General features: G+C 37.8%; 1 protein-coding gene across 1 annotated transcript; it reads right to left on the reverse strand.

The window, feature by feature from the left end:
• Positions 1–23,077: 23,077 nt before the first annotated feature.
• Crisp1 (cysteine-rich secretory protein 1) lies at positions 23,078–50,096 on the reverse strand. Its single transcript, NM_001039393.2, has 8 exons — positions 49,939–50,096; positions 40,064–40,140; positions 37,671–37,805; positions 34,488–34,578; positions 32,604–32,752; positions 28,518–28,615; positions 26,941–27,029; positions 23,078–23,655 (listed from the first exon to the last, which is right to left on the reverse strand). The coding sequence occupies exons 2-8, from the start codon at positions 40,136–40,138 to the stop codon at positions 23,528–23,530; spliced, it is 765 nt and encodes a 254-aa protein (NP_001034482.2). The 5' UTR covers positions 40,139–40,140; positions 49,939–50,096; the 3' UTR covers positions 23,078–23,527.
• Between the last annotated feature and the right edge of the window lie 21,993 nt (positions 50,097–72,089).

Genomic DNA, 72,089 nt, shown 5'->3' on the forward strand with positions numbered 1-72,089 from the left:
ATACAACTAATATTTCATAATACATTTTAATTTTTAACTTAAAAAACTGCTGTGGTTACTGATAGGTAAACTAAATCATTTGTTACAGGGTTATGAGTTGTTATCTTGTAGTTCAATCCTAAAATTGGAAGTTTTGCCCCTGATGCAAAAAGGAAACTCAATACACTCAGGAAGTTAGGGAGACTCACATGGCTTTCAGGGGGACCCAGAAAGAATCAATTTTCACTCTCCATGGAAAAGAAGCATGGTTGCAGAAGCTGCTTGTCATTAACACAGTGAGAACCATGCATGCAGGAACTTCCTGGAGGATGTTTGAGAGTTATCAGCCATGTTGAGATATGAGACTCTGAGACTTTGGTCATACAGCTACCTGAACCACCCATTCTTCTGAAGGAATCACTTCTATCACATTTCTGTAAGAGGCAGTAATAAAGTCATTGGTACATCAGGTTAGACTTGGGTGGAATTTGTTGATTTGTCTGTTATCTGTCTCTTATCTACAGGAGTATCTATCTTTGTCTAAGTATACCACTAAAAGCCATACCACTGATGTCAGTGTATGATCTACCCTTAAAGAAATATTAACAAATGGACTGTAATGAATATGAGACATACACATCTTTTTTAATACATTTAGTCATATTAAATTTAGTAAGCAATAGATAGCTCCAACAGTCTATTTTTAAAATACCTGCTTTGTAACCTGTCCCCTGCATTCCATATCATAGCCAATAACTGATTGCTTTCCTGGAGGCCTACCAGGGCCAGAGGCAAGTAGGTAAGACCATGCCATAAACCCTTGCCCAAGAATTCCCTTAACAGCCTTAAACTGAACTCTAGTCACTGAACTCATTTCTTCTCCAGTTCAAAACTCCTGCTGCTTTCCCTGAAGAATACCTGCACAAGGGTCACCAAGGGAAGCTGGTACTAGGGACCTCTTTGGCAAAGTTAGCAACCAAAATCCCAGAAGTCAAGCAGGCTTCTGAAACTGCAGGGAACACACAATACTGGAAAAACAGAGAAAATAATCATAATCCCAAGTCATTCAGGCCATAAGACAGTGGAAACTGAAAACAAGGATGCAAACGGGACATCCAAAACAAAGATCCAAGAAAATAAATTCAAAAATCACCATCTGAACTCATAATCTGTAACCAAGATGGCTAAAGGCCAGCATAAGAACACCATCAACTGAAAGACCTCCGGAGAGGACCTTTCTCTCAGGACGAGACCCAAGCGCCCAATGACCGAGCCGAGTCCACTCGGATGCAATCAGCAAGAGGGTTTATTGGAAAACACAGGTACCTGCGGGCACACAGTATCTTCGGAGGACTTGCGTACCCAGCGGCTCCAGCATGGGGCTTTTATAGGGTTTGGGGAAGCAGAAGCGGGCGTACAGAAACAGATGCATAGTTACGGGGATTGGTGGATTTAAACGGGGCATATAGACATGTTCACATATGATTGGCTATTTCACATGATGAGGTAATAAGGTATAGCTACACACATTGGCAGGTTTGGGGCATCCTGAATGTCGGGGGCTGGGGGCTTATCTCTTCCTGCCAGGTGCACTGTGAGTCAGATCCGGTACTCCTGGTCTGTTCTGCATTCCTTTCCTTTTATGGTCTGTTAGTTCTAGAGGCAGGGCGGGGCTGCCTGGACTTGCTTTTCACAGTGTTTAGCCCTGAGTTTGTGAATTTTGAAACTTACTCTTTTAACTTCATATTTTTAAACCTTAAATCTGTATAATTTTCCTTTCACAACAACGTACAGGGACATATGGTATCCCCAGAATCCAGCTGTCCTATTACAGCAAGGCTGGATATTCTAATATAGTTGAAGCACAAGAAAAGCACTTTAAATCCAACTCTTATGAAGATGATAGAAGCCTTTAAAGAGGAAATGAATAAATTCCATTAGAAATACAGGTAAATACAAACAGGTAAAGATAATGATTAAAGTATTTCAATTCAGAAAAATGGAAGTAGCAATGTCTTACTTAGCATTTTATTGCTGGAAAGAGACTCACAGTGATGGAAACTCACAGAGTAAGACATTTAAGTAAAGATGGCTGACAGTTTCAGAGGTTCAGTCCATTGTCATTGGGACCCAAAGCATGGCAGCTTGCAGGCAAACATGGTGATACAAGAAGATGGGATTTCTACATATTACTGCAAAGGCAACCAAGAGGAGACTATATTGCACAGGCCGCCAGGAGAAGCATCTCCTCTGCACTGGGCTGAGGTTGAGCATAGCACCTCAAATCCCAGCCATATAGTGATAAAGTTCATCCCACAAGGCCACACCCAACAATAGTGCCAATTGCCATGGTGGTGCAGGGATTCTCAAACCACTACATGAAGAAAAGAAAGGAAGGGAGGGAGGGAGAGAGGGAGGAAGAAAGGAAGGAAAGAAAGAAGGAAGGAAGGAAGGAAGGAAGGAAGGAAGGAAATGGACCACATTCTGAGGAAATTCTACAGAAAACTTGTATGAAGAACAAATATACAGATGCAAGCATCAACAACAGGTTACACTACATAGAATAAAGAATCTTGGGTATAGAAAATATAGTAGGAGAAATCAATGCATTGGTCAAAGACAGTGTTAATTTAAAAAGTTCCTGATACTAAATATACAGGAGGTATGAAACACAATGAAAATAAAAAGAATAATATGAATAGAAGAAGAATCTCAGCTCAAATGCAGGTAGTATTTTAAATGAAAATAGGTGACAATGACCCTAACCTAAATTAAGAGATGCTTAGCAATGTTCAAACAGCTCATGCCAAATAGAAGATGAGTAAAAAAAAAGGAAAGTCCTCCCACTAAATATCATCAAAATACTAAATGCACAGAACAAAGATATAATATTAAAGGAGGTAATTGTAAAAGGCCAAGTAACATACTAAGGCAGACCTACTAGAATTAAACCCAACATCTAAACAGATACTCTAAAACCCAGAAAGTCTTACATAGATGTCCTGTGGTCTCTAAATAAGCACAGATGCTAGTCTAAGCTAGTTCAATCCTCATAGATATAGAAAAAAAAATTCGTGACAAAACCAAAATTGACTTATTATCTTCCCATAAATATGAACTACAAAAGATACTAGAAGAAAGTTTCCAGGCCGGTGAGGTCAAGTACAACCATGAAAACAGAAAAAAAAAAAACATAATTTCACACAATCAAAATCAAAATGAGGGTAGCACACATACAAAATCTACTACCACCAAAATCAAAATAACAGCTTTATTTTATTTCCCTATAGCATTGTTTCTCATGCTGCTGGTACAACCAAAACTCAAGAAGGAGCAGTAAGTGTAAAATGTCTCATATTTTCAAAACTCTCTAACAGCTATGTGAAATTGTGCAGTACATGAAAGCAGTGTTATCCAAAGTGTGTGATAGGTGAAAACATTCTCAACCAGTCTTGGAGCACAATGAGGCTATGAAGATAATGAATACATTTGCATTCTCTACACAAATATATTAGCCACCAATGGGATATGTCAACTGGACACTTAAAAAATTGAGATGTTTTGTTTTGTCTTTTGTTTTGCTTTATTATGTTCTGTTTTGTTTTCTACACTAGAAGAGCCAACTGATGCACTTGATTGGAGAGGAGAGGGCAAGTGGAGTTGAAATCCTTCCTTAACAATTTCTCCATGCATTACCTCTAATGACATGGGTTCAATAATAACATCTGCTCAAAGATCCTGCTCATGGTATAGATTCGATTTTCATTTTCCCCTGAAGACCTTTCTATTACAGGAAACTTTACTCTTCCTTTAAAATTAGTACTGAGGACCATTAACTTTCAAGTTGCCTGAGAATGTGAAACCCATTTCTACCTAGGCCACCTGAAGGGGTAGAATGATAAATAACTTAGACTTCAGTAAAGTGAAAGCTACATATAAATTCACTTAAAATAGAATAGAACCATATGAGCAAATGAGAGCATTGAAAATACATCAGAAACTATAGCTAAAATATTTCAGACTAAGAAGAACACAGCAATCTCCCCTTATCTCCATAAAGAGGAGTCACAGCAGTGATATATGTGTGGCCCTCAGCCCATGAGTATGTCAACAGAAAGACATGAAGAGAATTACTGTTTGTCCTAGGAACTCCAGCTCCTAATAGTCTCCACTGCTTCACGGCCTGTATCATCCTACCTCTGTAGCTGAATTTATGTTTAGGGTCAGTGAAGGGCCCCAGTGCTGAGGTGCTCTACACAGTGACCTTTGGCCTGGCTAGGTGTGTGGGTTTGGGCGAGAGGAGAGAGAACTCAGTCAGGGAGGGGAACAGTTTTCACCACCCCCAGCTGCTGGTCCTCCTTTGTGCTGTTGTTGCTTGGGTTACTCGGCCTGAGCTGAGCCAGCAGGAGACTGACTAGTCAGCGAGTGGTACAGTGGAACTTCTGGGGGCAATGATTTGAGGAGAGCAGATCTCTTCCCCAAGCAGCGGTGTTACAACTCTTATGTCAGAAGCTCTCAGATGATGAAATCGTTCCTGCATACCTTTAATTCTGAACAGGTCACTTATATACAGTTTTTTGATGGGTCAGTGTCTGGCAGCAGGTATTTCTTATTGGTTTGGCCTGAGAGCTTGGGAAGACCTCATCTACATACTCGGGGTCATGTTTCTATGACTGATCTGTCTTGAGCCTCTGTGACCTGTGTTCACTTCCTCACCTGTGGAGAAGAAGCTTGGGGCATTGCTCTACTTGACTTGTCTGTCTCAAACCTCTCTACAGGGGTTTGTGGGGTGTTGCTGCTAGTGAGGCCCTGATCTTGGAGGTTGGGAATGCATATGCAATCCCTTTTAGTGTCCCCAGGGATTCAGCCTGTCTCAACCAGGAATCAGGGTATCTTTCACAGCTCACAACCCCACACACTTCTGCTTAAATACCTAGCCAAGAAGAACCAACTGAGAGCCTTCAGGACACAGGAACTGAGGAGCAGTAAACAACAGGATCCTTCTGATTTTCATCAACACCCAGAGCTGACCCTGTGTCATGACTCTGTAACTAGATCATGGCAGGAGTGATGACATATAGGCTTAGAGGAGGGACAAGACACTGTGAGGGACAGCACTACTAGCTAACACCAGAGATAACCAAGAGGCAAGTTCAAGAATCTAAGCAACAGAAACCAAGACCACTTGGCACTAAAGGAACCGAGTTCTTCTACCACAGCAAGTACTGGATACCTAAACATACCCAAAAAGCAAGATTCTGATTTAAAAATTACATCTCATGATGATGTTACAGGACTTTAAGAAGGACACAAATAACTCCATTAAAGAAATACAGGAGAATACAGGTAAACAAGTAGAAGCCCTTAAAGAGGAAACACAAAAATCCCTTAAAGTATTAGAGGAAAATACAACCAAACAGGTAAAGTAATTGTATAGAAACATCCAGAGTCTAAAAATAGAAAAATAAACAATAAAGAAAGCCCAAGAGAGACAAACCTGGAGATAGAAAACCTAGGAAAGAGATCAGGAGTTATAAATGCAAGCATCAAGAATAGAATACAAGAGATAGAAGAGAGAATCTCAGGGGCAGAAGATACCATAGAAAACATTGACACAGCCATCAATAGGACTGTAAAATGTGAAAAACTCATAACTCAAAATATCCAGGAAATCAAGGACACAATGAAAATTCAAAACATAAGAACAATGTTCTTATACCATAGAAGAGAGCTAAAATTCCCAACCTAAAGGATCAGTAAATATCTTCAACAAATTTATAAAAGAAAACTTTCCTAACTTACAGAAAGAGATGCCCATAAACATACAATGGAACTCAAAATAAATTGAACCAGAAAAGAATTTTCTCCGATAAAATATAGCCAAAATGCCAAAGACACAAAACAAAGAAAGAATATTAAAAGAAATAGGGAGCTCAGAGAATCCACAATTCTCTGTACACAGATTCAGTCATAAGAAAGTATGTCTACAGTTGTGCTGACATACAAGCTTATAGGAGGATCAAGATAGCAGGACAAGTTAAAACCAGAGACAACCTGATGGTGAGAGGCAAGTGCAGGAACCTAACAACAGAAACCAAGACCACTTGGCATCATCAGACCCATTTCTCCCACCGAAGCAAATACTGGGTATTCAAAAACACTAGAAAAGCAAGATTTGTACTTAAAATTACATCTCATGATGATGATAGAGGACTTTAATAAGGACATACATAACTCCCTTAAAGCAAAAAAGGACAACACAGGTAAGCAAGTAGAAGCCCATAAAGAGGAAACACAAAAATCCCTTTAAAAAATTATAGGAAAACACAACCAAACAGGTGAAGGAATTGGAAAAAACCATCCAGGATTTAAACATGAAAATAGAAACAGCCCGGTGAGAGAGAGACCCAACCGCCTGGTCAGGTGGGCACTCCTGAGGCTGCAGAGCAGAAGAGACCACCAACACTGCTCACCCCTGCCCACATCCCTGGCCCAAGAGGAAACTGTATAAGGCCTCTGGGCTCCCGTGGGGGAGGGCCCAGGAGCGGCAGGACCCCTGCCAGAGACACCGCCGGAACCTCAAAGAAACAGACCAGATAAACAGTTCTCTGCACCCAAATCCCGTGGGAGGGAGAGCTAAACCTTCAGAGAGGCAGACAAGCCTGGGAAACCAGAAGAGACTGCTCCCTGCACACACATCTCGGACGCCAGAGGAAAAAGCCAAAGACCATCTGGAACCCTGGTGCACTGAAGCTCCCGGAAGGGGCGGCACAGGTCTTCCTGGTTGCTGCCTCTGCAGAGAGCCCCTGGGCAGCACCCCACGAGCGAACCTGAGCCTCGGGACCACAGGTAAGACCAAATTTTCTGCTGCAAGAAAGCTGCCTGGTGAGCTTGGGACACACGGAAGCAGAATTTCTCTAGGACCGGGCACGTTCTGTGTTTAACGGAAGTCCCACACCCGCGGATCCCGGCCCGCAGCAGCTCTCTGCTCCCAGACCCGGTGAGAGAGAGACCCAACCACCTGGTCAGGTGGGCACTCCTGAGGCTGCAGAGCAGAAGAGACCACCAACACTGCTCACCCCTGCCCACATCCCTGGCCCAAGAGGAAACTGTATAAGGCCTCTGGGCTCCCGTGGGGAAGGGCCCAGGAGCGGCAGGACCCCTGCCAGAGACACCTCCGGAACCTGAAAGAAACAGACCGGATAAACAGTTCTCTGCACCCAAATCCCGTGGGAGGGAGAGCTAAACCTTCAGAGAGGCAGACAAGCCTGGGAAACCAGAAGAGACTGCTCCCTGCACACACATCTCGGACGCCAGAGGAAAAAGCCAAAGACCATCTGGAACCCTGGTGCACTGAAGCTCCCGGAAGGGGCGGCACAGGTCTTCCTGGTTGCTGCCGCTGCAGAGAGCCCCTGGGCAGCACCCCACGAGCAAACCTGAGCCTCAGGACCACAGGTAAGACCAAATTTTCTGCTGCAAGAAAGCTGCCTGGTGAACTCAAGACACAGGCCCACAGGAACAGCTGAAGACCTGTAGAGAGGAAAAACTACACACCCGAAAGCAGAACACTCTGTCCCCATAACTGACTGAAAGAGAGGAAAACAGGTCTACAGCACTCCTGACACACAGGCTTATAGGACAGTCTAGCCACTGTCAGAAATAGCAGAACAAAGTAACACTAGAGATAATCTGATGGCGAGAGGCAAGCGCAGGAACCCAAGCAACAGAAACCAAGACTACATGCCATCATCGGAGCCCAATTCTCCCACCAAAACAAACATGGAATATCCAGACACACCAGAAAAGCAAGATCTAGTTTCAAAATCATATTTGATCATGATGCTGGAGGACTTCAAGAAAGACATGAACACACTTAGGGAAGCACAGGAAAACATTAATAAACAAGTAAAAGCCGACAGAGAGGAATCGCAAAAATCCCTGAAAGAATTCCAGGAAAACATAATCAAACAGTTGAAGGAATTAAAAATGGAAATAGAAGCAATCAAGAAAGAACACATGGAAACAACCCTGGATATAGAAAACCAAAAGAAGAGACAAGGAGCTGTAGATACAAGCTTCACCAACAGAATACAAGAGATGGAAGAGAGAATCTCAGGAGCAGAAGATTCCATAGAAATCATTGACTCAACTGTCAAAGATAATGTAAAGCGGAAAAAGCTACTGGTCCAAAACATACAGGAAATCCAGGACTCAATGAGAAGATCAAACCTAAGGATAATAGGTATAGAAGAGAGTGAAGACTCCCAGCTCAAAGGACCAGTAAATATCTTCAACAAAATCATAGAAGAAAACTTCCCTAACCTAAAAAAAGAGATACCCATAGACATACAAGAAGCCTACAGAACTCCAAATAGATTGGACCAGAAAAGAAACACCTCCCGTCACATAATTGTCAAAACACCAAACGCACAAAATAAAGAAAGAATATTAAAAGCAGTAAGGGAAAAAGGTCAAGTAACATATAAAGGGAGACCTATCAGAATCACACCACACTTCTCGCCAGAAACTGTGAAGGCCAGAAGATCCTGGACTGATGTTATACAGACCCTAAGAGAACATAAATGCCAGCCCAGGTTACTGTATCCAGCAAAACTCTCAATTAACATTGATGGAGAAACCAAGATATTCCATGACAAAACCAAATTTACACAATATCTTTCTACAAATCCAGCACTACAAAGGATAATAAATGGTAAAGCCCAACATAAGGAGGCAAGCTATACCCTAGAAGAAGCAAGAAACTAATCGTCTTGGCAACAAAACAAAGAGAATGAAAGCACACAAACATAACCTCACATCCAAATATGAATATAATGGGAAGCAATAATCACTATTCCTTAATATCTCTCAATATCAATGGCCTCAACTCCCCAATAAAAAGACATAGATTAACAAACTGGATACACAACGAGGACCCTGCTTTCTGCTGCCTACAGGAAACACACCTCAGAGACAAAGACAGACACTACCTCAGAGTGAAAGGCTGGAAAACAACTTTCCAAGCAAATGGTCAGAAGAAGCAAGCTGGAGTAGCCATTCTAATATCAAATAAAATCAATTTCCAACTAAAAGTCATCAAAAAGATAAGGAAGGACACTTCATATTCATCAAAGGAAAAATCAACCAAGATGAACTCTCAATCCTAAATATCTATGCCCCAAATACAAGGGCACCTACATACGTAAAAGAAACCTTACTAAAGCTCAAAACACACATTGCACCTCACACAATAAGAGTGGGAGATTTCAACACCCCACTCTCATCAATGGACAGATCATGGAAACAGAAATTACACAGAGACGTAGACAGACTAAGAGAAGTCATGAGCCAAATGGACTTAACGGATATTTATAGAACATTCTATCCTAAAGCAAAAGGATATACCTTCTTCTCAGCTCCTCATGGTACTTTCTCCAAAATTGACCATATAATTGGTCAAAAAACGGGCCTCAACAGGTACAGAAAGATAGAAATAATCCCATGCGTGCTATCGGACCACCACGGCCTAAAACTGGTCTTCAATAACAATAAGGGAAGAATGCCCACATATACGTGGAAATTGAACAATGCTCTACTCAATGATAACCTGGTCAAGGAAGAAATAAAGAAAGAAATTAAAAACTTTTTAGAATTTAATGAAAATGAAGATACAACATACTCAAACTTATGGGACACAATGAAAGCTGTGCTAAGAGGAAAACTCATAGCGCTGAGTGCCTGCAGAAAGAAACAGGAAAGAGCATATGTCAGCAGCTTGACAGCACACCTAAAAGCTCTAGAACAAAAAGAAGCAATACACCCAGGAGGAGTAGAAGGCAGGAAATAATCAAACTCAGAGCTGAAATCAACCAAGTAGAAACAAAAAGGGCCATAGAAAGAATCACAGAACCAAAAGTTGGTTCTTTGAGAAAATCAACAAGATAGATAAACCCTTAGCCAGACTAATGAGAGGACACAGAGAGTGTGTCCAAATTAACAAAATCAGAAATGAAAAGGGAGACATAACTACAGATTCGGAGGAAATTCAAAAAATCATCAGATCTTACTATAAAAACCTATATTCAACAAAATTTGAAAATCTTCAGGAAATGGACAATTTCCTAGACAGATACCAGGTATCGAAGTTAAATCAGGAACAGATAAACCAGTTAAACAACCCCATAACTCCTAAGGAAATAGAAGCAGTCATTAAAGGTCTCCCAACCAAAAAGAGCCCAGGTCCAGACGGGTTTAGTGCAGAATTCTATCAAACCTTCATAGAAGACCTCATACCAATATTATCCAAACTATTCCACAAAATTGAAACAGATGGAGCCCTACCGAATTCCTTCTATGAAGCCACAATTACTCTTATACCTAAACCACACAAAGACACAACAAAGAAAGAGAACTTCAGACCAATTTCCCTTATGAATATCGACGCAAAAATACTCAATAAAATTCTGGCAAACCGAATTCAAGAGCACATCAAAACAATCATCCACCATGATCAAGTAGGCTTCATCCCAGGCATGCAGGGATGGTTTAATATACGGAAAACCATCAACGTGATCCATTATATAAACAAACTGAAAGAACAGAACCACATGATCATTTCATTAGATGCTGAGAAAGCATTTGACAAAATTCAACACCCCTTCATGATAAAAGTCCTGGAAAGAATAGGAATTCAAGGCCCATACCTAAACATAGTAAAAGCCATATACAGCAAACCAGTTGCTAACATTAAACTAAATGGAGAGAAACTTGAAGCAATCCCACTAAAATCAGGGACTAGACAAGGCTGCCCACTCTCTCCCTACTTATTCAATATAGTTCTTGAAGTTCTAGCCAGAGCAATCAGACAACAAAAGGAGATCAAAGGGATACAGATTGGAAAAGAAGAGGTCAAAATATCACTATTTGCAGATGACATGATAGTATATTTAAGTGATCCCAAAAGTTCCACCAGAGAACTACTAAAGCTGATAAACAACTTCAGCAAAGTGGCTGGGTATAAAATTAACTCAAATAAGTCAGTTGCCTTCCTCTATACAAAAGAGAAACAAGCCGAGAAAGAAATTAGGGAAACGACACCCTTCATAATAGACCCAAATAATATAAAGTACCTCGGTGTGACTTTAACCAAGCAAGTAAAAGATCTGTACAATAAGAACTTCAAGACACTGAGGAAAGAAATTGAAGAAGACCTCAGAAGATGGAAAGATCTCCCATGCTCATGGATTGGCAGGATTAATATAGTAAAAATGGCCATTTTACCAAAAGCAATCTACAGATTCAATGCAATCCCCATCAAAATACCAATCCAATTCTTCAAAGAGTTAGACAGAACAATTTGCAAATTCATCTGGAATAACAAAAAACCCAGGATAGCTAAAGCTATCCTCAACAATAAAAGGACTTCAGGGGGAATCACTATCCCTGAACTCAAGCAGTATTACAGAGTAATAGTGATAAAAACTGCATGGTATTGGTACAGAGACAGACAGATAGACCAATGGAATAGAATTGAAGACCCAGAAATGAACCCACACACCTATGGTCACTTGATTTTTGACAAAGGAGCCAAAACCATCCAATGGAAAAAAGATAGCATTTTCAGCAAATGGTGCTGGTTCAACTGGAGGGCAACATGTAGAAGAATGCAGATCGATCCATGCCTATCACCCTGTACAAAGCTTAAGTCCAAGTGGATCAAGGACCTCCACATCAAACCAGACACACTCAAACTAATAGAAGAAAAACTAGGGAAGCATCTGGAACACATGGGCACTGGAAAAAATTTCCTGAACAAAACACCAATGGCTTATGCTCTAAGATCAAGAATCGACAAATGGGATCTCATAAAACTGCAAAGCTTCTGTAAGGCAAAGGACACTGTGGTTAGGACAAAACAGCAACCAACAGATTGGGAAAAGATCTTTACCAATCCTACAACAGATGGAGGCCTTATATCCAAAATATACAAAGAACTCAAGAAGTTAGACCGCAGGGAAACAAATAACCCTATTAAAAAATGGGGTTCAGAGCTAAACAAAGAATTCACAGCTGAGGAATGCCGAATGGCTGAGAAACACCTAAAGAAATGTTCAACATCTTTAGTCATAAGGGAAATGCAAATCAAAACAACCCTGAGATTTCACCTCACACCAGTGCGATTGGCTAAGATCAAAAACTCAGGTGACAGCAGATGCTGGCGAGGATGTGGAGAAAGAGGAACACTCCTCCATTGTTGGTGGGATTGCAGACTGGTAAAACCATTCTGGAAATCAGTCTGGAGGTTCCTCAGAAAATTGGACATTGAACTGCCTGAGGATCCAGCTATACCTCTCTTGGGCATATACCCAAAAGATGCCTCAACATATAAAAGAGACACGTGCTCCACTATGTTCATCGCAGCCTTATTTATAATAGCCAGAAAATGGAAAGAACCCAGATGCCCTTCAACAGAGGAATGGATACAGAAAATGTGGTACATCTACACAATGGAATATTACTCAGCTATCAAAAACAACGAGTTTATGAAATTCGTAGGCAAATGGTTGGAACTGGAAAATATCATCCTGAGTGAGCTAACCCAATCACAGAAAGACATACATGGTATGCACTCATTGATAAGTGGCTATTAGCCCAAATGCTTGAATTACCCTAGATCCCTAGAACAAACGAAACTCAAGACGGATGATCAAAATGTGAATGCTTCACTCCTTCTTTAAATGAGGAAAAAGAATACCCTTGGCAGGGAAGGGAGAGGCAAAGATTGAAACAGAGACTGAAGGAACACCCATTCAGAGCCTGCCCCACATGTGGCCCATACATATACAGCCACCCAATTAGACAAGATGGATGAAGCAAAGAAGTGCAGACCGACAGGAGCCGGATGTAGATCGCTCCTGAGAGACACAGCCAGAATACAGCAAATACAGAGGCGAATGCCAGCAGCAAACCACTGAACTGAGAATAGGTCCCCTATTGAAGGAATCAGAGAAAGAACTGGAAGAGCTTGAAGGGGCTCGAGACCCCAAAAGTACAACAATGCCATGCAACCAGAGCTTCCAGGGACTAAGCCACTACCTAAAGACTATACATGGACTGACCCTGGACTCTGACCCCATAGGTAGCAATGAATATCCTAGTAAGAGCACCAGTGGAAGGGGAAGCCCTGGGTCCTGGTAAGACTGAACCCCCAGTGAACTAGTCTATGGGGGGAGGGCGGCAATGGGGGGAGGGTTGGGAAGGGAACACCCATAAGGAAGGGGAGGGGGGAGGGGGATGTTTGCCCGGAAACCGGGAAAGGGAATAACACTCGAAATGTATATAAGAAATACTCAAGTTAATAAAAAAAAAAAAGAAATACTCAAGATAAAAAAAAAAAGAAAATAGAAACAATGAAGGAATCACAAAGGGAGACAACTCTTGAGATAGAAAACCTAGTGAAGAGATCAAGAGTAATACATCATCACAGCAGAATACAAGAGATAGAGGAGAAAATATCAGGAGCAGAAGACAACAGAAACCATTGACATAACCATCAAAGATAATGTAAAACACAAAAAAGCTCCTAACCCAAAACATCCAGGAAATCCAGGACAAAATAAGAAGATCAAACCTAAGGATAATAGGTATAGAAGAAAGCTAAGATTCCCAACTTTAAGGGCCAGTAAATATCTTCAACAAAATTTATAGAAGAAAAGTTCCCTAACCTAAAAAAAAAGCCCATAAACATAAAAGAAGCCTACAGAATTCCAAATAGATTGGACCAGAAAAGAAATTCCTCCCATCACATAATAATCAAAACATCAAATGCACAAAACAAAGAAAGAATCTTAAAAGAAATAAGAGAAAATGTCAAGTAACATGTAAAGACAGACCTATCGGATTAACAACTGACATCTTAACGGATACTATGAAAGCCAGAAGATCCTGGGTAGAAAAAGTACAGACCCTAAGAGAAGACAAATGACAGACCAGGCTACTATATCCATCAAAACTCTCAATTAACATAAATGGAGAAACCAAGATATTCCATGACAAAACCAAATTTACACTATATCCTACCACAAACCCAGCCCTACAAAGGAGAATGGATGGAAAACTCCAAAAGTAGGAAAATGTCACCATAGAAAAAGCAATAAAGTAATCTCCTTGCAATGAACCCAAAAGAAGAGTGCCACACAAACATAATTCCACCTCTAACAAAAAGGAGGTCAGCATGTCAAGGAATACAAATTAACCCATTCATTCAGCCCTGTACAAAACTTAAGTCCAAGTGGATCAAGGACCTCTACATAATACCAGATACACTCAAACCAATAGAAGAATAAGTGGGAAAGAGCCTTGAACACATGGGCAACTGGGGAAAATTTCCTAAACAAAACACCAATGGCTGTTGCTCTAAGATCAAGAATCGACAAATGGGACCTCATAAAACTGTAAAGCTTCTGTAAGGCAAAGGACACTGTCATTAGGACAAAACAGCAAACAACAGATTGGATAAAGATCTATATCAATCCTACATCTGATAGAGGGCTAATAATATCCAATATATACAAAGAACTGAAGAAGGTAGATACCAGAGAGCCAAATAACCCTATTAAAAATGGGATATAGAGCTAAACAAAGAATTCTCAGCTGAGGAATATGAAATGGCTGAGAAGTACCTAAAGAAATGTTCAACATCCTTGGTCATCTGGGAAATGCAAATCAAAACAACCGTGGGATTTCACCTTACACCAGTCAGAATTCTAAAGATCAAAATCTCAAGTGGCAACAGATGCTGGTGAGGATATCAGAAAGAGGAACACTCCTCCATTTTTCGTGGGATTCCAAAATGGTACAATCACCCTGGAAATAAGTCTGGAGGTTCCTTGGAAAACTGGACATAGTCCTACCTGAGCACCCAGCTATACCACTCCTGGGCATTTACCCAAATGATGCTCCAACATACAACAAAGACACATGCTCCACTATTTTCATAACAGCCTTATTTATAACAGCCAGAGCTGGAAAGAACCGAGATACCCTTCAACAGATCAACAGAGGAATGGATACAGAAAATGTGGTACATCTACACACTAGCGTACTACTCAGCTATCAAAAACAATGATTTCATGAAATTCATAGGCAAATGGAGTGAACTAGAAAATATCATCCTGAGTGAGGTAACCCAGTCACAAAACACACACACACACACACACACACACACACACACACACACACACACACACACACACACACACACATATATATATATATATATATATATATATATATATATATATATATATATATATCCTAGAGGCTCAGCCAGATCATGACAAATAGAGAGGTGAATGCTAGCAGCAAACCATTGAACTGAGAATAGGGTTCCCATTGGAGGAGTTAGAGAAAAGATTTAAGGAGCTAACTGGCTTCCAACCCCATAAGAATAACAATGCCAACCAACCAGAGCTCCCAGGGAATAAACCACTACCCAAAGACTACACATGGGTAGACCCATGGCTCCAGCTGCATATGTAGCAGAGGATGGCCTTGTTGGGCACAAAAGGAAAGAGAAGTTCTTGGTCCTACCAAGACTGGACCCCTGAGTGCAGGGGAATGTCAGAGCAGGGATGCTGAAAATGAGGGGAGATTGTTGCGGAGGTGGAACACCCTTATAGAAGAAGGAGGAGGGAGATGGGATAAAAGGCTTATGGAGGGGAAACCCAGAAAGGGAAGAACATTTGATAATAACCAAAAACTGGGAAAACCCAAGATACAATTTACAAATCACATTGTTTAACAAGAAGAAAGACCAAAGTGTTGATGCTTCAGCCCTTCTTAGAAGGAGGAACAAAAATACTCACAGGAGGAAAGATGGATAGAAAACAATTCTAAACAATAAAAAAATGGCCGACAGGATCACCAGCCTCTATTGAGTGAGCTTGACCTCAAACCCTACAGCAGAGCAAAAGTGATAAAAACTGCATGGTATTGGTACAGAGACAGACAAATTGGTCAATGGAATAGAATTGAAGATCCACATACTTATACACACTTGATCTTTGACAAAGAAACCGATACCTAGGACACAATTCTCAGAACTCAAAAAGGTTAACAAAGCAGAAGGTCCAGAGTAGGGATACTTCAATCCCAATTTGGAGGGAGAAGAAGACAATCACAGGAGGCAAAGGGAGGAAAGGAGCTGAGTGTGCAAGCAGAGAAGAGGAAAGGGGGAATATGATTTGGTATGGGGTGGGGGAACAGGAGAGAATCCCTGAGGGTCAGCAGAATGAATGGAAATATCCAACTTCTGGGGTTAGGGGATTTCAGACTTTAAATCATTTGGAAATGTGTTTTGTGCAGGGTAACAGGTATGTATCTATTTGCATTCTTCTATTGGCTGCCATTCAATTTGCAGAGCATCATTTGAGAAAATGCTTTCTTTCTCCACCTCTGTACTTCTGGCTTGTTTATCAAACATCAGGTGTCCTTAGGTATGTGGATTTATGCCTGGGTTTTCAATTCAATTCCATTGACAAAGACATTTATTTTTATGCCAAATCATGTTTTTTATTATTACTGTACTTTGTAGTATAGATTGAGATCAGGAATGGTGTGACCTCCCTCAGTTCACCAATTGTTTAGCATTGCTTTAACAGTGTGTGTGTGTGTGCATGCATGCATGTGGTGTCTGTGTGTGTGTGTGTGTGTGTGTGTGTGTGTGTGTGAAGTTGAATACTGATAAATCAAGGTTTGTGAAAAGTTTTATTGGAATTTTGATGGGGATTGAACTGAATCTGTAGATTGCTTTAGGTAGGAAGGCATTTTTGCAATGTTAATCTTACTGATGCACAAGCATGCAAAATCTTTCCTTCTGATATCTTCTTCAATTATTTACTTATAACCCTTGACCTTATACCATACGTGTGTTTCACTGTCTTCGTTGAAGTAATACCCAAGATATTTTATATTATTTGAGGTTATTGAAAGTGCATTGTTTCCCTGATATCTTTCTCAGACTTTTTGTCATTTATATATAGGAGGGCTACTGATTTTGTATCCAGCTACCTTGTTAAATGTGTTTATCTGCAATGTGTTTATAAGCTATAGGTCCTGTGGGTATTTGAGGGTAACTTATGTATACAATCTATCATCTACACATAAAGATACTTTGACTTCTTCCTTTCCAATTTGTATCCCTTTGCTATCCTTCAATTGTCATACTGTTCAAGTTAAAACTTTAAGTACTGTACTGATTATTTATGGGAAGGGTGGATCCTGTCATGTTTCTGACTTTGGTGAAATTACTTGGAGTTTTGAGTTTCTCTCTAGCTAAGTTGATGTTTCTATGGGTTTGCAGTAAACTGCCTTTATTTTATTTGTGTCCCTTGTATCCCTGTTTTCCTCAGGACCTTTATTATAAGGAGGTGTTGTACTTTGTCAATTGCCATTGTTGTATTTTGTTTAGAAGCATACTGTATCTATTGATTAATTTTTATATTGACCCATTCCTGGATCTCTGGGATGAGATCCACTTGGTCATGGCATATCAGCTTTTTGATGTTGATATGCCCTTGTATTCATTCAGCAAAAAAATTTGAGTATATTTTGCATCTATGTTTGTAGGAGAAATTGGTCTATAATTTTGTTTCCTTGTTGAGTCTCTGTATGCTTTGGGTAACAGAGTAACTTTTGCCTTATGAATTTGCCAGTGTTCTCTCTCTTTCTATTTTGTGGAATAATTTGAGCATCATTCGTGTTAGCTCTTTGAGAGTCATGTAGAATTCTGTGCTACAACCATCTGGTGCTTTACGTTTTTGGTTGGGGAAACTTAATTCCTAGTCCTATATAACTAAGGGTCACAGGTATGTTTAAATTACTTATCTGATATTGATTTTTCTTTAGTAATCTTTGAGATTTTTCAATTTGGAAAAATACAGATTTTGGGGGAAGGATGGATAGGATAGACAGGGTTTCTTTGTGTAGACTTGAGTGTCTTAGAACTAGCTCTGTAGAAGAGACTGACCCAGATCACATGGAGATCTGCCTGCCTCTGCCTCTGGAGTACTAGAATAAAAGTACATCACCATATATGTCTCTATGATTGTTTGGATTTCTTTGGTGTCTGTTATGTCATGTATTTCATTTCTTATTCTATAAGTTTGAATGGTCTCTTTCTGCCTTTCAGTTAATTTTGAAAAGGGTTTATACGTCTTACGGATTATATCAAAGAAATATTTTTGTTTCATTGATTGTTTGTTTTGTTCTATTTCTTTCCAATATATTGATTTCAAGCCTTAGTTTGGTTCTTTCTTGCAATTTACTTCTTTTGACTCTGACTATGCTGTGTACTAGAGGTTTCATGTGTGTTAATAAGTAGTTAGAATGAACTCTCCCTATATGTGTGCATGTGCACTTAACTGCTGGGAACTATTCTCTTAGCACCACTTCCATTTCACACGTCAGAAGTTTGGGTATGACGTGTGTATATTTTTATGGAATTCTAGAAAATCTTTAATTTTTTATTTCTGTATTAACCATTTTTTGATCAATGGAAAGTTGTTCAGTTTCCATAAGTTTGTAAACTGTCTTTCGTTTTTGTTTTTGTTGAAATCCAGATTTAATCTGTGGTGGTCTGATAAAAGGTAGGGAGTTAATTCAGTTTTCTTGTTCCTGTTGCATTTTTGCCCAAGTATGTCATCAATTTTGGTGGAAGCTCCATGAGGTGCAGAGAATAAGGTATATTCTTTGGTAATTGGGCAAAATGCTCTGTAAACATCTCTTAGGTACATTTGGCTTATAACATATTTTAGTTTCAGCATTTCTCTAGTTTTTGTCTAGATGACCTGTTTAGTGGTGAAAGTAGAATATTAAAGTCTCCCCTATTACTAGTCAATTTGTGTTTAAGATATAGTAGTGTTTCTTTTACAAACAATGATGTCCTGTTAAAATGTCACCTTGGTGGATTTTTTCTTTGATTAGAATATAATGTGCTTCATTCTCTCTTATATTTGTTTTGGTTTGAAGTCTGTTTTGTTAGATATTAGAATGGGTAAAACAGCTTTTTTTTCTTAGGTCCATGTACTTAAAATGTCTTTGTAAAAGCCTTCATTCTGTGATAATCTCTAATGTTGAGGTATATTCCTTGTAAGCAGCAAAAGGATGGGACCTGTTTTCTCATCAATTCTGTCAGCCTGTATTTTTTTTCATGGGGACTTGAGCCCATTGATATGGACCCTTCTAAACACTTGCAGAGGACACAGACTAAAAAGAGCACTAAAGACATCAGAATTTTTAACCAGGAAGGCTTTTTCTTCAAGGAAAGGAAAGTAGTTGTTCACTCACTTAAAAACAGACTGACCTTTTGCTATATTCAATGGAGCTAGCTTTTAACCTAAATTCCAGGAAGTCTTGAGCACTGTTTAGACCCTTGTCCTGAGTCTTGTGTCTCAATGAATAGAAGCCATCCTTGTGAAAAGGTCCCTTGGACTTTGCATTCTGAATTAATAGAACCCATCCATATGCTTATTACAAATCCTTTCTCCTTAGGCCATCATCCAGAACAATTTCTCTGTCAAGGATAATCCATTCTTATGGTAGAGCTCACAGGTGCTTCATTAAGGAGATGTAATTTGCAAGCGATACAGCCATGTCTACTGCTTTGTTGTGATAATTGCCATGTAGAACATTTTTCCCTAAAATTACATTGTGTTTAAATTAAGGAATACAAACTGCTCAGGCTCCAGAATTTTTAACCCCACACCAGCACAGTCTTAATTTCATGCAAATTGCTTTTCTGCTAGCTATGATGCTGGCAGGGATTCCCTACTGCAAATACTGGTGCACTTGCATTCACACACACACACACACACACACACACACACACACACACACCCCTAATATAATTATACCAAGGATCAGTGATGTTAGAGAAGTGGGTCAGGGAATCCTTGGGAAGTCGCGACCTAGTTCAGCTAAAGACAGCATTTGAAATTTGGCTACACTATGAGGTGTGCTAAGACACACTTACCAGGACATTCCATTTAAACATGTTTCTGAGAAGCTTCAAAAAACAATCTAAAAAAAAAAAGGGAGGGTGGGCTTGGAATGATTGCTGGGACTGAGAAACTTCAAATGCAGGCAGGCACAGGTTTCGGTTACTCTTTCAAAAAAAAGGTAGCAAATCTACGTGTGTCTTAGATGGAAAAATATCTAAGACAGTCCTGCCTATAAAGGGCTACGAAGCAATGAAAAGGGTGACAACAAAGTTCAGCCTCCTGCTTTGTTAAAAAGCTGCAACGGCTCCCTCTGCTGGTAAAGTACATCAATGCATCCTAATGGATGAATGGAGTTCAAAAGCCGTACACCGTGCTTTGAATGCAAACGAAATTGACTTTGGAATCCAAAATTACCTCTGCGCTCTGTTCATACATTACTCTGCTTTACTTAAACTACAGGAACTGCTTGACATATTTTCTACTTTTCTTTCTTTCTTTTATTTTTCTACGAAAATTTATTTAATTTTTTATTACTTTTTTTTATTAACTTATGTATTTCTTATTTACATTTCGAGTATTATTCCCTTTCCCGGTTTCCGGGCCAACATCTCCCTAACCCCTCCCACTCCCCTTCTTTATGGGTGTTCCCCTCCCCATCCTCCCCCCATTGCCGCCCTCCCCCCAACAATCAGGTTCACAAAAATTTATTTTTATCTGCTTAAAGTAACTGTGGTATCTGCAAAACCTTATAAGCAAATAAAGAGAAATTTAATACCCCAGTGGCATTTAGATGAAAGAACTACTCAAACTACTCTACATCAGATAGCGCCTAAAATAAGTAAAAGCCTAGAAATCCTGTTCCCGCCAGACTGAGGCCTTTGGAAGGCGTACTAAACAGTGTGTATGGTCTGCCATCTAGTGGACTACTCTATTAACTTTCCTGAAAAAAATGCTGTGGTTTAAGTGGTCTGGATTTCTGAACTTTTGATCAAGGAAAGCTGAAAAACCTTTCCCCCTATAAGGCTACTCGCTTCGCAGTAATAAACTTCCCGTGCCGATTTTTCCTAACCCCTTCCCAAAAAGTATGTAAACACTAAAGACTCTTTTAGCGTTGGAGTTGTGCTACGTCCTCATTAGTGATAGAGTTGCTGGACTAATGACCTCAGAATTATATATTAGCTATGGTCCCATTGCAATGATATTGTAAAGCCCTTCTATGTCGAGAGAAATCGTACAACTGTAGAATTAATAAGCATCACTGTGAATCAGTATTTAGTCCAGATATTTGAATGAGCCCCTTGGTTTTTGTCTCCACATAAAGTTTGTGGAGAATATGCTACTAAGCTGTTGATTCTGACGTAAATCAAGGGTGTGACACACAGCACATTTTTGGATTTATTTTCCCCAAAACGTCTGTCTTCTATGTCTTTTTTACTTTTTGCTTCCCTCCTCTTTACTGTGATCTAACAAACTTCCTACTTGTGTATTTATTAAGAATGCCACTCTTTTTCATACTGCTTAATATTTCTCCTGGTTTTCATTTGTAGGGCTCTGATGCCTCGGAGCTCTCCCATGGAGATCTCTTACCTGCTTAGCTCTTTGGGTTAGGTGAGAGGGAGAGAGAACTCAGGCAGAGAGAGGGGACTGCTTCCACCAACCCCAGCTGCGGACCCTGCTCCACCTCTGTTTCCTCCAGGGCTAGGACCCGAGCTGAGCCAGCAGGAGACTGACTAACCTACCAGGGGTGCAGAGGGGTTTCTGAAAGAAGTTTCAGGAAGAGCAGATCTCTTCCCCAAGCGGCGGTGTTATAGCTCGTAAGACAGAAGCTCTCAGACAATGGATTAATTCCTGCACACCTTTCATTCTGAACATGACAGTTAAATAGGTTTTTGGATGAGTCAGATCTCATCTACATATTCGGGGGCGTGGTCCTGTTTCTATTGACTGATCTGTCTTGAGCCTAGTAACCTGTGGTCATTTCCTCACCCGTGGAGGAGGGGTTTGGGGCATTGCTCTATGTGACTTGTCTGTCTCAAACCTCTCTCCTCTGTCTAGGAGTTTGTGGGGGCTGCAACTAGTGAGGCCCTGATCTGGGAGGATGGAAATACACCTGCCATCCCTTTTAGGGTCCCCCGGGGATTCAACATGTCTCGAACAGGAATCAGAGTACCTTTCACATTCATTAATGTGCTTACAGGCACACATAACTATGCATATGTGTTGGATGCTGGAATCAGAGGACGGCGATCTTCTCCTGAAGCACTTATATCCTTTGTCATGTTATAACGTAAGTGTGCTGCTGAGTACACAAACGTCCTTCATGAGCTTTGGCTCTGGAAGGATGTAGAAACGTGTCCTACTCTTTGCCTCACATTTTATGAGAAAACATCGCAGGAAATCACATTTGGATAACATAAAATTCCCATCTTTCGAAGCTAAACAGGCTTGTGTGCACTTCCACTTACTACGTGTACGAAAAAAGAAAGAGCGAAACAGGAGCTTGAGGAACTTTGCACTGGGACCATTTTCAGAAAGTGCAGGTGAACTTTTTGAAAAAAGAAATTCCAGAACAACTAAAAATACCAAACATCAGACTTTGTACATATCTGTGTGCCTTTCAACGTCGCTTTCATATTCAGGCATGTAGATCTTTATATTCCATTTGATCTGGCAAGGTTCACAGTTCTAAGTGAACGAGTATGTGAAGAACACACCACAGTGTCACCGTTTTTTATGTTCCTCTTTCAGTTTCCTTTGATTAGAATGCTGTACAGAACAATTTATAGGACACGGTTTGTCTAATGAAGTAATAAAATGCGACCAACTTAAAGGATTAGGTGTTTCAAATAATTTAGCATCCTGGTGTTATGTGCATTCAGTTATGGTGTTAGAAACACAACAATGTGGGAATGGGATGCTCAGGGCAAGGGAAGAATGTGGGAAGTCACTAGAGAAGTAGAAGAGAAGGAACAAGAAACCCAGAGACAGCCTGACCCTCATTCCCCCATGTCACAAACATGCATACAAAGACACAAAGTTATTTAAATCCTAGTTGAGTCATATCTACACATCAAGTAGAGGTCCAACTCTTGTTCTTATTCACTTGTTGAATATTTTTAATGCTTGATTCAAAATAGAATGAAAATTGAAACATTAAACAAAAACATTAGGATTGTAGGGGAAATGGGGATATTAGGAAAAGGGGTTATGTAAAAGACTGTTTTACTGCCAGTAAATAGATGAAGAGCTCCTGCATTAGTGGGGTTATGTCGAACTACACAACACAAATCACATGTATTAAATTGGGGCAAGAATTTGACTTGCCCTTTCATTAAACAAGGAAGTTTAAAGTTATTTTACTGCCTGGAAAGGGCACAGTCTTGATGAAATATGCTGATGTCTGTAAATGATGCTTAAAAATTAAGTTATTGAGCACAAATTTAAAAACAAGTGAAATTCAGTAGAAGGTCCTATAGTCCATTACATTAGGTGAAATAGATGATCTTGAAAACACCCTTTTACCCCACAGCATAGCAGCAAGCAATAGGTTATTTTATTTCAGTTTTACACAGACAAAAAGCCTTACAGAATGGCCGGACTGCTGGATGTGAGCATCCAAGAAGTTTTACTTGCTTATCACAGTTGTTATATTCATCGTAATAAAGGCAGGGGTTGGCTGGAAAAAAAAAAGAATGGTATGAAACATTGTGATTAAAACAGTTGTGAACACTGAGGAAAGACATCAACTTCCTAAGAGGTCAAGAGAAATGTTCTTTTAAAAATTTTTTTTATTAGATATATTTCTTTACTTACATTTCAAATGTTATTCCCTTTCCCGGTTTCCTGTCCATAAACCCGCATCCCCTCCACCTCCCTTACCGCCCCTCCCTCCCATATTCCCTTGCCCTGGGAATCCAACCTTGGCAGGACCAAGGGCTTGCCCTTCCCCTGGCACCCCAACGAGGCTATTCTCTGCCACACATGCAGTTGGACCCCTGTGTCAGTCCATGTACAGTCTTTTGGTAGTGGCTTAGTCCATGGAAGCTCTGGTTGGTTGGCATTGTTGTTCTTACGGGGTTGCAAGCTCCTTCAGCTCTTTCAATCCTTCCTCTAATTCCCTCAAAGGGGTCCTGTTCTCAGTTCAGTGATTTGCTGCTAGCTTTGAACTCTGAGAAATATTCTTATAATAGAGGATTAATTTGATTAACGTAGATTATTAGGTCTGAATGAAATTAACTTGTTGAATCAGATCCTCTTGAAGTAAAGGACAAAATGCTTCTCATTCTCTAAAGCTCTTTTACTCAATCTCAGTTTTTTAATTGGTGATACCACACCTGAACAGGCTGGAGATAAACAGTCTTTTCAATTACTCTGTCATTTTGAAAACAATATTGCCGTAAAAATAATGATGTATCACTGACATTTCAGCCACTTTTTAAAATGAATGCGAAGTTTGTCATTGAAGGATAGACATAATCTTTTTCCATTAATTTCTTTATTTAAATCCTTATATCTGAGCCCCTCTCCTACCAGTATCCCCTTCTCACAGATCCTCTCTCCGCTCCCTCTTCCCTGTCCCTTTCTCTTCTGAGAGGAAGGAGACCTCCCTTGAGTATCCATCCACTCTGGCATATCAAGTTTTTGCAGGATTAGGCACATCCTCTCCCAGTGAGGTCAGACAAGTAAGACCAGCTTGGGAAACTATATCCACAGACAAGTAACAGATTCAGGGACAGCCTCTGCTCTAGTTGTTGGGGAACCTGCATGAAGATTCATTGGCTATGTATGTTCTAGGGCCTAGGGCCAGCCCATCCACTCTTTGGTTGGTGGTTCAGTCTCTGGGAGTCCCCAAGGGTCCAGGTTAGTTGACTTTGTATTACTGTGGAGTCCCTATTGCATTTGTGGCCTGGAATATTTTTCCCTAGTTTTCCACAAGAGTCACTAAGTTAATAGCAAATAAAATGGACTTCAGAAAAAAAAATCCAGAAGGCTATTATATAATGATAAACATTAAGCGGGTAAAATAATAAAAATGCTAACTACATATCCATAAAAGCTTCTAAATATACAAACTAAACATTAGTCACCTCCCCAAAAGTGATGCATGAAAACTTTAACACTCCACTGCTACCAATGGACATATTGTCCATGAAGAAACTCAACAAACAAAAGAGTAAATTTAAAATGTAAGCCAAACACACATTATTTATGAATAACCAATGGAAGGAGAAAAATTGGGGACTGTCTTTACTAGTGCTAGTTTTATTCACATTGTTTTCAATTCCTAGTTATTGTGAGTGGAGTGCCAATGAGCATACTAAGTAAAAATACATGGAGAAGGATGCCAAGTCTTTAGGCATAGACTAAGGAGTGGTATAATGGATAGCAATATCAGAGAGATCAGATAAATCCAGTAACAGATAGAACCTGAGCTAATGAAGAATGATGAACAACTTAAAAACATTACACAATGATTGCAAACTGGTACAACTACTCTGCAAATCAATTCAAGGGTTCCTCAGAAAATTAGAAATATATCTACCTGAAGACTCAGCTATACTGCTCTTGGGCATTTGCTCAAAAGATGCCCCACCATACCACAGGGACTCAGGTCCACATAGCGAACAAGCAGAAGGGCCCAAGTGAGGATGGGGATGCTTCAATCCCACTTTGGAGGGAGAAGACAACAATCGCAGGAGACAGAGGGAAGAAAGTACCTGAGTGGAAGAGGTGAGGAGAAGAAGAAAGGGGGAATATGATTGTATGGTGAAGGGAGGTAGGTGAGAAACTCTCAGGGCTCAAAGGGAGGGATCTTAGGTGAAGTGCCCTAAGGTGGGTAGAGGAAACTCCAGCACAAAGACAGTGCATCAAGTGGAGGGATAAAGTTGCCATCCCATAGTCAAATATTCTGACCCAAAATTGTTCCTGTCTGAAAGAACTACAGGGACAAAAATGAAGAAGAGTCTGAGAGAAACGCAGTCCAGTAACCGGTCCAATTTGGGATCCATCTCAAGGGAAGTCTCCAAGGGCTGACACTATTATGGATGTTGGTGTGCTTACAGACCTGTGCCTAGCATGGCAGTTCTCTTAGCGGCATAACAAGCAGCTGACTGAAACAGAAGCAGATACTTACACCCAACCAACCATTGGACTGAAGTCAGGGACCACAGTGGTCGAATTAGGGAAAGGCAGGAAGAAGCTCAGGAGGAGGGCAACCCCATAGGAAAACCAGCAATCTCAACTAACCTGGACCCTTGAGATCTCTCAGACACTGAGCTACCAACCAGGTACCATGCGTGAGCAGGTCCAAAGGCCCATGACACATCCGGCAGAGAACAGCCTGGTCTGACCTCAGTGGGAGAAAATGCACCTAACACTCCAGAATAGAAGATGTGCGTCTCTTTGAAGCAAAGGGAGTGGAGAGGTCTAGTGTGGGGAGGATCATCTTCTTGGGGACAAGGGGAGGAGTAATAGGATGAGGAACTGTGGAAGGGCTACGACTGGACTGTATAAAAATAAAAGTAAAGTAAAAAAATTTCCACAGTGAGGCAGGTTGAAGGTGATGGGACATCAAGCACTTTGCAAAGACTGGTAACCTTAAAGGAGTAGTTTGTAGTTTACAATAAGGTATCTCAGGTAGTTGAGGGGAAAGGTAGTCACCCATATTAATATTTTACCTAGACTGCCTCTAACTCATAATTTTAACCATTTAAATGGGAAGCTGAGCTTTCATATTTAGATATTCTAGTTCTACCATCCAGTGATAAAGTCAAAGAGGTTTGATTACTCTGGATGTGAGGGGAATGGAAGCAGAAAGAATATAGATCTATGTTGGTGAAATATTAAGATGAAAATCACAGGAATATTCTACGTTGGTTAATGCTTCACTTAAAGGGCATGTGTTCCCCACGTCAATACGCCAACGTCAGGTGACTTAAATTTAACAAGAAACACAACTTACTACACAGTCCATCTTCACAGTTGTTTGGACAGTCTTGACATGGCGGCCCCTCCTTATAAGGCATGTTTAATGTGTCTTGACTATTCCCCCTTTAAAACAGGAATGAAGTAGAGGTATAATGAAAACCACCCCTGGAAATTATTTATTCCTTAATTACATATGTGTCCACTGTCAACAGTCGAATCAAAAGATGGATTTTCAGGGACATTACAAACAGAACTAATATTTAAAATGGTTACGTGATCTAGATTGATGGCTCCAAGCGCCACTGTTGCCCTCATCCTTTGGGAGTTCTGCCTAAGTACACTTGGACTCAATGCTGCTATGAGTCATGTGCTACCAGGGCTCCATGTATGTGTATAGTCAAATCTGATAATGGGGCATTAGGTAGTTAGTTTTTTAAGTTTTAGTCAATGTCTTGGAAAGTGTTGTGGAAAATAGAAAGTCTAGGGAAAAAGTACACAATTAATTGGCATCTTTTTATCTCATTTTGTACCAGTGATGCAAAGTATAGCATCTGATATTGTGTCCCATGGGAAAACTATCATAAAATCAGAAAAGCACATAAGCATGAAAAAAAAGAACTAAGGAAAGTACTGGATGTGAGAAAGAGTATAGAAGAAAGCCATAAGATAGGAAATATTTGAAATTTCAGGAAATGCAAAAAGTCTTGACTATCAGTATCTAAATGTTGTTTAGATAATCTGCAGTCTTTGGTTAGTGTCACTTTTAAAGTTATAAAAATGCTTTCACTAGGACAAGGAAGTACATCTGCTCTCCCTGAAGCAATTGGGTTCTATGGCCTAGATTTTGTGACTAGTTGCTGTGATGGTAACATTTAGAATATGCACATTTATTTAAAAAAATTTTGTTTTGGTTTGTGTTTATATTGTATATATGAATGTTTGTATGCATGTAGTATATATGAATGTAATATATGTATGTACATATTGCCTTTAAAATTATCTCCCCATTAAAACCAAATAGTATTATATATAAATATATATGTATGTGTAAGTGTGTGTGTATGTGTGTGTGTATGTGTATGTGTGTGTGTTTGTGTCTGTGTGTAGGTGTCAGTGGAAGCCTGGTTAAGGCATAGAATTCCTGAAGCTGAGGTTATTGGCAGTCCTGAGACTCCAGTTCTTGGGTGTTGGAAACAATTCTTGCTCTTTGTAACAGGTTCTTTAAATCTCTGAGCCATCTCCCCAGTGCCACATAAATTTCACAAGGAAACACACAAGTCACTATTGGGATCCCCAAGCTGAGCGCAGAGGGTATCATTTATCTGAATATCCTTTCTTAGCCTAACCCAGTCACATTCCCTTCCCTGTGTCGTAACACTTTCAAGTGAAAGAACAGAGTCACCAACAAATTGTCCAAATGTGTGTATCTCTAATAACTTATGTAATAAAAACATGATGAAAAGCGAAACATTTGGGGTATATTTGTGACATTTCGCTAACAAAGTAACTGGGAGAAATTCAGAACGTTCATTTATAATATTTGAAACATTATACAAGGTTATTGTAGGAAGACAATATATTTAGAAAGAGTAATAAACTGGCGTTACATACTCATGGCAATAGTGACACACATAGAGATACGTAGCTGCCTTTTGCCTGCGGCATGATGCAACATCACAGCCAATGAGGTAGGAAGAGGCCCAGACCATCTGCAAAGATAAGAGATGACTCAACAGACTTTCATGTTTCCCAATGACTAAAACATCAACGCCATCATCTTTACACATAAGCATACAGGGCATGGAGTGATACTTCAGTGGCTACAAGAACTTACTTCTCCTTTAGTGGACATGACAGTGACTCCACCGTCCACCTGGACTACCAATAGCATCTCTAAATCCAGAACAAGGGTATCCAAGGCCTTTTTATTACCTCTATGGTTACACTTACACACACACACACACACACACACACACACACACACACGCACATTCACATGCACACTCAAGTGCAAGCACATGTGTGCACACGTATGGGGACACACACACATACATTCACACACAGAAGACAGACATGAAACACTCATGCGTTTATGTCATCTTAGGGGAACAAGTGTCCTGTTATATTCATTCCCACTGAAAACCAGGATCGGATTCATCTACTCAGCTCAACCTCTACATGTTAAACCTCTGTAATGAATATGCTAATACAGTAATGGTTGTTTTCACACAACTCAAACCCAGGAACAGTGTTTTCTCACTGGTCAAGATTGGGTATAATACTCAAATGGTTTTTAATTCAAATGAGCCAAGCTTAAATTCCTTCTCTGTACTTGTATGCTAGGTAATAATTTTATAATTTTGTTTGTTTGGTCAGTTTGGTTTGATTTGGTTTGGATGTAGCAGTTTCATTTTCTCATCTGTAATATGCATGTAATACTGTTGCCCAGGGCATGCACTTGTATGGTGAGGGTTAAATATTACAATGTTTAAAAAGGTGGAGAAGGAAATAAGGATGATGCAATGGAACCCATTATCTTCTGCAACCTGAGTAGGAGACTGGAATTTCCATCAGCCAACACTGAAATCTTTAACCAGATATCTTCTTCTTCTCTTCCTCCCCTTGCCCCTCCCCTCCCCTCCCCCTCCTTCCTTCTCCTCTGTTCTTGTTTTTGTTCTTCTCCTCCCCCTCCCCTCCCCCTCCCCCTCTCTCTCCCTCTTTCTCCCTTTCTCCTCCTCTTCCTCCTCTCGCTCCTCCTTATTCTTTCCATCATAGTAGTTTTCTCTGGCTGATTTTGTAAAGTATTATTTTCTGTTCACAACTTTCCTAGGTGTCTGTCTCCCTGCACACCATGCAGCACTTAAGTATCTATTGAAAATAAGAATATGCTTTCACCAAATCTGAGGCTCCATCCACTATGCAAACTTTGGGTGATGCCACTCAATGATAGCAAGTTTCTCTGCTTATTCTTTCTCCTAAATATGTCTTATAAAATTTTGTTAACCTCTGAATGATATAGAACATATACTTAGGAAAAATGCAACAAAATGCATTAGAATATCTATTGCATTGTATTCACACTATATATTAGTCTTAAAAGTAGTGAGTGTAATTCTTCCATTTATTCATTCAGTTCCTAATCCAAGAAAAAGTACAAATAATGTGAAAAATTAATATTAATCCATCCCTATATTCTACAAATAATGAGACTATTTTTCTCTTAAAAGGTAAGCAAGTAAAGACTAATTTCTTGTTTTTTTTTAAACTATTTCTTTGGTTTTTGAGATTATAATAATTTTACAGCATTTGCATTTTTCTGTTACATTTTCTTTCTCCAAATCCTCATATATAATTGTTCTACTTTTTTTCAAATGTATGGCCCTTCTTTTTGTTAATTGATGTTTCTTACATGTATACAATTTTTATACATTTTCTAGAACCTTTGGCAAATGGGAGCAGTCATTTTTATAACTTTTTAGTATAGTGCTTCTTTTTGATAAATAAAAAGTTCATGGGGTAAATTGCTGCACAAGACTGAAAGAGCCAAAAGCATTATGATAGGGAAACAGGATGAGGTTGACTTTTTATGAATGGGTTATAAGATGGAGGCTACATCATCCTGGATTTACTGTCTTTCTCTCTCAGGTTTCCTTCTAATCCATTGGCATCATAAATCACCGGATTAAAGTGTTAAGTCTGAAGGCATCTTGGATTCTTTGTACACACCATTCATGTTCTGTGCTATTGGCCTTGAAAGAAAATATGATGTGCTGATGTTTATTTAACAATTCCGTGCATGCATTCATGACTGGTTATTTTGAGTTATATCTTTAGAAACGTTTAACCTCAATCTTCCCTAAAATTTACTTCATGTAAGTTATGAGACTCATGAATGAATGCTTTTGAGTCTTGTGCTTTATGAACAATCACTGTTTCTAATGTTTTCCATTTTAAATATTCAAATCTTCTTTCTTCTAGTATATACTTTGTTACTTCAAATTTAGAGATTTAAGTTTTTTTTTCTTTAAAATTAACTTGGACTCTGTGTGGCAGGCAAATGATCATTCAACCTGTTAATCAAATTAAGTCAATCCCTTGTCTATTTTCCTCCACCGATTGATTCTGGCATTTAAAATAATTGTAAATTTACACTGGGTAATATCATCACTTTGTTTCTGTTGTGAACACCTTCTCTATTCCTATTAACCACTCTCTCACTTTCTATAACACTAAGACTGAATGAATAAGAAGAAAATAAATTAAGAAAATTGTTCTGTTTAAGAAGCACAATAACAATAAACTACTTAGAATCCCTAGCAAGGAGTCTTAAACATTTCAAGGTGAGACTTGCAGAACACTAATTAAAAATAATTAAAGTAGATCTGATGTGGTTTGAAACTAATACCATTCCCAGACAGTGTCAGGTTTTGAACATTTTAACCATCAATTGGTTGTTTTTTGAAAGAAATATGCATGTCCAATAGATAAATGATAAATGTTCAACTTATTTAGAACCGTTAGAAAAATTTAATCAATGTTTCAGTAAAATTCTATGTCACTGCTCTTAGAATGATTGCCCTCTGGAAGAATAAGAGGAGAGATGTTTGCAATGATGTGGGGAGAGAAGGATTCTTCAATGGTGGCTGGTAGGAATATAAACTGTGCATCTTCTGAGGAGGTCAGTTTGGAGATAGGCACTCTTGTCTTTACCATAGTACCATTCACAATAGACAAGCCAGCCTAGGTAGCTGTTATTTGATGAATTTGTTAGAAAGAATAAAAAGAGAGTTTTTTTTTAAACACTAAGAACAATAAATTATGCCATTTGCAGGAAAATATATAGAGCTATGGATCTTTTTATTGAGTGAATATGGATAACCTCCTTAATCAAGGAAGGATCAGATTTTCTCTCACATATGAAGTCCATGTGTCAAAAGGAGACATGGTAATAAAGGGACCATTAGAATGATGAATGTGGAGATAGGACAGGGAAAATAAATAGAAAATAAAAGAAGTGAGTATAACATGCATGTAAGAACTCTCATAACAAACATTATTTTATACAATTAATATATGCTAATAAAGAAGCTAAGTGGGGTGGGGAAGTGACGAAATATTTGCCTTTTCCACTGGGGACCAGAGTATAGAACTCCAGAACCTATATAAAGACTTCAGCAGGTGTGGTAGCCATTTGTAATTTTATTGCTTGTCTTTTATCTTCATTTAATCAGAAAAATACAAACAAAGTATCTTTTACTGAGAACATCATACATGTGTATCTATATCACTTTGGCTCTCCCACTTCAAACTCCTCCCATGAGCTTCTTGTTACTTCTTTAATCATTATATGTATATATATATATATATACATATATGTATATATATATGTACATATACATTGTATATTCAACCTACTGAGTTTCTTTACTATTTGCTTTCTCATATGTCCAATGCTGACACTGTCTTTAGCTGAGCAGTCATTGGCCCTGTACTTCAACTAAAAGGCGGGATCAGGTAAAATTTCCCCTGTTGGCACTGTCAAGACAAGCGGTGTTATCATTGTCCTGGTCACAATTCAGGAACTAGATGGGTAGGATTTCATGGGCCATTTTCCTTACTTCTGAGAAGAAAACCAATACTTATTTTTTAACTACACATGTATCCAGTCATGTGTGTATCTGGAAGGATACAGATTACCTGGGTGTAGTGATAAGTTTCAATGTCATCATCTGTGGATGGCCATTCTCCGTATTTGAAATATTTCGACTCATTGTACCAGATTTCAATTACATTTGACCAGGAAGAGGGATAGTTTTCCATATGCATATTTTCTCCACAAAATGTATCTGAAATGAGGAAAGATGGCTGTATAATATTTTTATAAAGTAGAACACAGATGTTCTCCTCATTTTACTTCAAAAATGTTTTAAGGGTCACCTAGGCATTGTTTTAAAACAGAAAATAAACTCGGTTGTCTATCTGTTTTGCTCAATGAGTATGGTGTGTCAAGTCTGGTGAGACAGATGATGAGAAAGCTTTATTTATTTATTTTTATTAACTTGAGTATTTCTTATATACATTTCGAGTGTTATTCCCTTTCCCGGTTTCCGGGCAAACATCCCCCTCCCCCCTCCCCTTCTTTATGGGTGTTCCCCTCCCCATCCTCCCCCCATTGCCGCCCTCCCCCCAACAATCTAGTTCACTGGGGGTTCAGTCTTAACAGGACCAAGGGCTTCCCCTTCCACTGGTGCTCTTACTAGGATATTCATTGCAACCTATGGGGTCAGAATCCAGGGTCAGTCCATGTATAGTCTTTAGGTAGTGGCTTAGTCCCTGGAAGCTCTGGTTGCTTGGCATTGTTGTACATATGGGGTCTCGAGCCCCTTCAAGCCTTCAGATCTCTCAACCTGTCTCCTAACAGGTCTAAAATGATGGTAAAAGTCTGTATGAGCTGTGGTAGCTGTAAGTGAACAAGCTCTAGAGATAAAAGCAGTTACAAAGAGGGAACACATTCTTAAAGACATTAGACACATTTATCATACATGCTTCAGGTAGATATGGTACTGAAGAATAATCTGTCTTTCTCTAGAATATAAAGACAGCCCCATTGTTGAACACCATATCATAAGAGTACCAATAATCTGTAGGCATAAAGTTGTATGTGTATTTTTTAAAGTTAGTTTGGAAGAAAGCATTCCTTAAAATGTTGTGAAATTCCATATGATGCATTAAATATTGGGTAGTAGTTGTTCAGTTTATATGACAAAACTGAGCCTGTCTTTGAGAACTCAAAATTGTTTATCTGGGTAGTTCCACAGTTCCTCATGTCTCTGTGCTCCAAAACTAAGGAAATCCCCACTCTGAAATTGTGGACAACTAAGATAGCATTGGATGGAAACTTCCCAGCTATCCAGATGTAATCAATGCTTTAATGCTGCTTGTCATGATTGCTTCCTCCCATGGATGAGAGCTTAAACTCCAAAATTAAGAATATCCAAACTTTAAAAATCAAAAGCAATGTGTATCAAGGTACAATCTACCATCAAGGATAGTTGAAGGTTATTGTAGATTAAATCTGTTAGCTTTCTATTGTCCAGTTGCTTGTGTGAATGCTTTTTTTTTTGAGGTGTAATCTATTCATTAATATCTTTATTTATTTAAAATTCAGTTTTATCTAAACTGTCCCACAAGCTCTCACCTGTTGAAACGTGTTCAATAGATGATGTAGCTGAGTGGGTTGTAGGTGCTTTGAGAAATGGAGTCCATGTGACAGAGTTCGATCTTTGAAGATCCATGTCAACAGTGTACTTTCTTCCTATTATTTTTTTTCTCTCTATCCAGTTTCTTTTCTAATAGCGGGGAACAGCCTTCTTTACTCTACCCTCTATCATCTCATGTGGCCTCAGTTCTGTCCCAAATCACTCAAGCTGAAAAGCCATGGACTGTACTTTCTGAAGCCATGAAATAAAAACAAAACTCCACCTTTTAAAGTGATCTCCCACCACACTCCCCTGCAAGCATTTTATTCCAGTGTTGGGAAAGCTATTTAATACAAGTTGAGTCCTACAGACCCAAACATACTTGGTAGTCTCCTTTCAAGTGAGTCACTGTCTGACTTGTCGCAGTACCTCGCCAGAATTCTAGCATTTTCTGCAGCAGCTGAACTCCAACTCTATGATGCAAGAAAAGAATGAAATTGGCTTTCTCTACATAAGATACCCAGAAACACAGTGAAATTGGCTTTCTCTACCTAAGATACCAAGAAACACAATGAAATTGGCTTTCTTTACCTAAGATTCTTGCTTTTTGTAAAAAAAAAAAAAAAAAAAAGAAAAGAAAAGAAAAGAAAGTGGACTTGTCACATCTTTTCTAGTGGAAACAGAACTTTTACATGGTGACATTTTCCTTAAGTATTCTAGTAGGAACAAAAAGAAGACAAGTGTGTAATTCATCTCAGTTTCCTGTGATGTTACAATTTAAAACTACGTCATAACTTTCAGACCATAGCTTGTTTCTCAGAATTTAAGTAAAGAGTTTCATGAAAACAGATCAAAATCAGAAAGGTAACCCAATAACTTGTCAGTTATTCTTCCTCAATGCTGGCTAGTTTTTGTCAACTTGATACCAACTAACCTGAAAAGAGAGAACTGCCCCTGAGCAATATTTTCCTGCGTGTGACAATGTTTTTTTTTTAATTTTATTTTTTAATGTCATTGGTGGTTTGCCTACGGGTGTGTCTGTGTGGTTCTGTCAGATCACCTGGAAAAGGAGTTACAGACGGTTAGTTGTGAACTGCCCTGTGGGCGTTGGAAATTGAACATGGGTTCTGTGGAAGAGCAACCAGTGCTCTTTTCTACGAAGCCATCTCTCCAGCTGAGAACCAGAGTTTTAAAGCTTTTAAGTGTCACACAACAGAGAATTTGAATCAGTTAATTGAGAGTATTCTGAACTCTTCATGTAGGCAGAATTAGTGTAGTATGGGCTCAGTTTAAGCATTGTTTTTAAACCACTCAGAAATGCCTACATGGGAGTAGTGGTGACATCCTGACACTCCTGAAACCAGCATCCCCATAGTCTGCTACGTGCTACACTGTCAGCCACAATTATAGAATTTACTTGCTTTACTCACATACTTTTGTATAAATTCTCTAAGGATGTAAGAACAATTACAATTCCTTTTGGACTCATTTTCCACTGCTTCTGTGTTTTGAGCTTGGTGTTTGAATCAAATCTTTAGAACACACTAAGTTCACTGGACTTAATAACAATATAGAAAGCAGCATTAGAATTATTGCCATCGCTCTAGAGAAAAAGTCAATTTTTCTCAGCATGGACGCTAAGAAGATAATTACTGTGTCTATGCTGCCATCTAGTGGCTCTATCGCAGAATTACTCTTCTAGCTGACAGCATACAAAACACATTTTTTTTTTTTTTTTTTTTTTTTTATTAACTTGAGTATTTCTTATATACATTTCAAGTGTTATTCCCTTTCCCGGTTTCCGGGCAAACATCCCCCTCCCCCCTCCCCTTCCTTATGGGTGTTCCCCTCCCAACCCTCCCCCCATTGCCGCCCTCCCCCCATAGTCTAGTTCACTGGGGGTTCAGTCTTAGCAGGACCCAGGGCTTCCCCTTCCACTGGTGCTCTTACTAGGATATTCATTGCTACCTATGAGGTCAGAGTCCAGGGTCAGTCCATGTATAGTCTTTAGGTAGTGGCTTAGTCCCTGGAAGCTCTGGTTGCTTGACATTGTTGTACTTTTGGGGTCTCGAGCCCCTTCAAGCTCTTCCAGTTCTTTCTCTGATTCCTTCAACGGGGACCTATTCTCAGTTCAGTGGTTTGCTGCTGGCATTCGCCTCTGAATTTGCTGTATTCTGGCTGTAAGACTATTCTTTTTTTTTTTTTTTTTTTTTTTTTGTGGTTCTTTTTTCGGAGCTGGGGACCGAACCCAGGGCCTTGTGCTTCCTAGGCAAGCGCTCTACCACTGAGCTAAATCCCCAGCCCCTACAAAACAAATTTTTTTTCCATTTTTCAAGTTAAGAAAGATTACTCTTTCATGTGTGTGTGTGTGTCCAGCTGAGGAAATATAAAACGCCAAAATTACTTTCTGTATACAATAGGACTTCGCAATAGAGAGGCAATCCTAGAAATAGTTGTTTGTTCATCTGGCAGAAAGGAGATGGAAATTATCTTTAATATAATTAAGATCAGAGTCTCTGGCGATCTTCCCTTGAATGAAGGATTTAGCATAAAACAGATTATATTCTTGAGACTCCTTGAAATGGAGACAGCTGTAGTGCAAAATTAAATAAACTAAATTACTTTTACTAATTATAAGAATATTTCTTCAGGAGCTCACCAACCGCCTAGTTTAGATTTGTACATACCCTTATCCTTAGCCTCAGCCTGGTAGTCTATCTGAATACTGGGATTCTGGATATGAACCACTATGGTTGGCTCAAGAACATTTATTAAGAGTAGCACAAACATGGATTCCTACGGCAACTAACCCTTTTAAGATAGTTTATCAAATAATACTATTACTTTTTAAAGTGGTCCAGAGATAATTTTTCAGAAATTACATGTTTTTTTCTCTTGTTGCTTCCTCTCCATTGTTCACAAGAGAGTACTGTCATTTAGGATCCCCCTCTAGGGCAGTATTTCCTAACCTCCCTAATGCTGTGACTCTTTAGTAAAGTTCCTCCTATAGTGGTGACCACTAACCATAAATTTACTCTGTTTCTACTTCATAGCTGTAATTTTTTAATGTTGTAAACTATAATACAAACATGCTATGTGGCCCTCCAAAGTGACTAAAAACCATAGGTTGAAAACTCTTGCTCTAGGGCCTGCATTATTATCTGAACTCCATCACTCTTGGCTCTCTTGTGCCCAAGGATGATGACCAAGGTCCCTAAATTTGTCTTGTGATAGTAGCCATCAGGTTTTGCACTGCCACGCTGGGTCTCTAGATTTCTATGGAATTCAATGAAATTCAATACTAGTGTTTAATGTCTGTCTAATTTTTTAGCTATGAATTCGAACATCCTGATTCTCAAATCCTTGTCACATATCTGAACTGCTCTGTCATGTACATGGGAGAGTTACTCACATCCTCTTAGACTCAGGTTCTTCTGCTGCTATGTCATAGATTTGTTGCAATGACCGAACAATTGGCATAGTAACAGTACATAGGACTAAGTAACGATGTAGGAAATGCCCCCAGTGCCCCATGCATCTCCACTGATGATATGTTTAAACTTACCATTTTCAGCATGTTCCTGGCTGGCGGGGACACGTTTCTCCTGAAGGCATTGTGTGTATCAACAATTTCTTCCTGTGGTTCAGTTTGTGATTCCGTGATCAGTTGATTATAGAGAGCTCTATCCAGTTTGAGATGCTACCAGAAAATTATTAATTAATATCACTTCTTTGAAGTGGCTCTTGTCACATGAAGTCTATTGCATGTAGATGTATAGGCAATGTGAAATTAGAACTTACAGTGAACAAACAATAATGGTCAGTATTCAGGAATTATTGATTTACAAGTTTTTCTACATTTTGTGTTGAAAAGAGTATACAATTTTTTTTCAAATTCATACTTATAGTCAAGTAGAAGTTCTTGTTATTGGACAATGGGAAACACAGAGGCCATGGCTTGGTGTCTCTTGTTCACTGAACAACTCTCTGCCTTAGCTCATTCTCTGCACAGCTGCTAAAAGCAATGCCTGTGTAATTGACAAATGAACAATGCACACTTGAGTCCTTGTCAAAGTGTGTGTGTGTGTGTGTGTGTTTGTTTATGTGCACATTTATGTAAGAACCAAAATTAAGAGTGTATTTTGAGCACATGATTAAGTGGTCTTTTCATGCTCCAGGTTTATATCTCTTTTTATTGCTTAGATTTAAAAACTCCATGGATTTTTAAAAACAAGCGGGTATACTAGAAAGCATAAAGAAAATTCAAACTCAGATTTCAGCTTCAAATGTGTGACTCCGCTTTAAGAAAAAGTACACATTCTCTCCAGCCCAATTTATAATATTCTTAAAATCAAAAAGAATATACCTCATTTGAAGATATGGTTATGTGGGAGGAAAAGTAGCAATAACAGTATTTGTCTATTTTTCTTTGATTTAGTTATGAAAACACATGGATAAATTGTAAAGAAATTCTTGCCTATGCTTTTATTATTTCTCATCCTCCCTCCATCCCTCCTCCCCTTTATTGCATTCTTTGCTAGCCTTCTTTCTTTCCTTCCTTCTTTTCTTTCCTTCCTTCTTTTCTTTCTTTCTTTTTTCTTTCTTCCTTCCTTTCTTTCTTTCTTTCTTTCTTTTTTCTTCCTTTCTTCCTTTCTTTTTTTTTCTTTCTTTCTTTCTTCCTTCCTTTCTTTCTTTCTTTCTTTCTTCCTTTCTTTCGTGTTTATAAAAATGACATAGACTGGGGCCCAATGCATTAAAATAAAAGTGGAATTTTAAGCATCATCAATTCCAGTTCTCTACTTTTTTAAAATTAAAATCCAAGCACTCCATGCACTTTATTTTTTTCTTATTCCCCCCATCCACCCCCTTACTGCCCCCGCCGACATTCCCTTCCACTGGGGGTTCAACTTTGGAAGGACCAAGGACTCCCCCTTCCACCGATGTTCCAACAAGGCTATTCTCTGCTACATATGCAGTTGGAGCCCTGGGTCAGTCCATGTAAACTCTTTCACTAGTCTTTTAGTCCCTAGAAGCTCTGGTTGGTTGAAATTGTTGTTCTTAAGGGATTACAAGCCCCTTCAGCTCTCTCAATTCTTCCTCTAATTCCCCCCAAAAAGGGCCCTGTTCTCAGTTCAGTGGTTTGCTGCTGGCATTCGCTTCTCTATTGGACATGCTCTGAATGTGTCTCTCAGGAGAGATCTATATCCGGTCCCTTTCAGCATGCACTTTTTAGCTTCATCAATCTTATCTAGTTTTGGTGGCTGTATATATATGGGCCACATGTCGGGCAGGCTCTGAATGGCCATTCCTTCAGTCTCTACTCTAAACTTTGCCTCCATATCCCTTCCTATAGATATTTTTTTCCTCTTAAGAAGGAGTGGCAGCATCTGCATTTTGGTCATCCTTCTTCTTCAGCTTCCTGTGGTCTGTGGTTTGCATCTTGGGTATTCAGACTTTTGGGATAATATCCACTTATCAATAAGTGCATACCAAGTGTGTTTTTCTGTGATTGGATTACCTCACTCAGGATATTTTCTTGTTCGATTCTAGTCCTCTAAACTTGACAGTTCACTTAGGCCTTCTATTCTTTTGTTGTGCCCTTGCTTCTGCTGTATTAATAGGACTTATTGGGGGTAGAGAGATGGGTTAGTGGTTAAGAGCAATGAACGCTCTTCCAAAGGTCCTGAGTTCAATTCCCACGAATCACATGGCTCACAACCATCTGTAAAGGGATCCAATGCCCTCATCTGGTATGTCTGAAGACACCAACAGTGTACTCGAAAACATAAAATAAACAAATGATTCTTTTTCTAAAACAGAATAGGACATGTTTATCTGCATCATTAGATGAAGTATGTGAATAATTGATACACCCTTCTCCTACCTCTACATCCCATCAAAGGGTTCTTGGGTATTCTTAAACTAAAATTAGGTATGTAACATATGATCTTTACATACTCTGAGAGTCACAACAGGAACAAAGACAGTAAGAGTAGCAGCAAGAAACAATAACAAGATGAGTTTCATTGCCATACCTGAAAAACAAAAGTAACAGAATTTTAGATTATTCTTTATGTGCGGGAAACTATTTTCTAAGGAACCTTGAACTAACTTTACATGGCTATCTTTTTATAATAGGACATGAAAATAAAGTCCAATATTATGTCTTAGCTAAGGGGACTCAGAAAATAATATACCACTGATTTAAATGATATGGACTCAAAATGTAAACTACTTAATTTCCAGAGTCTGAATAGGCACAACTGTTTGTTAATACGGAAGGAAAGTAGCAAATGGTATTTACATGGCTCACCAGGTGATGAACAGAGATAGAACTACGTTTTCTTCATTGATTCAAGTTAATCCCAAAGGTGCCTAATTGTAAAAGTCAAGAGACAACATCTATAGCCTATAACACGAGATAGGCTCCATCAGCCAGGCATTATTTGAAAGAGTACACAGAAGCAGGTGATCCTGTTACTACTAATGTATATATGTATGTGGTTTAAAGATATTCTGCACATCTCTCTCTATTACTTGGCTACAAATACTTGTGTTTGTGTTGTAACAAAATCAGTACTAATGGATCTTTATTCTTATTTAATACAGTTTGTCAATTCTAAGATCTTAATAGGGTGACACTTTTGCTAACAATCTATTATGTGTATTTCTATAAACCTACTAGTTATCTTTTATAGAAATTTATGATCTTGAAAAGCAACCTAATCAGTTTGTGAAAAATTTCATAGTAAACAGGAGTACTTATGCTTGTTTCTGTAGTCGCATGGATGTCCTGTCATTGCTCTTAGATGTCCCAAGTCCTCTGAAAAGATGTGTAACATGAGGGATGCTTTATTAAATAAACCATGTAACATTATTCTGCCTTTTTCATCAACACCACTCTCATTAGCACCACTTTTTCCAGTGTTTTCCACATCCTAACAAACACTCACAATACTAATCACATATAAAGGAACTGAGGATCCACTGTATAAGAGGAGTAGGGCCATTAACAACAAGCTCAGAGCATTTCCCAGACCAGGAAATCAAAACAATGCAACAGAGCTGCCCAGAAGAAAACAACATTCAAGCCAGCCATTTGATTATCTTACAATTCTGTCCAGCTCTGCTCCAAGCAGCAGCTGCTTCTTATTTATAGAGTACATTAGGTCAGCAAAGTTGGCCTACACTGTCTTATACTGTTTACCTCTTTCCTGTTTCCCTCTCTTAATCTCATTCTTGTCCTAGCTTGGGTCTCTCTCTCTCTCTCCTCTCTCTGTCTCTCTCTGTCTCTGTCTCTCTCTCTCTCTCTCTCTCTCTCTCTCTCTCTCTGTCTCTATATCTCTCTGTCTCTTTCTTTTGTTTCTTTTTCCCATGCTCATTTTCCTCACTATTATATACCCAAAGCTTAGAGATGGACTTGCTTTGTGATATCTAAAACATCTTTTCAGTTTGTCATTAATACAAGCCCCCATGTATCCACCATGTTTCTCTCCTTTTCTATCCCAACTTATGCTCCCTTCTTCTACTTCCACATAACAATCTGATGCTATCCTTTATTATCACCAAGACTGATTGCCTACTATTCTATTCTTTTCTACTTATCACTACAATAGCTAACCTGATAACAGACATGAGGACGTTTTATTCCTTAAATCTATCAATACTTAACAAGTGCCTGCTTCATAGTTATGGATGTCTGAATAGTAACTTGCTGCAGACATTACCCAGCCCATAAAGACAGAGTAGAGATAGAGCCGAGAGTTTAGAATATTAGTTGAACAGATGACAACATCACCATAATTTTAATACAACCAAAGATCTACTGAAAACTTCAAAAACATTTGCTCAAATAAGAGGAGAAGCCTAAATCAAAAGAAACAACCAAAATCTTTATCAGAATTCTTACCCAGGTGGGCAGAGCCTAGCACAGAATGCTACAACCTGCTAACTTTCCTCATGTCCCTATTGTGAAGGCATATAAAAAACTATAAATTGTCTTTAATTAATGATAAAGGGAAATGTTAGAAAACATAGCTTACACATAAAGAATAACTAACATATGTGTACATGTTCACGTAAAAATTTTTAGATACGACCCAATTTCCGTGGGGGAGAGAGCTCAACCCTCAGAAGTACGGACACTCCTGAGAACTCAGAGGAAACTACTCTCTGCCCACATTCCCAGCCCAAAAGGAAATCGCCTAGTGGCATCTGTGCCCCCTGGGCACAAGGACCTAAGAGCAATCAGGGGCAGTACCATTTGGGTTTCTGCCTGCTACAAGAGCTGAAAGTCAGAAGCAAAGAGTGCCTACATACCTGAGAGTAGAGCTTCCTTTTCCCAGATTCAGCTGAAAGAAAATAGGTCTACAGGAGTTCTGATTCACAGGCCTACAGGAGTGTCAAGCCACTGTCAGAGACAACAAGACAAGCTAACACCAGATAAAACCTGATGGCAAGGGTCAAGCGCAGGAACGTAAGCAACAGAAACCAAGACTACATGGCATCATCAGAGCCCAGATCTTCCACCAAAGCAAATAGAGGATATCCCAACACACTGGAAAAGCAAGATTTAGATATAAAATCACATATGATGATGATGATGATGATGATGATGATGATGGTGGTGGTGGTGGTGGTGGTGGTGGTGGTGGTGGTGGTGGAGGAGTAGGAGGAAGAGGAGGAGGAGGAAGATGAGGAGGAGGAGGAAGATGAGGAGGAGGAGGAAGAGGAGGAGGAGGAGGAAGAGGAGGAGGAGGAAGAGGAGGACTTTAAGAAGGACATAAATAACTCCCTTAAAGAAATACAGGACAACACAAGTAAACACATAGAAGTCCTTAAAGAGGAAACAAAAAATCCCTTTAAGAATTATAGGAAAACACAACCAAATAGGGACACAATTAAACAAAATCATCAAGGATTTAAAAGTAGAAATAGACAAAATAAAGAAGGCAAAAAAGAAGACAACCCTCAAGAAAGAAAACCTACAAAAAAGTTCAGGAGTCGTATGTATATGCGAGCATCACAAACAGAATACAAGAGATAGAAGAGAGAATATCAGTGGCAAAAGTTACCATAGAAAACATTAACACAGCTATAATGTAAATCATAAAAAGCTCCTAGCCCAAAACATCCAGGAAATCCAGGACACAGCGAGAAGATCATAGGTATAGAAGAGAATGAAGACTCCCAACTTAACGGGTCAGTAAATATCTTCATCAAAATTATAGAAGAAAACTTTCCTAAACTAAAGAAAGAGATGCCCATAAAAATATAAGAAGCCCACAGAACTCCAAATAAATTGTACCAGAAGAGAAATTCCTCTCATCACATAATAAAAAAAAACCACCAAATGCACTAAACAAAGAAATCATATTAAAAGCATTAAGGGAAATGACATATAAAGGCAGACCTATAAGAATTACATCAGACTTCTCACCAGAGACTATGAAAGCCAGAAGATCCTGGACAGATGTCATACAGAACCTAAGAGAACACCAATACCAGCTCAACTTACTATACACAGTAAAACTCTCAATTATCATGGATGGAGAAACCAAGATGTCCCATGACAAAACCAATTTTAAACAATATCTTTCTTCAAATCCAGCCCTACAAAGGATAATAGATGGAAAATTCCAAAACGAGGGGGGAATCTACACCATAGAAAAAGCAAGAAAGTAATCTCCTTGCAATGAACCAAAAGAAGAGAGACACACATAATTCCACCTCAAACAATGAAAATAACAAGAAGCACTAATCACTTCCTTAATATCCCTTAACATCAGTGGACTCAATTCCCCATTAAAAAGACATAGACTAACAGAATGGATGTATAAAGAGGACCCAGCATTGTGCTGCCTACAGGAAACACACCTCAGAGACAAAGACAGACACTATCTCAGAGTAAAAGGCTAGAAAACAACTTTCGAAGCAAATGATCCAAAGAAACAAGCTGGAGTAACCATTTTAATACTGAATAAAATCAACTTTCAACCAAAAGTCATCAAAAAGGATAAGGAAGGACACTTCATATTCATCAAAGAAAAAATCCACCAAGATGAACTCTCCATCCTAAATATCTATGCTCCAAATGCAAGGGCACCTACATTCATTTAAGAAACCTTACTAATGCTGAAGTCCCACATTGTACCTCACACAATAAGAGCAGGAGATTTCAACACCCCACTCTCATCACTGGACAGATCATGGAAACAGAAATTAAACAGAAACATAGAGAAATTAACAGAAGTTAAGAACCAAATGGACTTACCAGATATTTATAGAACATTTCATCCTAAAACAAAGGATACACCCTCTTCTCAGCACCTCTCCAAAATTGACCGTATAATCTGTCACAAAATAGGCCTCAACAAATACGAGAAGATAAAAATAATCCCATACATCCTATTAGATCACCACAGACTAAGGCTGGTCTTCAATAACAACAAAAACGACAGAAAGCCCACATATACAGGGAAGTTGAGCACCACTTTACTCAATGACAACTTGGTCAAAGAAGATATAAGGAAAGAAATTAAAGACTTCTTAGAATTTAGTGAAAATGGAGGTACAACATACTCAAACTTATGGGACACAATGAAAGCAATGCTAAGAGGAAAACTCATAGCTGTGAGTGCTGGCAAAAGAAACAGGAGACCATACACCAGCAGCTTGACAGCACACCTATAGCTGTCTCCTAAGAAACAAAGCCAGAGCATGGCAAATAGAGAGGTGAATGCTAGCAGAAAACCACTGAACTGTGAGGAGGAATTAGAGAAAGGATCCCAAGAGCTGAAGGGGCTTGCAACCCCATAAGAACAACAATCCCAACCAACCAGAGCTCCCAGGGACTAAACCACTATCTAAAGACTATACATGGACTGACTCATGGCTGCAGCTGCATATGTAGCAAAAGAAGGCCTTGTTGGGCACCAATGAAAGGAGAAGCCCTTGTTCCTGCCAAGGTTGGACCCCCACTGTACGGAAATGTTGGGGGGGAAGAAGGGCAGGGGATAGGAGGTGAACACGATTATATAAGAAGGGAGAGGGATGGAATAGGGGCCTTATGTACGGAAAGCACTTGAAAGGTAAATTAAAAAAATCCAATTAAAAAAGAAGAAAAATTAGATACAGAGTTATCTGTCACAAATAGATGAACAATCCTTTTTTTTATGTAGCATGCATAAAGGATTGAACACTATAATATATACCTGTGACTTATTATCAAAGAACAATGGACATAAAACACAAAAAACTCCCTACTCTGACCTGTAATAAATAATCATGGGCCCACTGGTTTCAGGTAGGATTGTGGCTACCTTAGCACATTGGTCTCATACTAAGAACTTTGATTTAGCAAAGATTAGCTTAACTGAAAAGAAGGAAGGAGATCTGCTAAGAAAGAAATCTCATCCCTTAATCCTGCTTTTGGTTTCAGAACGTGTCCACTCATGTTAATGTTCCTTAAAGAATCTGAAGTACAACAACAATGTAGGGGATCACATTAGGTTCCTTAAAGCTCAAATAGCGCTTAAAGCAATCACGTTGAAACAGGAAGACACTATTTAATACCTAACCATCAGGAATGCGTTAAAGATTTTAGAATGGAAATAGAATTCATGTAACTGTGAGAAGATTGGTGCTAGTCAATATATGAGTGTATGAGGTTACAGACTACTGAAGATCTCTTGGGTTGTGCTGGTTGACACAACTCAAAAATCAGGAGCCAAAGTTTAGACCGAAGGATCCCAAAGTGGCTGTGGTTTCCTCCAGAAATAGAGCCTATCATCAGCAAAAATGCCAGCCTAAATATAAGGATTAAACAGCATGAATCAGGAGCTTAATACGGCTTGGAGGAAAAACAGTCTTAGGGTAGAGGCCTTTTATGTCTAGTCTGAGCCTTGTACACTAGGTCAGAGAGACATGATGTAATCCATGAACTGACTAGGGCTGAACATCCAGAGTGTCTTGCATAGTTCTCCACTGATCGCAGGCTGCGAATCTGTAAACAAAGCTGACCTTTTATCTGAGATGCTAACTAGTTGTGTGAACTCAGTTAAAACAGAGACAAAGGAGAATAAACTCAGAATTTCTTTTTGAACACATATATTTTATCCAAAACATGCAATTTTGAGTCAATATTCTTTAGAAAAATGGACAATGCCCAAACTTGAAAACCTGACTACATAAACTTATTGTTCTAAATTTAAGCTTAGACCAATGGGCTATGAGCAATTAAAAGTTAATATTTACTGGGAGTAAATATGGAGGATGTGGGAAAAAGCAGAGGAGGATCGAGCAATGCCCTGTGGCAAGACTTCGAGAACACTTTCTCTTCTGGGAATTATTAGACCATAACTTCTCATAATCAACTTAAATGAAGAACAGGCTCTTCCTTGCCTTGACTGAATAATCGATAAAAACAAACCTTGCCAGAAGCCCATTTTCCCACATTTAATCTTTTTTGCTTTGACAAATATATTAATCTCTACTTTCAACCAACTACAGGAAGGCAGTCAAGCCACAGTGGTCCAGCTTGATCACATGTTGTACATATATGTATATCTGTACCAGTTCTACAAGAATCAATATACACACTGAATCTTTCTAATACCCAAGTAGGTACCTCATCTACTATTGTATCCACAGCCCTACAATAAAACAACAACCTGATCTTTGTGATTATGCACGGTTTTGATCAATACTTAAGTCTTTCTAGAGTTGACATATGTATACTCAATGCTAGCTATTCTGCTAATATGCCTACATGAAACATTCATGGCACATATGAGGACATTTTCCTTTGTCAACAGCTATGTGGCAGTCCATACATATAATATGTATCTATGATACAATGTATCCATTTTATCATTAAAAGATATTTTGTTTTTTTTTAGTTGGGATTTTAGTAAAAGTTCCTATGAATATTTTATTGATAAATCTTTTGGAACAAACTTCATGTCCTATTTTGAGGATGAGCTCTATAACCTAGAGTGGAACGACTGGGCTATGTAAGCGCTTTTGTTTCCTTTAGGTGATTTTAATGAAAGACTGTCCACAGCAGTTCATTTTTTAGTAAATTTGTGCCTTTTAAAAAAGCAATTCTTGCTTCATATGCTTACCAGCTATTTGTTTTTGTTTGTACATAATGTTATTTCATTACAATTTTAATTTATATTTATCCTATGACTAATAATACTGAATATATTTTTATGTTTTATCAGATACCGGGCACTGTCTTTTGTGTAGTTTTTATTCAACATTTTTGTCTATTGTTACAATTACTTCATTATGCTTTTTTTAATTGGTTTATGTGAATTATCTGTATGTTCTTGATAAGCTTTCAAAATGTATTAAGTTTTTATTAGCTTGTGGCTAATTTTTAACCTCCTTTTCTTTTTTTCATTTTTGTTAGTTCTTTGAGAATTCCATACAATGTTTTTTTTATCGTATTTACCCCTTCACCAACTGCTTTCAGACCCATCCCTTTCTTTCCTTAACTACTCAATTTCATGTCTTATTGTTTGTTTGTTTGTTTGCTTGTATTTTAGCCCCATAAGGCATGGTTTGTGCTGGCCATATACTCTTGAACATGTTATCTTGCATTAAAATCTGATCAACCCTACCTGGGATAACATCTTTAAAGAAAACTATCTGTTTTTCAGAAAACATTATTTGCCAACTATGGGTGGAACTTCATGCCCACTTTCCTTCTCTGGTTTGAACTTGTTCTTAGTACCGTGTCTGTGCATTCTGTCACAATTCCTATAAGTTCATATCTACAAGATCCCTGCTATTTCCAGAAGACAATTTTCTTATAGACAATGTCCCTGGATCATATAACTATCTCACCTTTTTCCTCAATAATCTCTAGCATTAGAAAAAGGGTTATATAAAATAGCTGTCATATATATATATATATGTATATATATATATATCTTATTTAGCAAATGTTTTAAACGTAGATATTAAGTTTTAGTTTTACTTACTATAGTTAATGCTGTGTTTGTGTGTCTCTGTGCACATGAATGTTTGATAATTTCTTGTTAACTGAATAGACAAATTATGGAAGAATTTTTCTTCTGGACATTGATCCAACCATTATAAAATATTGAAGAATAAATAGAACATCTTAAAAACTTGCACTACTAAATATTAAAACTTGCTATAATGCTGGACATGAGCAGTAGTGCTACCATACATTTAGAAAAATTGATCAAGGGAATATTAAAGGATATAAAAATAAGTTTATACATATTATCTTCTGATTTAAGACAAAGGCTAACATGAAATGGACTAAAGAAAATTCACTGAAATATCTAATACAAAAATAATGAATTTGAGCTCTCACATTTTAAACAAAAATATATTTTATATGCCTTATGTTTAATAGTAAATAATACACTATTTATTGCAGATTATACTTGTTTGACATAAATCCGCACTTATTTTGACAATAACCTACTAAATGAGTGTCTAGTCATAACTTTGAAACAAAAGATCATATTTTGCTTTCCCTTTTTAATTTTTGCATTAGATTTATTTCATTATCTTCTGTACACTACAAAAATGGACGTACTCACAAACAGTATGGAAGATATACTGAAGGCGATAGTTTTCTAAACCAGAGAACCGAAGACTAGCACATACAATGGGAAACATAAATAGAGCAGTGAGGGCTCCACAAAAGGAGTGAGAAATGAAAAGACACAGAGAAGAGACACTGCTGAGGAAGTCTGATTTTTCAGACTACCAGATCCCTCATGAAGATATTGAATCCTTGAAGAAAGATCAAAGAACAGCAGCTAGAAGACTTGCAGAAAGGAATTTGAATAGCTAAAAGTAGCCTTCCTCCCTCAAGACCATAATTTTTTTCTGTAGATTGCTTTTCTTATGTAAGTTAAAAAGTGTTTATCCTATTATCCACACAATGATTCATGATTCCCCCAGATAAAGTGCAGATGTAAAATATATGCAGGATTGTGGTATTCTTCTGCTAACTGCTTATTTTGACCATAGTTTCAGATAGATGCAGATGAAATAAAATGTTGTAGACTCCACTAATCCATAGTTAGATGCTTTACACTTCTAGTGGGGATGCAAACTATTCCAGCCTCTCTGGAAGTCAGTATGGAGGGTTCTCAAAAATCTAAAAAATAAGTTTATCATATGGCACAACTATACAACTCCTGATTATTTACCAAAGAACTTCAAGTCAATATATTTCAGAGACATTTGTAAACCCACATGGTGTTTCTTCTATTGATACACACCTAGATAGAAAACTACATAATCAAATCCTTTTCAGCCAGAAAGAAGAACATAGTCATGTCTTTCAATGGGAAGGAAAGCAACTCTAGATAATTATATTAAATGAGTTAAGACAATTTCCTAAGACAAATGTTACATCTTTTCTCTCTTTTCTGATTCCTTGATATAATATAGATACATATGACATACAAGTAGCATTAAAACTATCTATTGTGAAAAGGCATTAATTTAAGGAGAAAGGAGAGACAGGGAAGGGAAAGCAGGTATGAGGGAGGGGAATATATTAAAATATATTTAAACGTAAGTAAAGATCTCCAAATTGGTGCTATCAGATCTTACTCTAGTAGTTTATGAGAATAAACTCAACAAGTAACATTATCTTTGACAGAATATGTTGATCATAAATCGTACAAAAATTGCAAAATGGTGGATCTTTACTTTTAGATCATGCCAACATTAATAGACTTTGCATGTAATTGATTTTTATAGCAGTGCTGCTGAATTGTTATACATGCATTTCCTTTATAGTTAAATGGACTGAAATACAATGTATAACTTACCCACATCCATGTAGCTCTTAAAATTTTGTGCTGCTACAAACCAGGTCTTTGTATTGTGTACTAATGAGTTAAATGACATTTCACAAAGACAATCTGCTCAATGAGGCAGTTAGTACAAGGGGACCAGCTTCATCAGATCAAGGAACAGGAACGGATATGCTTTATCAAAGCAGCATGTTCACAACAAAGCTATAGCCCATAGATTTCAAGTCAGGATCACGAGCTTATTTCTATAACATACAATAATGTAAAGTAGTTTATCAGTGATAAATTTTTACACAGAGAATGAACTGTAAAATTTAGCTAAAGAATCCATAAAATCACAGAAGGAAGGAAGGAAGGAAGGAAGGAAGGAGAGGGAGAGAGAGAGAGAGAGAGAGAGAGAGAGAGAGAGAGAGAGAGAGAAGAAAGAAAGTTTCCTAAAAGTCTCAGTATCAGTAGTGGGAAAGAAAATGACAATATTTTGTCAGTTTTATTTCACCTATAACTGGAAAATAAATATTTAAGTGTGTGTGTGTGTGTGAGTACATGTGTGTATGTATGTGTGTATGTGCATGCATGTGTGTATGTGGTATAAATACGTATGTTTTTGTGTGTATATACTTGTGTTCACATGTGTGAGCACTTATGTTTACCTGTGAGTGGAGGCCAGCGGTCAAGATCAATATAAGGAATCTTCCTTAATTGCTCCATACCTCATTTTTTGAGATGAGTTTTCTCACTTAGATTAGTCTATACTGCTGAGCCAGCAAATCTCAGAAATCCTCCTGACCTGGTATCAACAGAGCATGGATTAAAACAGAGTGTATGCAATCCCACCTGTTTATTTGGGTGCTCTGTATTGAATTAAATTCCGGTCCTAACGTGTGTCCAGCAAAGACTTTGCATACTGCATCATTTCTCCATTCTTTTTATTAAATTTTAGTAGTAAGTATATTCTTTTCTACATGTTTGGCTCATTATGATAAACTGAGGTGCTTTTTTAAGTGTCTGGTGTGTAGTGCTTGCAGTGCATTAATAAGGTGATACTATGTTTTTCGAGTTAGGTTAAGATGTTCTGAATATGCCAAAAAAAGCTACTCTCATAAGGATCTCAGTGATTACAGAAAACAAATGTCTACAAGAAGATAAGATTTTGATAAAATATCAGAATCATATGGAGTTAACAAAATACCTTGAAAATTCTGGAAATATTAAGTAGTTTGTATTAAATGACAAATAAAGGAAAACTAAGTATACAGATATCTCCTGAGTTTGAAGATAAGTAAAAAGAGATTTTAACAGAAAAGAGTGACAATTCATGCCAATAGACTGAAAGCACATATAAAATTAGAAAACTCACTCAATAATGAATGTTCTTCATTGAGGTTGGAGTAAGTGGGTGGGAGTGGCAGCATCCTCAAGCATGGGGAGGGGAGATGGGGAATGGGAGAGGGTGGAAAGAATAAAATATTTGAAATGTAATTACATAAAATATCCAAGAAAAATAAAATTTCAAAAAATGAATGTCCTTAATCTGTCATATATTTTCTTTTAGTTTTTCTTATTATTCAAGAAACATTAAAGAAGAAGTCCAGGAATTGTGTAACTTGGTTCTGACTGCATACAAATAAAGAAAAACTGTTCTCAAGAGAATTTTTAGGGAACCTGTCCTATTTACCCTCTTTTGCCTATCCATAATTTAACATGTATATGATTAAACCAGAGACATTTTAAAAGGACATAAATAATAAGAATGCTTATTTGACCTTATTTATTTGTCATCATCTATCTCTCTATTTTCTGTTTGTATACCGATAACAATTCAATACACACACACACACACACACACACACACACACACACACACACGTGTACATCTTTCTGCCTAAAATTACATTGAAATATTCTCTCCATGCCTTTTTCTATTGTAGATTAATAAAACATTTAAATATATATATATATGGCACCAGTATAAGGGGAAAAATACAAAATAGGTAGTATAGGTGTTAGTACTCCCATGGGAGTTAAATGAAAGTTAAGTGAGCAAAACAAGGTTTTTAATACCGAATTTTCTGACCTTGATAAGAAAGGTATATTGAATGCCTAGAAATAGTCTGCTAGAAATGAAAACTAAATATCTCTCAAAACTTGCTAACTTGTAACCAGAATTTAGCAGAATGGCATTAGGTTGGTAAAGCACTAAAATTCATCTAAAAATCATTTAAGCTTTGGAGACAGGGAACTTTGCTTGATTGCCAAAGTAAAGTACACAGATTACTAAAGAATTTATTTGCTGATGTTATAAGAATACTGGAAAAGAAGTGTTGTTTCTTCAGTAGACCAGCCTGGCTTATGTATTAGGAATGTATGATTGTTATTTATTTCCTGCTACACCGCTATTTACAAAGAAGACTGTTGACTCAACACCAAGTCAACTGTTTATGGAAACTTAATTGTTTTGTTTTTTTCTGTTGGTCCTGTCAATCTCTGGCATTGCTCTACCCAACACAGTGCTGTCTGTATTTATATCACTGATGACTTCATATAGAGTTGTTATCCAGCTTTAAATATGGTTTCAAAAGAATTTGGAAAGTGTTGGAAAGCACAGAGTAACTTGATTTGCATGCAAGCACCAAACATGGTGCCAGTTGGCTGCTTCTGCTCATCTCCCTCCCATTTTCATAAATTGTTCTCTTTCTGCTTAAGCTTTTTAGCATAGTAGAAAATGATCTACAGTGACTTTTCTCCTAAAACGAAGAATCAAGACACATTGGTTTAACATACGATGTAACAACATGATAGAGTATTTTAAATTGGAGCTATCCCAAAAAACCCTTGGGAGATAAATAAAGACTAATGTGTTTGTGAACACATCCTGTTCATTAAAATAAATGCATTTACAAGAAACTCCAAGATCAATCATTCACGCAGAAATCAGCTACCAAACGTTTCATAAGCATACATGTATAATGAAAGACCCAATATTTATGTGTTAAATAGGATCAAAAGTGCTTTTTGTCTCAAAAATAATTACACATATTCTAGCTGAAAAACTCATAGTGCAGGATTTAAAATTGGCAGCATCTCTTGTGTGAGACTCTCATGCTTATATGTGCATTCAAATTGTTTCTCTTGAGTGCACTAAAATGCCTAACACTGTAAACTTAGGTAAATACTTAAGGCAAGTGAAGTCATGATTATTGGAACACTCATCACTAAAACAGCATAACCCTTACCTGATGAAGTCATGGCCAAATTCTACTGTCAGTAGATTGGGACATATGGCTATACTCCTTATCATTTTGACCTAGCTAAAAGCATTACAGATCACATGCTCAGGAATATATAAAGGCTACACATCAAGCTTCTCTACCTAGCTCTGTGGACAGGTAAATCTTTTTCTTTTCCATCAAAGTTGTAAATATCTTCATTTCAGTCTTCCTAAAGCTAGAGACATAAAAACATTTTTAAATGTTATATAATTTTTTCAATTTATTTTTATTTACTTATAAATGCTTGTTCCTATACCCACAGATATGTGGAGTCTTCACTCATTAAAGACACTTCATTTGGAAACAGATGGCGACCATTAAAGGGAACCCAAGTAATGAACATGCATAATTGTGGAGCTCAGTCCCAATGGATACATCTGCAAAACACTCTCATATCTAACAAACAGGGAACACTACAGACAAGGGACTAGAAAGAGTATAAGAGCCAGAGAATCATAGTACTTGCTTTGAGGTTGTGTTTGCTAGTAACGTTAAAAGCCACAACTCTTAAGTCTTAACAACACATTTTCTCAAACATGAACTGAACAAGGATGATACCAATGAACATGCCAAACTGGACTCTTTCACCAGGCTTCAGTCCTACACACAAAAAAGTATGAACTGAGGAAGATGGGAGAGATTACCTTCTGAGGCATGGGTATACCAACTGGTTTATACACTGCCTGATGGTCAGCTCTGAAAGCATACACACAGGTAGTGTTATACAGAATGAACAGGTTACATTTAGGAATGTAGTGAAACAAGAAGCCATGAATTTGAAAGAGAGGAGGAAAGAATATTTGGGAGGTTTTGGAGGGAAGAAAGGAAAAGGAGAAATATAAATAAATTATGATCTAAAAAGAGCCATAAAAAGGTTTTGTTTGTTTTAAATGATTCTTGTTTTTCCAAGATGTCTCTTAATTTCTTTTTCCTTGGCTGAACTCTTTCTTATGAGAGTTTCCTCGGAGTTGACTGTCACTCAGAAAATTACTGCTTATGTTCCAAAGTCTTCCTAGCTGAAAAAAATTGGTTCCATTCCCACAAAATTTAAACTATATCATATCTAAATATCTCCAACATAAAAATAAAGCATGTCATTTTATAATTTAATTCTAATAGAATTATGATTTATAAACTTTATACTCTTGCTAACACACTTACATCCACCTTTCTATTGAAATTGTATTTCCTGCCTATCCCTGTAATAATAATCCAAAGATCTTAGGAATTTAAAACAATAAGCACATTCAACAGTTTCTGGGTATTAGTGACTCAGATTTGAGTGTAGTGTCTCACTAAGGGAAGTCAGGTATCAGTAGAGATCAAAAACATTTATCATCCTTGTGTTTGTCCAAGTTAGTTCACTAATAAATTGAAAGTTGCCTTTGTTTTCCATGGGAGTTTTGATTGTACTACTGAATGGTGAAGATTATTGCAATTGGTAAGCATCCATCTTTTATGGTGAAATTTCAATCAATTTTAAAAGGTTGGAGAGATGGCTCCGTGTCTAAGAGTACTTGTTACTCTTCCAGAAGACCTGAATTCTTTTCCCAGAATACATCTTTATTGGCTTCCTGAAATTTTGATCCTAGAGACCTCTTGTCCTCTCCTGGTCTCTACCAGCCCCAGCACACATAAATAAAAAAGCATAAATAAAAATTAAATAATATATAAGTGAATTTGGAAGGATCAAATAAAGATATTAGCAACTTTGATGAAAAACAAAAAAGATCTATTTGTCTAAAGAACTAGGTTGAAAGACCTACAGTATGGTATCTATATGTTCCTGAACAAGTGATCCAAGGACAAAATAAGTTATAGTGCTTTTAATGAGATTGAAATGATAAAGAGTATAGTCATATGCTACTATGTACTGACTGTAGAAACTGTCTATGACTTGACCTAGTACTATAGAGAACACATAAAGTCATAAGTGCCATATGACTAGGATGTGGAAAGAATATACAGAAAATTGTTTATCATTTTTAGTATAGGAAACTACTTTATTGAATTATCCTTAATATTATGTGTTCATTAATTATGATATCTAATATAATATTCATCTTACATGATATATGATATATAGAAAGTAAAATTCCAACATTGACATATAACTACTATCTTTTGAAATATAAGGGCATGTAGTATGATTTAGGAACTTCACATACAGTTGTCATGTCTTGACAGAAACTATACAAAAACAGTAATACCTTTCAATGGCAAAGAAGAAGGAAAATATCCATAGATTTAAATCAATGCCATTTAGCCAGGAAATTAATGAGGGCATAGGATGTTATAACCTTAAATCTTATAACTACAAACCCCATTGTCCAGGAAATAATTAATGGTGGTTTTAACATGGTATGTTAGAACTATGTTAGAATTCTGATCTGAACCAAGGCTTCTTAGATATAATATTATCCACATCACAATTTAAGTTATCTTCCTAGAGTCAATAATGTTTTCAAAGAGTAGCAGGATCTTAGTTAACAGAATTCTCCTGGTTAAAAAGATTAGTTAAAATGACAAATGTTGGTTAATAGAAACAAAACAAATCAGTAAAATAATATACTAAAATCATGATAAGTTTCCTAACCTTTTTTTTTTCGGTTTTATTAAAAAATCTGGAGGTGGAGGGTAATGTCTGAAGGACTACAAAATTAGCATGTGAAAGAGACTAGTTGGCAGAAAGAAAGCCTGGACACCCCCAGTCTTCCTACATAGTACAGAGATGCTTGAGAAAACTGGTACAAGACAAATCATCTATAAAAATCAAATCTTTTATATTTTGCCTTCGAGTATGTAATCCTCTTCCCAGCCCTGACTCATTCATTTCCTAAGGAATACATCGTTAATAAACTGGATCTGCTTCTATTACTATCTATGTATCCCTGTCAAATTCCTTGTTCTGGGACACAAGAGTCTGGGAATTCATTGAATGGTAACTGAACTCAAATAGCCAGTGATATCAACATAATTTAGATTTATAAATCTAAATCAATATCAAAAGCATGCATAATTCTAGATTTATTGATCTGTTTTAATTTTTTGAGAATTTTGTACAATGTGTTTTGATCATATTCATAGTCCCCACTGTTTCCTAGAACAATTGCCCTTATCCTCCCCACCCAATCGATTTGTTTGTTCCCTCTCTCCCTCCATCTCTCCCTCCCTCTTTCTCTCTCTCCCTACATTCTCCCTCTCATGTGTGAGTGTGTGTGTGTATGTGTCTTGTCTTGTCTTTGTCTCTTTCTCTCTCTCTGTCTCTCTCTGTCTCTCTCTCTCTCTGTGTCTGTCTGTCTGTCTGTCTGTCTGTCTGTCTGTCTGTCTCTCTCTCTCTCTCTCTCTCTCTCTCTCTCTCTCTGACAGATGCTACTGTTCATATAAACTTGGATGCTCAGATATGTGGTTTTCAATCTTGAACGGTCAACCCATACGTGGCTGAAACCTTCAGTAAAAAAAAAAAAACGAAAACAAAAAACAAACAAAAACTCTCTCTTCAACAGCAGTAAATCATCATACCTCCTTAGCTAGAGATGTGACTTCATGCTAACTTCCCTTCTCCAAACTGGGATTTGTCTAGCTCGAACTTGTACAAGTTTTGTGAATGCTGCCTCAACTGGTGTTATATATGGAGCTTCCTGTGTTCAGAAAACACTGTTTCCTTGTAGTTGTTAACCAATTCTCACTGTGTTACTCTTTTTACATCTCTGAACAATGATCATGAGACTTAAGGGTAAGGAGTATGCTATGGATGTCCTGTTTGAGGCTGAACACTCTGAAGTCTCTTATTTCTTCCACCTTGATGGATTGTGAGTTTTCATGTTAATCACCATCTTTAGCAAAAGAAATCTCTAGTGAGGGTTGGAAGATGCCCTAATCTATTGGTGTAACAATAAGTTACTGGGACTTTGTTCAATGCTACTTCTCAAAAAAAGAAAAAAAGTGCATAGAACCATCTAGCACCAAAAAAAGCGACTCAGTAGGTCTTTAATTTATTATCCTTCATTAGCTAGAAGAGGCATCATTACCATTTTAGTAACTTAGTTTTAAACTATGTTTTGTATATGATATAATAGGATGTTTCTACAATAGTAGACTGTATATGACTTTTTGAAATGTCTTTAGTGTTAGTTACCTAATCCCTATATTCTTCTTCTACCCTACCCTCATATTTTCCTATCCATAAAATGTATTCTTTTAAGCTTTATTTTTATTTTTTATATGCGGTATAGGAATCTTAGAGTGTATTTGCCACATGTTTGTGGGTGCCCAGAGATATCAGAAGGAATAGATCACTTGGAGACAGAGTCATACATATGTAGCTATGAGTTGCTCTATGGATACTAGGAATTGAACTCTGGCCCTCTGGAAAAAATAGTGAATTTTCTCAACTAGTAAGCTATCTCTTCAACTCCTGCATTTTATTTATTAATTATTTCCTTGGTATGTTTTCATTATGCATTGAATTAATTAACGAAGTCAACTTTTCTAAAATAGCACATGTTTTAACCGTAATAATATCCTCATACTCACTTTTCTCAGCTTTACTCGATTTCTTTTCTGTCTCCTTCCCTCTTCTAGTTTCTCTCCTGTTTCCTGCCATAAATTACATTGTTTTATGACTCTATAACAATTATGTGATAAATAAATTAGAGAAAATCTGTACCATTGTTGTCTTTCTTGTTGGCTTATCTCACTTAACATAATGACCACAGATTATATTCACTTTTAAGCAGTAAAGAAATATGATTTCATTCTTCTTATGCATATATACACATGTATTTATTATGTATGTTATCCACTTTTGATAATGGACATGTAGGCTCATTTTACTCCTGTATACTGTGAGAAGTATTCTTCTAAGAATGGTATGTATGTATCTTTGTGGTGCGCTCATTTAGAGTCCTAAGGAGACTATATATATATATATATATATATATATATATATATATATATATATATTTTATATACATAGAAGTGGTGTATATTGAATAAATCTCTTCTCAATTCACTCCTTAGATTTTGTTCTTTACAAATACTTCTGAAACACAGTTAGAATAATTCTACTCTCCTGTTGTGAACCTGCTATTATGTTACTTACTATAGGTCCACTGGTGTTTTCTGGTTAAAAAAATTCCAAGGAATTCAGAAGAAAAAATGTCAAATTGAAAGAGATACATTAGATACTGTCTGATATCTGTATCTGAAAGAGAGGATTATCTGACATTCAGTTTACGGTAGTTTCCAAAGCTATTCCTTCATCTCCTTCAATATAAGATAAAACAACATATATGTATATATATCAATATCAGTACACTTGCTTCATTAATTAATTATTCAGTATCTTCCCCATAACATGAAACATCATTCTTTAGCCTCTTTGTAATATTCTTACATACTAAGAATTTCTTTTACAACAGAGGATTTCTATTTTAACATTGCTTCCAACTTCTTTGCTTCTTGCTTCAAATTGTAAACTTACCTTTTGACATACAGATGTGAGGATTTTGTTTTATTTTAAATAAAGATCATTAGCAGAGACACACATTTACTATTTTCCTAATGCTTTAAGTCCTCCACTATTTTACTACAGCCTTTAGTTGCCCAGCTTACATGTAACTGAATTCAGACATCGTTCTTGTCTTTATTTCTTATAATCGTTATTTTCTCTCCTCTCCATAATCTTTCCAATGAAAGTGTATATCTACGTCTACTCACTTATTTACATAAACCACGTGGTACAAGTTTATATTAATCTATACTAAATTCATGGGATTTCCCTTTAAACTTTCTAAATACTTCAAGTGGAAATTCTTGGAAGTCTCCCCTCTTTCTGACTGCAGAAATAGTGTCAGGGAGGCATGGAAAGTAGAATTTGAGTATAGTGATCTGGTTTGTAATAATTGTTACACAATTTAATTTCAACTTTGTTGTTCTTTTCCTTGCCAACTTTTCTTCCTTCTATGCTTCATTGTGCTTAACTCAAACCATTTCATTGTTTAACTTCTGCAATGTATCAGACGCCTTATTCATCAGGAGAGGCATTCATTGGCATAGGTACAAAAAGAAATGTGGTAGACTTTTAACAAAAACTATGTCTTTTATTCCAATCATTCCTATACCTGTATAGTAACAAATTTGAATAAATAATGTGCTTTGAATTTAATATTTCCCATATTATGTTTCTTATATGACAAACAAACAAACATCATACATTTTTACATATCTAATATTTCTGAAATATACATACATTGATTCTAATTTTTCTGTATGCAATATATTTTTAAAGGCAGGACCCTGTCTGAATATGAAGTACTTTTAGAAAGATAATCATGAGGTTCCGTGTATACAGCATTTCACACAGAGTCCCTTCTAGCTTTTAAAAATCACAAATAGAATGAAATTTGTGCTCATAATAATGAAGGGATTCTTAAAGTAAGACTTACAGATATTCCACAAAGGGCTTTTCTGAATCTAAAAGGAGGAATGACTAGGGACACAGGAATACCTTTATTTAAGAGTAGGTGAAATGTGCTGTAATTTCAGAAGTACCACTGAGCAGTGCAGATGGGCATGGAGATGGCCAGCAGATGGTGCCAAGGCAAGAATAGCAGATGCTGGTGAGTGAGAGCTGAGCAGATGGTGCAATGGCACAGGCCACGTCAGCCTCCACAGCAAGAAGTATAATAAGTTCACGGTAGAAGATTCTGGAACAGCTGTCCTGAAGCTAGTACAATATAAGGTCATTAATTTCAGTGATCATTTGTTAGTGTGCACTGCTGTTCAGTGTTTGTCAAAGCCAACCAATAACTATTGCGAGAGCAGTAAGATATCTTATTTTATATTTTCTGCAATTTGGAATAATAAGGTATTATTCAATCTGTGTACACTAATGGATAGAATAGAAGAGAATATAAGCAAACCTAATGTGTACCTGAGGCATTATCATTTACATTGTTATGCTTTACCAAAATATATAATTTCTTAATCCTTTTTTGCCAAGTTTTTTTTATGATATGTTGAAGGTCAGATACCTCACAGAACTATTGAATATTTTCTAAGAATTATAAACTTTTAAGGTTATTGCCTAAATCCTTAATTCAGAAATATATTATTAACAATATATCCAATATTTTATGGATCCACAACAATAGAGTGCCTACCCAATGATAATTAGTGGAAATTTTAGGAAAGGTCCATATGAATAATTTTAATTGAAAAGAATAGGGTTTTGTTTGTTTTTGTTTTGTTTTCATGTATTTTGCTTTTGTGTATGAGAAATCAGATGGCTTAATCTATAGCAGGGTCCAGGTTCTGGTAGGCTTACTTTGCCACCTCTCAGTAACTTCTATCTTCCTCACCTTTCTTTAGAGTCTGGGAAGGTTTATTCTATAAGTAAATCTTAAGTGATCTCTTAAAGTGACCCTACTCTTGCCTGTCAGCTCTTGGGAAATAAGAATACACAGGTCTACAATGGAAAGGGTCTTTATAAAGGAGCATGTTCAATGGGCCAAGACATAAGTAAGCATAGCAATCTAAGAAATAGAACAGGTCTTGATAAAACTAAATGGTGGGATGGGCTTGAACAGTAAGACATTTTATAGGCAATGGATATTAAGTTTATTGTTGCAGGAAAAAGCTAAAGAAGAGAAGGTTTATTTTAGCTCACAGTTCATAGTGCAGTCCTTTCTGCAGGGAAAGTTTAGGTAGTAGGAACTTGATGCAGTTAGACCATCACATCCATAAGCAGGAGACGGAGGGAGAAATACAAACTAGCACCATCTCTCTTTCCCATGTTATATAGCTCAGTATCTCCTGGCCAGGGAATGGTTCTACTTGCAGTAGGCAGGCTTCTATACCTAATTAAGATATTCCTCCCTAAGCATGTCTAGAGCCCCATCTCCTATGTGGGTAGACGCTAGGTTAGATCTGTCAGCTTGACAGTTAACACTAACCATCAAAACTACCCAGTATTTGCTGTGGGAATGGGAATTATGCAGAACTTAGAAATGTAAGCTTTTATTTTAAAAATGTTTTAGAACATTACCCTTATTAAATTTGTATATTCATGGGCCCCTTTCTTTCTGTGTTCTCCACAGACCACATCATGTTGGATATTTTCATCATGATGATTGACGTATGGAATTGGAATATCTGCTTGTTTGAGATAGAGCCTGACTATGTAGCCCTGGTTGACCTAGAACTCACTATGTAGATCAGGTTAGCCTTGAGTTTGTGCTGAACCTCTTACCTTGTAGTTAAAAACCCTGGGACTGTAACTATGTGTCATTACCTTCATTTTAATAGATTGATTGATTGATTGATTGATTGATTGATTGATTGAAAGAAGGCTAGGCCGATTCCATGAAAGGCTTCAAAGTGGCAGTTAAGGAGACTAGGCCTAAATCTCTCTTTCCAAGAACTAGGCAATCCCAGGAAAGTTCAGGCCACAGCACTTTCCCTGTCACCTGGTCTGAGGCAAGGACAGTGTCAGCAGCAGTTTCCAGAGTTCCTCAGTAACATTTCTACACTCCCCAGCAAGTTTCCATCCCCCAAACTCTGACAATGGAATGTTCATAGAGATGGATGCAACATATTAAAATAGAGATCACCTACCCTGAAATTTTCTAATGTGCTTTATGTTAGGCGTACAAACTCATTTGGGTGTCTCTCTATTCTGGTAATGGGAGAGAGACACAAGCATACACCAGCATGCTGGATTTCTGCAGAATAAAACATTCTTTGCATTTACATACTATTTGAACCTGCATAGTATACTGAGTATTTATGTTTTAAAAGTCTACAAGATATTTCTTAGGAGAAAATAATTATAAGAACCAAAGCCTGCAAACTACAGCTATGAAATACAGCTGAACATATGTTCTGAGCGTGACAGGGTAATTGCACACATAAGTGCATCTGGGACTACACATGCATGACCTGCAAAAGGTCAGATTAGCCAAGATCCTAATATAGATTGTAGATGTTTTGGGTGGAATGTGGGGTAGTCTTTTTTTTTCAGGAATACAGACCCCGTTTGACTTATCCATGCTCCGGAAGACATCTGCACACCCCTGTGTGTACAGGCAGTGAAATGTGGAACTGGTGTGTTTGTAAAAAGTACATTTGAAGGTATGAGGGTCAAATGGTGGAATGATAGAGGAGGATTTGGAAGGGAGACAAGCCAGTGAATTTTATCAAATTGCATTACATACAAGTACGTAATTATAAAACAAGAAAAGAAATTCACCCTCATAAAATCTATTAAGTTTATATAAAACAATTTTAATTTTTAGTTTCGTTTAGATTTATTATAACTCTTGTTCATTTCATTTGTGCGATTGGCAAGAGAAGTAAGGATTAAATGTAGTAAGCAAGGGTATAACAATATTTTCATCACTAGTACAGTCATTCCTTGAACTCATTAGTCTTTCTATCCCTCCTTGTGTTAGATTATGAGCTTACAGCTGCGTGTCTTGCTTCAATTTTGTCTTAAAACAAAAGTTACAAGAACTCAAAATTTATGGCTTCCCAGTCTTTTTTATGGCATTTTATTTTTAACTCTTGAAGTTATTTCCATCTATAGCATAGTTGTGCAATAGTATCACAATAGAGAATGTTCTTTATGTTCTTGTCATGGTTTGACTATGTGTTTTTCAGCTTTAGGAGAATAGAGAGTTACTTCCAGTTTTTAATTTTGGTGTTTACCTGGGTTATCAGTATATAACCCCATGATACTCTCATACCTGCAGTGCTGACATGAGGGTAGTCACCTGATATGTGACGTGTACTGTGCTGCTGAGGGAGGTGCCTCAGTAGATTGGGGCAGAGATTAATGGATAATGGTAGGCATCAAGACAGTTCATTAAGAAAATGATTCCAAAGGTTGATGTTGGCCAGAGAGCTGAGGAAAGTTAGAAGTTCAATGGACTTGAGCTACCAAGTTCCTCAACAAATCATTTATATCTTCTCCCTTATTAACAATTCAGGTCTTTTAAATCCAGAATGCTTTGCCCTTTACATGTAGTTGTGGTGGGGAAGGTCCTCCAGTTTTTCTGTCAACTGACTTTAACATTCATCAATCTTGAGTTTCTCTCTCCACCCTAAAGCACTGAACATTTTCATCTTAAGAACCATGACCTTGCTGTCAGTGGGAGAGCCTCTGATTAATTGAATCATGTTGCACAGCTATTCTTTGTTTTACCTTCAGAAGTACAGTGTTGCCCATTTGAAATAGGTCATGGTGCAGCTCCTTAAACCACCAACTAAAACTGAATCATACTGGTCCCTGGAGGGGCTATAATTAGACATTCAAAGGAGCTCCTCTGTAAAGAGGTGTCTACTTATATTCTTGGTGTGTGTTGGTTTAGAGTGTGGATTTTTGTGTACAGTTAGAATTTCAGACCTAAACTTTCCACATCTGTAGATTCAGCTAATTGTATATGTAAGATATTCACAACAAATACAGCACAGCTGACTGAACAATTCCAGACTCCCTTTTCCTACCATTATGAAGTAAGCAATCCAGTTTAACAATGGGTTACATATCATTTGCATTTTTTCTGACTTTAGAATAATGTCTTGAATATAAATATTTACCCAGAAACAGGAGGAATTGTTCCACCATTTAGGGCATTTGTATCACTTGCAGAGGACCCTAGTTCTGTTCCCAGCACTTATGCCTAGTGGCCCACAACCACCTTTAGCTCCAGTTCCAGAAAATCTACCCTCTGGGGCTTCCATTGGTACCCACATTCACAAGAATATCTGACACAGACACATACACCTATATATGAAAATATATAGGTACATATTTTGGAGCTAGAGCTATGGTTTAGAGGTTAAGGGCCATTTGCACTAGTACTCTTATAGCGAACCTGGCTTTGGCTCCCAGAAGCCATAGTTCTTTGCAAGAGTATTATTCCAGCATCGATTTCAAGTATCTCATAACCACTCCTGCTGCAGGCGATCTGACTCCTTGTTTTGGTATCCATGGGCATCCAAATGCATGTGCAGATGTACATTCATGGACATGAAAACAATAAAGTAATGAACAAAAGAGAAACAATATGCATGAATAATTCCAAAAGTCCAAATATATATATGAATATAATATATATTCCAAAGATATAGATATAGATATAGATATAGATCGATAGATTATTATATAGCCATAGTTATAGCTATAGCTATAGATATAATTATGGAGGTTTTTTGTGGGAGTAAATAATTCAATCCAATTCTAAAACTTTCTTATCTCATTGACTTCTTCAGTAAGATTCTATTTCCAAAGGAATTATGATTTTCTTGATAGTACTTATTTCCAGAATCTTAAAGAAAGAAAGAAAGCAGACATCTATCCACTCATATTTTATATAGCTAACTGTAAATTATTTTGCCTTCTAATAGGCAAACATAGGTGTATAATGTATAGAGATTTGATATTTCTCACCTAAAAACAAATGAAAAACTGAATTGACTAGTTTAGAGAGTTAACATTTCTACCTGTTCTTTTTAAACACTGGCATTCTGATTTCAGGTGAGAGTAGCTTTTATACATGGGTAAGAATATAGAGATTTAGAGAGCAATAGGAAAGTGTGGGGTTAGACACAGTTGGTGGGAAATGGGAAGCTATGTGGGGGAGAGGGGAGGTGGTTACCAGGCATTGTCTATATGTGAGAAATTTCCATAGAAACTTTTCATTAACAACAACAACAACAAAAAAGCAAAGAAAAAAAAAGAGCCAGATTTAAAGTTCACATTAGTCATAACTAGGAAGGCAGAACTTGAATCTCCTTTGTTATACAAGGTTAAATGAAGTACAATGAGGTAATCAGTGTTGGCTTATAATAGTAATTATAGTTTCTTATATAACACACAGTCATGCATAATAATTTGTTCCCTTGTCTTTTTTTTTAAATCTGAACTTTCACTGTCAGATGATTTGAACATAATACTATGAATTTATGAATAGTATTTTACAACACTATTCAGTTAAAATGGGTGTATTTTCCTCAAATGTTTCTTTTTCCAGTACTTTATATCCATACACAATAATAATAACTAAGGAAATAATTGATTTTATTCTAAGAATTCCTGTAGAAAAAATGATATTTTTTCTGGCAGTATTCATGAATACTTGAAAATATGCCAAAAATAAATCACAAGAAAGTGCTGTTTGCCAGGGTGCTTAGCCCCAAAAAGGGTTATTGTCGGCATTGAGCAGATGTGAGGTGATGACATTGTGGCAGGTCATATTCCCAACTAGAATTGGCAACAAGGCATGTTAACCTTGACTCAGGCTAGAAAACCCTTCTAAAATCTCTAGTCCTCATTAACACATAAGCAAGCAAGTCTTCAATTCTCCACTTACGCTAATTAGCTGATTTTAATGGTAAATATACAGAAGTGTTGGCTAGTACAAATGTTTGAGCATAACCTGCATTTTGATAGCTTTTAGTCAAAAAGAATCTCACTCCAAGCAATAAAGTCCTAAACTTGTGATTTTCTTAAGGGCTCCCCTATGAAGATCCAGGCAGTAACTCTAGATAGTTAAATCACAAGTTGCTAATTTGTTTCAGCTTATAGACCTCCTTTTGGGAAGACTGATTATTTTAAGAAATGTAATTCTAAAATTTATTTTTTTAGACTCTGGTATTATTCTGACAATTACAAATTAGACTGGTTTAGCATTTGAAAACATCTTTTAATTCATACAGTGATTCAAATAACACTTGACAGCCCAAAAACAAGCAGAAAACAAAAAAAATGCAGGAATAGTTAAATTATCACAATATCTGACTTCAAAAAAGTTCACCTAAGAGTCACATCTCTTTTGACAAAGATATAAAAGGCATGTGCTTGAGTGGGGACAACATATTTCAACGAATGGTTCTAGAAGAACTGGATATTCACAAATAAAATAAAACTAGATCTCTCAAAAAGTTAATACAACATATTCTGATTATGCCTTCGCATTCCTCCAAGTACTTATAGATCTTGTTCACTACTCCACCCAATGCCAGGTCCTTTCTTTGTTCCTCTCTCTTTAGTAACTGACAAACAAATCATATAAACAAACAAAAACTAATTTAAAAAGAAGAAGAAGAAAAGAAAGAGAAAAAAGAAAGAAAAAGAGAAAGACACAGACAGAGAGACAGCCAGCCACAGGGCCTCTCCTCTCATTGATGCCCAATAAGGCCATCCTTTGTCACTTATGTGACTGGAACAATGGGTCCCTCATATATATTCTTTGGTTGGTGGTTCTCTGGGAGCTGCCGGAGGTCTGGTTGTTTGATATTATTGTTCTACTTATGGGGTTGAAAACCTCTTCAGCTCTTTCATTCTTTACATTATATAAATTTCAATTTAAATAATTCGATGACCTTAAGGTAAGATGTGGAACTACAATAATCACTGGGAAGTAGATAGAGAGAGGGATCTGGGAGGGATAGGGGAAGGGGAGGGTAAAAAGGGATCCAGCTCAGATTTGGGAGGAGATGGGGAAGAAATACAGAGGGTCAGAAATTTGAAAGTAGGTGTGCAGCAGTGGAGGTGGAAGAACTGAGGCTAGCCCATAGAAAGTTCCAGATGCCAGGAACCCAAGAGGTTCCCAGGACCCATAAAGGAGGACGTTAGCCAAAATACCTAACAAAGGGGAGATAGAACCTGTAGAGACAGTATCTAGTGGATAAGCACAGTTCCCTGTTGAGGGATGGGGCCACCCACCCACCTCAAAAATATTAATCCAGAACTCCTCCTGCCAAAAGGAAGTGCAGGGACAAAGAGTGGAGCAGAAACTGAAGGAAAGGCCATCAGAGACTGCCCCACCTGGGGATCAATTCCATCTGCTGACAGCAAATCCAGTCACTATTGCTGATGCCAAGACATGCTTACTGGCAGAAGTCTGGTACAGCTGTCCCTGGAGAGGCTCTGTCAGAGCTGGACCAATACAGATGTGGATGTACACAACCAAACATTGGACTGAGCGTGGGAAACCAAACGGAGAAGTTAGCAAGGACTGTAGTAGATGAAGGGGTTTGCTACCTCATAGGAAGAGCAACAATATCAACCAACCAGACTCATCAGTGATCCCAGGGACTAAACTACCAACCAAAGAGTACACAGGGGGTACCCATGGCTCCAACTGGATATGTAGCAGAGGATGGCCTTATCTGGCATCACTGAAAGGGGAGCCACTTGATCCTATGGAGGCTTGATGAACCAGGATAGGGGAATGCTAGGCTGCTGAGGCAGGAGTGGGTGGGCAGGTTGGGGAGAATCTTTATAGATGCAGGGGGAGGGGAGAGAGGGCTTGTGAAGGGGAAACTGTTAAGGGGGATAATATTTGAAATGTAAATAAACAAAATAACCAATAGAAAAATGAAAAACAGATTTGGAACAACTAGGGAAACTTCACAACAAATGATAGTCAAGAACTTTTGAACAGGTTTCTTAATAGTCCATGAAATAATACAAAGAATTGACACATAGGATCCCCATGAGACATTTTCCCTTTGGCCTTAAGGGTTTTTGATGCTGCAATTGTTCAAACTTTGTTTATAAAGCCATTTTCAGGAAAAACATTTTTCCACAGTACACTTCCTGTCTCTTGCAATAATGTGATATTTTCTAAGCAATTGATGCAGGAACTGTGGTAAGGATGTGTACCCTGGGGCTGGTGTCCCCATGATCTCTTGATCTCTGCATCAAGTACATGTGGATTTTTGGTGATCAGCTCCATTTGCTATAAGCAAGCTTCTTTGAGGAGGGATGATACTGATATTTCACTATGGGTATAAAGAAAAGACAGAATGTAGGATTTTTTAGTTTACCAAATTTGTAGTAATAGAACCTCTTTTAAGATCCATGTCTCCATTAGCCCTAAGAAGATGGCTAGGGTTTTAGAACCAGGCATAATTTCTCTCCTGTTGAGAGGGTCTTGCTCCACATAAATTGTTATTGATTACCACGAATACGAAAATGCCTCTCATTTTTCCACTTTTACAGTTATCTTGCCATGATGGTCATTGTTGTGGTTCATAGGAGTCATAGCTGGATAGGATTATTAATAGTTTCTCTCCCTTAGCATAGTATTGTTTTGGTACCATGGAAGCCTTATCATAGGAAGAAGGCATTTAGGTTAGATCCAGATTGGATTATTGAAGTCCTATATCCAAAGTGTGAGTTGTTTTCAGCAATAGGCATTTATTTTCAAATTACCAGTGGAAACCAAGGGCAACTGCCATAGTTTTTGTTATAGAGGTCATTTGGATTACCTTTACTATCTGTGAACATACACTCATATATATGCATTGTGAATGAATTTAGGTAAGTGCAACATGGTTCCTTGAGGTTTTATCAAACAGCCTTGGTACTATTTGCTCCTCCTCTCGTCTGCTACTTTTATCTAAAATACTTCGCTGCTTTTGGAGGCCACTTTTCAATTTTTCAATCTCCTGATTCTTATCAACAGCCATCCTGCTGTTATCCTTCTATGCACCTTCCCTCACTATGGTCCATCTACACTTCTCCAGTTTCTGTTGTTACTCCATTTGTATATCCACCTCTGAAGACTTAGAGATAAAGCCATGGAAAAGTGAGCATGTGACCTTTGTCTGTCTGTATTTGATTACCACAGTTGGACAAGAAAATAGGGATAACCAAGTACTCCTAAAGAAAGTCAGTCCCTAACAATGATGATCCTTCTAATTTTTTGTCCAATACAGAGTGGTCATCCCTGAAACCATATGTATACAAACAACAAAATGACCCAGCAGGCTATATGGATATATTTGAACATAGATGTATTCTATAGACGTATTTAGAAATATAATTAGAAAAGAAGAGTCAGTTTGAAAGTAATGGTGTGAGAAGAGTTGGAGAGAGGAGACATGGCAGGACCTAGGGAGAGGTAATGTAAGGGAAAGGATATTGTAAATATATTTAAATTTAAATTGGTTTTAATTTAAAAAGAATTGCCAAATGGGATTACATGAAATTTAAAAGCTTAGGCTCAGCAAAATAGTCACCTCAAAGGAACCACCTTAAGATGTGGAAAATTCTTTCCCAGCAACTCATTCACCAAGAGATTAATATTCTGAATATATGAAAACTCGAAAATTAAACATCAAAAGAACAAAGAACATGCTTAGTATATGGGTAAGACAGAAACTCCTTTAATGAAGAATCACAAACAACCTTTGAAAACATGAGAGAGGACTTAACAATTTGAACAACTAAGCTTGTGTCAACCAAAACTACACTGAGATTCCTTTTAGCTGGAACAACTATCATCAGTTAAGGTCAGTAAATATTGCTGAAGATGATGGGAAAAATAAGCCTATGTACATTTTTTGGTGTGTAGGTAAATTTGTCAAATAGTGCAGATGGTCCTCAAAAAGCTAAAACTAAAGTTATTATGTGACCCAGATATACCAATCTTGGCTATGTACACAAGAAAATGAAATCCTCCCTTCAGTAGAGATTCATATACATTCATGTTTATGATGACTCTATTCATAATAGTGAAGTCATGAAATAAGTATAGGTCTCCTTAAAAGATGAAATGTGAAAGACAACATTGGATAATTCATAAAGGTGAAATGGAGATAGTCCATATGAAAAGAAAACAGATGAAAAGAAAAATGAGCATGTTTTCTGTGTGAGTGGTATCAAAATTTTAAAAAGATATGAATGTAAATGGAGGAGTTAAAAAGTGTCTTAGTTAGGGTTTTACTGCTGTGAACAGACACCATAACCAATGCAAGTCTTATAAAGGACAACATTTAATTGAGGTAAGCTTACAGGTTCAGAAGTTCAGTCCATTATCAATCAAGGCAAGAGAATGACAGCATCCAAGAAGGCATGGTGCAGGGGGAGCTGAGAGTTCTACAGTAGGAGCTGAGAGTTCTACATCTTCATCTGAAGGCTGCTAGTAGAATACTGCTTCCAGGCAACTAAGATGAGGGTCTTAAGGTCCCCACACACAGTGACACACATATTCCAACAAGGCCACACCTACTCCCAAAGGACCGTACCTTCTAATAATGCCACTCCCTGGGACGAGCATACACAAACCATAACAGAGAAGAAGAGAAGGCCACCATTATATTAGGTAATAGAAAGTTAGTCATGGGTTCAATATGGTTTAAATATATCTTTACATGTCAATATAATAAAATATATTACTTTTTACACTTAATATATAGTAATAAAATATATGGTTACAAATTACAAGTCTCCTTTACAAAATTACAATTTTAACCTTAAGTAAAGAAATAAAGACAATTGGAAGGGAGCTGGAAGTTAAATAGAATTCGTTACAATATATGTATATTATAGGTCACTTACCATGTACCTAACATGGGATGGGTATAAATACAAGTGATAGAGCACTAATTTAGGCTATGTGATATCCAAATTAGATCTAAGTAGCACCAAAATAAACAAACCAACAACCTTATGAAGGAATAGATGTTTTCAGATACTTGTTAGATAAATAAAAGAGTTATTTGAACTCATTTGTATAAATATTTATACATTCTTATTAGAAAATGGGTACTGAACATTTTGGAAATTATTACATGATGAAATCTCTTTTTCTTTAACCTGTCAGATTAATGAGATGAGCCTATAAACGGAAGGGTCCAGGATTTGTCAAAGAATGATATCCCTGTCTCAAATAGTATGTAAATGCAGGGTGTTATATTTTGCAGAAGTCCAGCATGCTGGGGGTCTCTTTTTACCAGAATAGAGAGACACATAATTGAGATTACAGGCCTGAATTAAAGCAAATTAGGGAATGCCTGTGTAGGTGGCCTCTATGTTAATCTGTTGGGTACATCTCTATGGACATTCCATTACCAAGGTTTGGGGACAGGAATCTTGCTAAGGAGGTCTGAAAAATGTTTCTAACCCATTGGCCTTGCCTCAGGCCAGGTGGCAGGGCAGCTTCTGAGGCCTGAACTTGCCTGGAATTGCCCAGTTGTTAGAAACAGAGATTTAGGCCTAGTCTCCTTAACTGACAGTTTGAAGCCTGTCATGGAATCAGCCCAGCCTTCTCATTCTCCCCTTTTAATAATGTACCATCTAAAATCCTTGAGATGTTTCTGAGGCCCCTTCACTAGCAGCTCTAGCCAACCCTGTTGTCAAAGAGTGAACCTAGTAACACGTCGGAAATAGCCACTCCTTTATTTCTGTTGCTTGGAGATCCTAGCTGGTTGAAGACATAAAGGTATTCAGTTGCATTTACAACCGGGCCATAAATGCATGGGTCAGCCCTGCATATAAAAGCACCAAGCATTCTTTAGGGGCAACATGTTTCCTGCAACAGTAGGGGTTACAGTGCCTTTGTAGAGATGGGAATAGGCTACAGGTACCTTATTTCCAGTGAAGAATCCCTGTCCACTAACCCAAAGTTCTGTGTTAAGTCCGGGAATGGGAGAGAGAGGAATTTTCAATTGGCCTTCTTGCCAGCCCCTGGGAACTTGATGACAAGATTGCTGCATTGCACCCTGGAGGATACTCAGATAGTTATGGGGCCAGTGGCTGATAAAGGAAAGCATAAGCAGCAAGCAAGCAGGATCAGGAGTGCTGGTGTCACAGTCTCACCAGACTGACAGGGTGTGGGGTGACCTTCCATGATTCTTACCGTAGTACATCCAGAACCTTAACTGCTGGATTGTCTCTGCTGCTGGGTTTAATGTGGAAATAGTGTATTCACATCTGACCCTGTCCACCTTAACAGCCACAGGCATGGTCAGGAACATGGTGTGAAGTCCTTTCCAGAGAGGTTCCAGAGTGTTGTGGTTGTTTCTTTCACTCCTGACTTTGTCACCTGGTTCAAAGCAATGGGGAGTTGGGGGGAGGGGCAGACTCATCAACCTGGCAAA

This window comes from Rattus norvegicus, chromosome 9 (genome assembly GCF_036323735.1).
Source record: "Rattus norvegicus strain BN/NHsdMcwi chromosome 9, GRCr8, whole genome shotgun sequence".
NCBI classification, from domain to species: Eukaryota; Metazoa; Chordata; class Mammalia; order Rodentia; family Muridae; genus Rattus; species Rattus norvegicus.

Excerpts from the sequence above, each read along its gene's own strand:
- Crisp1 (NM_001039393.2), bottom strand. The coding sequence starts at position 40,138 with ATGGCAATGAAACTCATCTTGTTATTGTTTCTTGCTGCTACTCTTACT. Across the intron at positions 34,579-37,670 it reads CCAGGAACATGCTGAAAATG|AGTTGGAGTTCAGCTGCTGC; the intron begins GTAAGTTTAAAC and ends CTTGCATCATAG. Across the intron at positions 23,656-26,940 it reads CTGTGAAGATGGACTGTGTA|CCAACCCCTGCCTTTATTAC; the intron begins GTAAGTTGTGTT and ends TTTTTTTTCCAG.